This window comes from Brassica napus, chromosome C9, assembly GCF_020379485.1.
Source record: "Brassica napus cultivar Da-Ae chromosome C9, Da-Ae, whole genome shotgun sequence".
Classification (NCBI taxonomy): domain Eukaryota; kingdom Viridiplantae; phylum Streptophyta; class Magnoliopsida; order Brassicales; family Brassicaceae; genus Brassica; species Brassica napus.
This window is the reverse complement of record NC_063452.1, coordinates 43,607,920-43,680,008: the sequence shown is the minus strand read 5'-3', so window position 1 is coordinate 43,680,008 and position 72,089 is coordinate 43,607,920. Positions and strand designations below refer to the sequence as shown.

At 33.1% G+C, this 72,089-nt stretch overlaps 5 protein-coding genes across 5 annotated transcripts; 3 read left to right on the top strand and 2 right to left on the bottom strand.

Moving 5' to 3' along the window:
• The first annotated feature begins 25,039 nt into the window (after positions 1 to 25,039).
• Positions 25,040 to 26,122, top strand: LOC106383911. Its single transcript, XM_013823961.1, has 2 exons — positions 25,040 to 25,287; positions 25,585 to 26,122. Exons 1-2 carry the CDS (start codon positions 25,040 to 25,042, stop codon positions 26,120 to 26,122), a joined length of 786 nt encoding a protein of 261 aa, XP_013679415.1.
• An 8,897-nt stretch (positions 26,123 to 35,019) lies between these two features.
• Positions 35,020 to 39,877, bottom strand: LOC106385406 (flavone 3'-O-methyltransferase 1-like). Its single transcript, XM_013825328.3, has 4 exons — positions 39,409 to 39,877; positions 35,808 to 36,118; positions 35,635 to 35,699; positions 35,020 to 35,530 (listed from the first exon to the last, which is right to left on the bottom strand). The coding sequence occupies exons 1-4, from the start codon at positions 39,816 to 39,818 to the stop codon at positions 35,228 to 35,230; spliced, it is 1,089 nt and encodes a 362-aa protein (XP_013680782.1). The 5' UTR covers positions 39,819 to 39,877; the 3' UTR covers positions 35,020 to 35,227.
• An 8,713-nt stretch (positions 39,878 to 48,590) lies between these two features.
• Positions 48,591 to 49,474, top strand: LOC106385733. The gene is made up of 3 exons (XM_013825634.3): positions 48,591 to 48,906; positions 49,000 to 49,086; positions 49,218 to 49,474. The coding sequence occupies exons 1-3, from the start codon at positions 48,709 to 48,711 to the stop codon at positions 49,317 to 49,319; spliced, it is 387 nt and encodes a 128-aa protein (XP_013681088.1). The 5' UTR covers positions 48,591 to 48,708; the 3' UTR covers positions 49,320 to 49,474.
• Positions 49,475 to 49,836: 362 nt separating this feature from the next.
• On the bottom strand, positions 49,837 to 63,607 carry LOC111205367 (flavone 3'-O-methyltransferase 1-like). Its single transcript, XM_022701073.2, has 4 exons — positions 63,139 to 63,607; positions 50,625 to 50,935; positions 50,452 to 50,516; positions 49,837 to 50,347 (listed from the first exon to the last, which is right to left on the bottom strand). Exons 1-4 carry the CDS (start codon positions 63,546 to 63,548, stop codon positions 50,045 to 50,047), a joined length of 1,089 nt encoding a protein of 362 aa, XP_022556794.2. The 5' UTR covers positions 63,549 to 63,607; the 3' UTR covers positions 49,837 to 50,044.
• LOC106388751 lies at positions 51,822 to 55,111 on the top strand. Its single transcript, XM_048768751.1, has one exon. It carries the CDS (start codon positions 53,738 to 53,740, stop codon positions 54,788 to 54,790), a length of 1,053 nt encoding a protein of 350 aa, XP_048624708.1. The 5' UTR covers positions 51,822 to 53,737; the 3' UTR covers positions 54,791 to 55,111.
• Positions 63,608 to 72,089: the final 8,482 nt, after the last annotated feature.

The window sequence follows — 72,089 nt, the reverse complement described above, 5'->3', positions numbered from 1 at the left end:
ACTGAATGAGTTCTACATCTTTTCGGTCGGTTGCTCAACATGAAACCCAAAGCTAATGATTCGGTACATTTCTTATTCGTGCTTATAATATAAGAGAATTTGCCAAATATGATTAAAATCTTGATTTTAACCTTAAAAATATATTCAAATTTGGATCAAATTCAAAATTAACTCAAAAGGCTATTGAAATTACAACGAACCTCTTTATGACCAAACAAAAAACTAGAATTCATTCTTATGAATATAATCCTGTAAAGTATTCTCAAGTTTTTAAGTTTTCTAAGGTTCTACAACAAGAAGTCTTATCATATAGTAGATCCTAAAATAATTTATAAATTTTATAAAAAATATTTTGATGGTGGAAAAATTGAAATCATATAATTATAAATATATTTTAAATGATATGAATTAAGATATAGTAAAATTGAATTGTTTTCAACATAGATGAGTGAGTTTAGTATGTCATTGCATTCATTGGTTAAGGATTTGGTAACATATGTTGTAGTATTATATGTATTCTTAAGGTTAGATTTTGAAAGTTAACTTTTTCTAAAAAATTAAACTTTCACTTATATGTGTTTAGTTTGGGTGAATTTGTAGGATGACCATATTGAGAAAAATATTAAACAAGTGACCATGTAATAAAGTAAGGTGTTTGATATGACAATTTGACATGTAAACGGACCATTTTCTCCTTTTTTACCGCATGAATGTTTGTCAAATTCGCTATTGAAATATACTATACTATATTTGCTAGACATGTAGTATAGAACACAATACACCAACATGTTGCATAAATGTGAATTGTTTATCCTGTTCAAATGTGAATAATAAGAATCATTAAGCGAAGGAAAATATATATGATCGGTAAGGGGAGGGGGGAGGGGGGGGAGAGAGAGAGAGAGAGAGAGAGAGATAGAGAGAGAGTTATACTATTGCGATAAATAGAATAGAATATTATATTATAATTATTAACAAATTTTTTTTTCAATATACATTAAATCATGTGTACTATTCTATTTTAATATGATTAACATATAGTTTAGTACAACTTTCCATTCGACATTTAAAAAATAATCTGTTTAAAAATATTTCAAGTTATAACATGTGTAGAAAAATCCTTATGTTTTTATCAACATAATTATTTGGTTGAATTATATATGATACAAAATATACATATCAAGTAAAAGTGGGAGGGGCGAAGAAAAAAAAAACAAAGGAAATAAAATGAGGAGAAATGAATGTATGATCGGTTATAGTTGATCAAGGGTAGTTAATGTAATATTATACAAAATACACAGAATACTCTAGCCTATAGATTGTTACGTGTACAAACTTAATTTATGTGTGTTTTTATGTATGTGTGCTCTTATTTCCCTAGTTAATTTGAATTTAGGGTTTAAGTTACTTAAGTCTTCCAATAAATAATGCACTAGAATTCTTTTTGCGGGGTGAGTAGTAAATTTAGGGTTTAGATTTACTTGAGTAGTAAAACTTTCGAGTAAATCTTATAGGAAATCTTCTATTAGAAGACTTACTTGATTTTTTTTTGAGTCTTATCTTATTAGAATTTTTGTCTCCCTATATAAATTTTTTTACACATTCTCTCTCTTCCTCTCCAATTGCTGCAACAAAAATGTAATGTTTCTCATTCTAAAACTTTCCAACCTATCTCCAATCTCTTTTAACTTAAAAACACCAAACTTTATATCAATTTATTGTTATCTCATGTTTTCTCTCTGATTTATTTTGTTTTTGCAGGTTTTTCATTACATGGTTCTCATCTTCCACTCCTTTAAAGGTAGATATATAAATCATATTTTTCCATTTGGTAATCTCTTGTTGCTTAAAACTCTTACCGTTTGAAAACTCTATTGGTTATTTTAAGCTTTTACATTATTTTTGAAGTTTTTCTATGTTTTGAAATCATTTAAATGCTTTTAAATATGCAGTTTTTTCAGATCTGAGACAAACTTAGAAGACTTCCTTGAAGACTTCCTGGAGTCTTCTCCCATGTATCCTCTTTCATAATAGATATGAGTGTTTGATAAGTTTCTGTGTCTGATTTTTCTTCATTTGGTAACGTCTGGTTGCTTAAAACTCTTACTTTTTTAACAAACTAAAACTGTCCAACTTCTCTCTAATCTCTTAGAACTTGATGACACCAAACTTTATATCAATTTATTATTTTTTTATCTCATGTCATTCTCACTAATTCATGTTGTTTTATAGGGCTTTCATTACATGGTTCTCATCTTCCACTCCTTTAAAGATATATCTATAAATCATATTTTTTTCATTTGGTAATCTCTTGTTGCTTAAAGCTATTACGTTTTGAAAAATCTTTGTTTTAAGATATTACCTTATTTTTGAAGCTTTACTATATTTTGAAGCAATTTGAATACTTTTGGATATGTAGGTTTTTTTAGATCTGAGACAGACTTGGAAGACTTCCAGGGAAGTCTTCTCGGAAGTCTTCTAACATTTAGTGCACTAGAAGACTTCTTCTGGGAATCTTCTGGAAGTCTTCTTGCAGAGTCTTCTCCCATGTCAAGTGGAGGTCAAGCTTTTTTTTTTGGAAGAATGATCTATAATAGTTTTGTTTATGGTCTGTTTTGTGATTTGTAGGTGTACTCTTTTAGTTGTGAATTCTTTTGTAAATTTGAAGAGATATTAATGAAAATATTTTGGTAAATATGTTCATGTCTACAATATTATCTTGCCAAAAGTATTTGACATTATTGAAGTTATTGATACAATTTCAATAGCAAAACACAATAACACAAAAACAATTAGTCAAATTTACTACAACTAAAGGAGAAAAATTCTCAAGAAAACTTAGTCAAATTCACAAAAACATCAAGCATTTCATTAGTTCAAACATATAACAGTTTCACTAGAAGTCATCTGGAAATCTTCTGGAAGACTTCTTCTCACAATACTTAAATTTAAAGGGAGAAATTAAAATATAAACGGAAAATTTAAATTTAAGCAGAGAACTCAAATTTTAAGTGAAAATTGAAATTTCAAATTTCATGAAAGTTAAAAAGTATCTTATGATCTAAGAAGACACATTAAACCATATCACTTGTTATTGTTAAAGTTACTTAACGCTTTTGAAAGTTAAAACACATATCTTAAAATTACTTAACAAGTTTACAAAACTAACGTAGAAAACTTCCACATTAGTCTTCTCGAATTAGCTAGAAACATTGATAAACAGGTAACCCCATAATTAAAACCAATAAGTTATGAATTTAATTCAGTATCCCTAGTATCGATTAATATACATGAATTAACAAGAAAATGTTAAAAATATGTTTTTAGAGAAAATGAAAATTTATTAAACATTGACGTATAAGTTCTTTGGAAATCTTCCTTTGTAAATATTGACTTACTTTTAAAAAAAAAACAAATATCTTGAAAATACTAGAGAAGACTTCCCGGTAAGTCTTCTAGGATAAACATGTTAGTTTTGCAATTGAATGAATTGTGTTAGAAATTTGATTTTTTTCTATAAGACTTACACAGAAGTCTTGCACGAGAAAAATAAAACAATATTTTATTTTTGCTAGAAGCCTTCTATGTAAGTCGCCTCAGGTTACTTTTGCAATTGAAAATAAAACTTCAATTTTTAATTTTAATTAGAAAACTTCCATGTAAGTCACACGGAAGTCTTTTGTGATAACCAAAGGCTGACTAGAATATCTGAATAAAACTCTGGAAGACTTCTGTGTAAGTTTTCTCTCTGAAAACTTACATGGAAGCCTTCTAAATAAAATCAAATATTTAAATTTTACTTTTCAACTGCAAAAGTAACATGAGACGACTTACACCGACATTGAGAAGACTTCCACCGACAGTTGAGAAGATTTCCCATGTAAGCCTTCTAGAAAGAGTCAAATTTTTGACATAATTTGGTCAATTCCAAAACTAACATGCTTATCCGAGAAGATTTACGGGTGAGTCTTCTCTGGTATTTTCGAGATTCTTTTGTTGACAAAGAAATATTGGAAAATTTCCAGGGAAGTCTTCTATAAAAAACATACATAAATTCAATTGCAAAACAGACCTCTACAATGACCAGAAGACTTTCGTATAAGACTCTGTATAAGTCTTCTGGCAAATAGATCTTGAAAAAATTTTGATTTCATACATTCAACCAGTGAGATAGCTTGCTTAGCTTCTCTAAACACAAAGAAGTTCAAAACCTTAAAAAGTTTAGAATCAAATTCTTGGGTTCTTTGGATGAATAAAGAGAGAAAGTGAAAGAGATGTTTTAGTGCATAAGAAATGAGATAGGAAGAGTGAAAATCAATTTTAGGTGCATTAAGAGCTTCAAATTGGTTGTTCATGATGACAATGACAATATTGTAAATATTTGAGGAAGATGAGGATGGTAGAGTAAAATGCTTATTTTCGAAAAAAATAAAATTATGGCATTTTCGTAAATAATCTGTACTTTGGAGTGAATATGGCAAATAAAATTTTTAAAAAAAGTTATAGGATAGTTTTGTGTATGACTTTGAGTTTTGAGTCAGTTTTGTATCAAGCCTCTGTAATATAAGCATACGAACAAATGCACTTATTACATACTTGTATTTCCTGAAGCTCGTTTAAAATTCTTCACTGGTCTTATGATGATGCAAGATGTGAAATAGTTTAAACATTTGAGCAGAATAGTATTAGATTAAAAAAACTCATATGATGATGCAAGATGTGAAATAATAAAAAAGTGGTGGGAGTATACATATAATTAACAACGACGTAAATAGAACGAGGCGGCGATTATTTAATCTTAGGGTCCAAATCATACAAGTTTATTAAATGATAATATATTGGTGAGGAACAAGAGTGTTTGACTAGTGAGTACATATTAAACAAACATGCAATGTGTATTTAAAATTTGATTGTCCTAGTTCTTCACCTCTTCGGTCCATTTTCGTGTGCTGCTTTGTCTTTCGGTCAACTTCGAAAAGCTCCTTTAAATGTTACGAGGGTAATTGGTAAAAAAAAATTCAATTTAAGTAGATGCAAAAGAACCTTTTAAGTTTTAACCAATTAAAAAATTTACAGTACAGTTTCAGAACAATATTATATAGAGTATTTGGTAAGGAAAATGAAATCCCACGTTTAGGTAAGGAAAGTGAAACTCCACAGCATAACAAAATAAAAGAATAGCACACCATAAATCACTTTCGGTGTCTATAATTATATTATGGATCACTTAATATTCCTTGCACACTTTTATCTAACCAAGTTTACTTCTTAGTCATAGATTAACTAAATAAATTTGACACCAAAAATCCATTAGATTTAACTAAATTTGACATATGTTTCTTTTTTCAGCAAAGTGAGTCCTTGTATTTTCTTCTACGTTTATCCTCCTTCCAAGTTCTCTATAAATTTTGTGAAATGAAATATGATTTTTCAGTTTTTTCACATGTTGTTTTGAATAGTTGTCTCTATCTTTTTATCTATCTTTTGAGATATATTAAGAAGTTACATGGCCGATGGTGGTGTAATGATAACGACGACACCGTTAGTGGTGAAGATATCGGCGAAATCGTAACTTTCGTCTTCGGACTACCAAAAACATCTTCTCATCAATCCGAATTATCTTTTCCAACATCATGATGTCATTTATTTCCATCACAAGAAGCCCGAAAGCAGCGTTTGGCTTTGAATGAGAAGCTCAAGAGCATCAGTGGCCTTTTTTTTTATTGCAGTTTTGGTCTTTTACACTTTGATAATTTTATTTTTGACTTCAAACTCTTCAATAGTGCAGATGCCTCCTCAAATTAACCCCTAACTTCTCTTGTGTGTTCATTCCCCTTCCTCATAATTGCATGAATGGTCTTTCATCTTTTGATTGCTTCATTCACTACAAGAAAACAGCGGTATTCTGACGGAAATTCCGACGGAAAATGAAATCCTCGTAATATCCCGAGGAATTTCCTCGGAATATACCGACGGAATTCCGAGGAAATACAAATCCGTCGGAATATTCTTATGGAATACCGAGGAAAAACGTATTCCTCGGAAAAAACCGATGAATTCCGAGGATATATTATAGCCGTTAGAGAGCCGTTGGGGGATTTTAAAAATTCCGAGGAAATTCCGACGAACTAGCCGTTTCCGTCGGAATTCCGTCGGAATTTCCTCGATCTGTCGGCAGGATTTCAACTATAAATACAAGCACCCCTCTTCCTCTTCATTCACTCCATATCTTCATCATACCTCTTACTATCTTTACACACGAATTTGATTCATAAAAAACATGTCTTCTTCAAATTATTTTCGTTCTTGGATCGATCGACCTCATTTGGATCCGAACACGAGATTGCTTACGGAAGAATACCAACGAGGTATAACCGAATTCATGGGGTTAGTTCACCGACAACCGGAAGCAAAAACAGGTATGTTAAGATGTCCTTGCTCTAATTGTAAAAATAGAAAGGTTATTAAAGAGTGGGATGTTTGGACTCACCTATATTTGAGTGGGTTTACACGAAGTTACAAAATTTGGTATCATCATGGAGAAACTGATTATGAACATGGTAGTACTAGCGAACCTCAGCCAGCGGTTAGATTAGAAGAACCAATTAGAACGGATGTAGATTATGGTGTAGGTACTGAGCAGATGGTAAATGATCATTTTAGAGGGGAAGATTTACCCAATGCACAAGCTAGGAGATTTTATGATATGTTGGATGCTGGAAAGCAACCATTGTACGAAGGTTGCAGAGATGGTCATTCAGCTTTATCATCTGCTACAAGATTGATGGACATTAAAACAGATTATAATTTGGCTGAAGACTGTGTGGATGCGATTGCTGATTTTGTAAAAGGTATTCTACCCGAGGATAATGTAGCTCCTGGTTCATACTACGAGGTTCAGAAACTCGTAGCTGGTCTTGGTTTATCGTATCAGGTAATAGATGTATGCAGCGACAACTGCATGATTTATTGGAGGGCGGATGAACAACGGGTTACATGCAAATTTAGTGGAAAACCTCGTTATAAAGATACGAGTGGAAGAGTTCCAGTGCCATATAAAAGGATGTGGTATTTGCCTTTGACGGAAAGGTTGCAGAGGTTGTATCTATCTGAACGCACAGCGCAACCAATGAGATGGCATGCGGAGCACTCAACAGATGGTGAGATCAAACATCCTTCAGATGCAAAAGCGTGGAAGCATTTCCAATCAAAGTATCCTGACTTTGCGTATGAGAGAAGAAATGTCTACCTTGGATTATGTACTGATGGTTTCAGTCCGTTTGGCAAGAGTGAAAGACAGTATTCTCTATGGCCCGTCATTCTTACACCATACAACCTACTCCCAAACTTGTGCTTGCGACGAGAGTTTTTGTTTCTCTCGATTCTCGTTCCCGGACCAGAGCATCCTAAGAGATTACTTGATGTGTTTCTTCAGCCACTAATATATGAGTTACAACAACTATGGGCTCAAGGTGCTGAAACATACGATGTTTCGTGTAAAGAAAACTTTCAAATGCGGGTAGTACTAATGTGGACAATAAGTGATTTTCCAGCATATGGTATGTTGTCTGGATGGACAACGCATGGAAAGCTATCATGTCCATATTGTCAAGATAACACTGATGCTTTCCAACTAAAACACGGAAGGAAAACGTGTTGGTTTGACTGTCACAGGAGATTCCTACCACCTGATCATCCATATCGTAGGAGTAGGAATTTTTTTACGAAGAACAAGAGGGTGTTTGACAGTCCACCTCCGGAAATTTGTGGGAAAGATTTGAAGATACAACTAAGAGATTTTGGTGCAGAAAGGACGCCAGACGTCGGTGGACATGAGCGTTTTCCGGTAGATGCTGTTGGAGAACTACATAACTGGCACAAAAAATGTATTTTCTGGGATCTGCCATACTGGGAGGATCATCTGCTAAGGCATAATTTAGATGTCATGCATATTGAGAAGAACTTTTTTGACAATCTCATGAACACGATCCTTAATGTTCAAGGTAAAAAAAAGGATAATTTGAAGTCAAGACTGGATTTAGTCGATATATGTGCTCGTTCAGAACTTCATGTTGATGAGAATGGTAGGGCTCCTTTTCCCATATACCGACTTGATGCAGAGGGAAAAAATACGTTCTTTGATTGGATTTCAAACGATGTGGAATTTCCAGACGGTTACGCATCAAATTTGCGTAACTGTATCGACAGAAAGGAAGGAAAGTTTACTGGCTTGAAAAGCCACGATTGCCATGTAATGATGCAGCTCCTCCTTCCGTTCGCCTTCAAGGAACTATTACCACGAAATGTTCATGAAGCAATTGCAGGGATAAGTGGTTTCTTCCGCGATTTATGACGAGATCAGTGACTCTTGAAGGTATTGATAATTTGAAGACTAACATAGCCGTGATTCAGTGCAACCTTGAGAAGATATTTCCTCCCTCATTTTTTGATGTTATGGAGCATCTTGTTATTCACCTGGCAAGAGAATTGGAACTTGGTGGTCCTGTGCAGTATAGATGGATGTATCTGTATGAGCGGTATATGTTCCATTTGAAGAAGATGGTGAAAAATTTAAGTAGGGTGGAAGGTTCTATAGTCGCACAGATGATCAATCAAGAAACTTCAAACTTTGCCGAGTACTACTTTCCAACAGAAGTTCAGACCAAAAACAGAAGACCTACTCGGCATGATGATAGAGGCAAACGGGCAACATATCATGTTACGGTTCCAGACATTTTCACAGACGTTGGACGACTTAGCGGAAAACCAAAGGACCGTCGACTTACTGAGCAGGAGCGCAGTCATTTGCAAACATATTTTCTCACCAACTGCGAAGACGTTCTTCAATATGAGAGGTAAATAAATTAGCTTACAAATTTTTTTTTTAACAAGTTGAAATTTAAATCTTAATTAATTACATTATTGTCATCATATACAGGATTTTCATGGCATAAAAGCGGTTCGAGTATAGATACACCACAGAGGACGAACTAGAAGAAATGAAGCAGAGATAATTTACTGGATGGATGTTTACTTATGTGAGTGCTTTAAACAAATTAAAATATATTTTATCACATATTTATACTAATTCACATTTATTGATATAATATATATATGTGCTATTAATAGGTGTCTGCTGGTTTGGCCAGAGGTGAAACATTTGACGATTGGATACGTGAGATGGTCGTTGGACCAAACTTTGTTGTGAAGTCATATCCGAGATTTTGTACTCGAGGATATGCATTCACAACTCAGAAGAGGAGACGTTCGAGTACGACTTATGATGATGGCGTTTGTTCTGCATCAGGAGATGATGTATACTACGGACACATACATGAGATTTTGGAAATCAAGTATTTGGGCATGGTTGGATTGCACTGTATTGTTTTCTATTGTGATTGGCACGACAACACTCCAGATCGAGGTGTGAGAACAGATGCATTTGATGTTACATCAGTAAATTCGAAGCGAAAGATGCAATATTATGATCCTTTCATTCTTGCTTCTCAGGCCGATCAGGTAATTAAATGTTAATTATTCAGAATGATTCATCATCATGTGTATTAATTTATAATTTTACTAATAATTTTCTAAATGTTACAGGTTTGTTATATCAAGTACCCCCGGGTAAGGAACAGAGATGATCCATGGGTCACTGTTACAAGACTCAACCCGAGAGGCCGAGTTCAGGGAAGTTCTGAGCTAGAAGACCCACTACAACCAAGCACATCCGGAAACTTAAGTGCAGCAGAAGATTTAGCTGGAGTTGGCCTTGTAGTCGATTTAACCGACTTCGGAGAGGAAGCCGTCGTTCACGTAGAGGATGAACCAGTGATTGGAGAGTTTCACCAAGATCCAGATTCAGATTCATCTAGTGATGACGACTCGGAAACAGACTACCATTGATTTTTTTTTTTTTAAAGAAATACCGAGGAATTTGTTTTTCCTCAGAATTTTCTCGGAATATTCCGAGGTTTTTCCGAGGAAACAAGGTTTTTAAATCGAAAACAACGTTTTTCGGTTTGAATAACACTTATATAACCCTTATTAAGTGTCTTAGACTTATTATGTAGTCAACAATTTGTTTCTTACCCTATAATAAACACTTTTCCGATTGTATGAACGAAATCCCCACAACATAAGAGAAACACTTATACACTTTAATGAACGGTAAAAGGAATACTTTCAATTCGTTTTGAAATTTGTTATTTCATGGTTTATGCTTATCTATACAAAGAATCCTCAATGGTATGCATTACAATTGTATAAGAAATGAAATACGGAAAAAAATAATGTTTTGAAACCCCAAACACTAGTTCCTCGGTATTTCCTCGGAATATTCCGACGGAATTCCGAGGAAGATAAGGGTTTCCTCGGAATTCCCTCGGAATATTCCGAGGAAATTCCGAGAAAATAGGGGTTTTAAACCGAAAACAACGTTTTGCGGTTTGAATAACACTTATATAACCCTTATTAAGTGTCTTAGACTGATTATGAAGTCAAAAAATTTGTTCCTAACCCTATAATAAACACTTTTCCGATTGTATGAACGAAATCCCCACAGCATAAGATAAACACTTATACACTTTAATGAACGGTAAAGGGAATACTTTCAATTCGTTTTGAAATTTGTTATTTCATGGTTTATGCTCATCTATACAAAGAATCCTCAATGGTATGCATTACAATTGTATAAGAAATGAAATACGGCAAAAAATTGATGTTTTGAAACCCCAAACACTAGTTCCTCGGTATTTCCTCAGAATATTCCGACGGAATTCCGAGGAAGATAAGGGTTTCCTCGGAATTCCCTCGGAATATTCCGAGGAAATTCCAAAGAAATAGGGGTTTTAAACCGAAAACAACGTTTTGCGGTTTGAATAACACTTATATAACCCTTATTAAGTGTCTTAGACTGATTATGAAGTCAAAAATTTGTTCCTTACCCTATAATAAACACTTTTCCGATTGTATGAACGAAATCCCCACAACATAAGAGAAACACTTATACACTTTAATGAACGGTAAATAGAATACTTTCAATTCGTTTTGAAATTTGTTATTTCATGGTTTGTGCTCATCTATACAAAGAATCCTCAATGGTATGCATTACAATTGTATAAGAAATGAAATACGGCAAAAAAAAATTGATGTTTTGAAACCCCAAACACTAGTTCCGCGGTATTTCCTCGGAATATTCCGACGGAATTCCGACGGATATTTTACTATCCGTCGGAATTTCCTCGGAATATTTTCATTTAACCGGGCAAATATTTCGCGAAAATTGAAATTAGAATTCCGACGAAATTCCGACGGATAGTATCCGTCGGACCCTAGGTTTTATAACCACGAGCCGCTTCTTCTTCCCCATTTCTCTCTTCTTCCTCTGCGCGACTCCTCCGGCGATTTCCCACTGAAATCCGACGATATCTCCGGCGATCTCCCCCTTCTCTTACACAAATCATGTAAGGACCATATCCCAATCTCTTAGATTCTATTTGTTAGGTTTTTGTGTAGTTTTGATAGATTTTTGTTAGGGTGATTGGTTAGGATTTTGATTTGGTTGTATAATAGGTTTAGAATTGTGATTTGGTTGAATAATTTGTTTTGTTGAATTGATTTAGAATTTTTTTATAATTTTTTTTATTTTTTTTTGTATTTATAAAATCGATTTTTGTATATAAAATCGACTTTTGTATATAAAATCGATTTTTGTATTTTACAAAACGATTTTTGTATATAAATTCGATTTTTTGGATTTTACAAAATATTTTTTGTATATAAATTCGATGTTTTGGATTTTACAAAACATTTTTAATATCTATAAAACTTTTTTTGTGGTTAAAAACTATTATTTGGGATTTAATATATATATATATATATATATTATTAAAATTATTTTTTGTAATTATTAAACTATTTTTTATTTATTAAAACTATTTTTTGTTTATTAGAACTATTTTTATATATTTATTAAACATTTTTAATTTCTATAAAACTTTTTTTGTGATTAATAACTATTATTTGGTATTAAAAATATATATATATATATATATGTATATATATATAATATAAATTTCTATATTTATTAAACATTTTTAATATTATTAAAACTATTTTTTGTAATTATTAAACTATTTTTTATTTATTAAAACTATTTTTTGTTTGTTAGAACTATTTTTATATATTTATTAAACATTTTTAATATCTATAAATCTTTTTTTTTGTGATTAAAAACTATTATTTGAGATTTTTTTTAAAAAAAAATTAATTTATATATTTCTATATTTATTAAATATATTTTTTTTTAATTTACAGGTCTTATGATGATCAGACCCGGCCTCGACAGCGTCGTGGTCGTGGTGATACGGGGAGCCAGTCTCGGGATTCCAGCCATTTTCAGGATTCCCCTTCGCCCCACAGCTCCTACCATACATCTCCCTCTGCTGCACCCGCTCCTGCTCCTCTCGCTCCCGCTGCTGCATCCGCTCCTGCTCCTCCGGGTCCTCCGGGAGTGATGAGTGTTGCGGAGTTGGTTCAACAGCCCGGTCGTGACCATCTTCCCTATCTCACTCCGTATCCACATGGACGAGGTCAAACATGGTAATTAAACATATTTTTTTTTCTTTAAATTTGGATTCATTATTAACCGTTTGTTCTTTTTATTAGGTTCAACCGATCCGGGAATAGGATCAGCGCATGGATCAACCGTATGATGTACTCGGCCCTCGACAGGGGACATCCGACTTTCACTCACTTCCCTACCGACAAGCAGCATCTGTGGTTTCGTCAGTTTGCGGTAAGTATTCTAATTTTTTACTTATATTTTTAATCTTTAATATAAATTTTCTACTAATTGTGTTTTTTTTTCAGCAAGAGTTCAACTGGAATTCCGATGAGACGCTCTTTATCTATCACCACTTCGTCCATAAAGTTATGGACAACTACGGGAAGCAGATCCACGAGTGGAAGAAGAAATGGGAAATCAATAAGGTTCGATTTAATTTATTTAACAATTTTTTAATTTATTAAACTATTTTTTAATTTATTAAACTATTTTTTTTTTATTATTAAAAGGTCCCAAAGTCGATGAACGACACGGTTTGGAAGGAGTTGTGTGCGCATTGGGATAAGGAAGAGACGAAAGAAACTTCTTCCACCAACTCCACCAACCGCAGGAGCGACCGTAAAGGGAAGGGCATCTACAAGCATAACTTGGGTGCTCAATCTATTGCCACTCTGGAAGATCGCATGGTAAGTTCAACCGCTTTTTCTTCAATTATTTGAGTTTCAGAATTTTAATTTATTGTGCATTTCTTATAATTTCTAATGTTTCTTTAATTTATGTTTTTTTTTCAAGGCGGAAGAAAATGATGGCGAGCCGGTTGATGATCTCGCCCTAATGAGGAGGGCGTATACCAACAAGAAGACCGGCCAGATTGATGACGGTCTTGTGAGGGACGTGGTCGACCTGGTCCAAACTCAGGTGGTAGACGAAGTGTCTCAGCTTCAAACCGAGGATGACGCTTCGACGGCTTCGACCAACTTGTCCCGGTTTCGAATCAACGAAATCGTTGAATCGGTAAGTTCTTTTTTTTAAAGTTCAATTTATTTATTTCTTGATTTTTATTTTATCATCAATTTATATTATTTAAATTTGGCTATTTATATTTCAGTCGGTTCCAAAGAAGAAGGGACGTTTGGTCGGTTTGGGTCGTCGCTCCCGGTCGACTGCTCCTTCTTCTGCACCACCGCCATATGTTGATCCAGAAGTTCTTACGGCTCAGCTGAAGGACAATGATGATCGGATATCTGCGTTGGAGACCCAGATGGCAGCTCAACAGGCGGGCTATGAGACACAGAAGAGGCTGAACGAGCAGATGATGGAGATGATGAAGAGGATGTACCCGAACGAGGTGTTCCCGAACATTCAAGACCCGTAGTTTTTTTTTTTTACCAAAAACTCGGAATGTTTTATTTTTATTTGTAGAACTTTGAATTATCTAATATGTTTTCAGTTTTAATTTTAATTTTATATTTTCGAATTTAAATTTCACAAATTTTAATTTAAAAATAAATTAATTTTTTTTTAAAAAATTAATTTTTTCGAAATTCTGAGGAAAAGCACCCTCGAAAATTTCCGACGACCTTTTCCTCGTAATAAGTCGTCGAAATTTTAAAAAACATCCAAGGGAATGGTCCTCGGAATTTTCCGAGGGACTACGTTCCTCAGAATTTTCCGAGGGACTACGTTCCTCGGAAATTTCCGAGGGCCACGTTCCTCGGAAATTTCCGAGGGCCACGTTCCTCGGAAATTTCCGAGGGCCACGTTCCTCGGAAATTTCCGAGGGCCACGTTCCTCGGAAATTCCCGATGCAAATTCCGAGGAAGATTTCGTCGGAACTTCCGAGGATTGGACCATCGAAAATTTCCTCGGAATATACCGAGGAAGTCCTCCCTCGGTATATTCCGAGGAACTTCCTCGGTATATTCCGAGGAACTTTCCAACGATCTAGTGGTCCTCGGAGTTTCCTCGGAAATTCAGTTCCTCGGAATTCCGTCGGAAATTTCCGAGGGATTTCCGAGGAAAAATGAATTTCCGAGGAGTTATTTCCGAGGATTTTTTTCGTCGGTATGTCGTCGGAATAGCCTTATTCCGACGACATACCGACGATTTTTTCCCTCAGTATGCCGCTGTTTTCTTGTAGTGATTTTCACCTCAAAACTACTCCTTCCGTTCTTTAATGATAGATTTTTTAGAAAAAAAATTTGTTTCTCAAAGATGTATTTTTTGTGTGTTTCTATGAAAAAGTTGTAAACTTCAAGAAAATTAATTGAATTAATTGAATTACTATTGGTTAAAAGTTATTGAAAATTGAAAATTACAGAAAATGATACATTTATTATGATAGTTTAATGTGTTTTCTTAATATGTGTAAAAATACTAAAAAGTCTATCTTTGTGGAACGGAGGGAGGATTAAAATCAATGTTTTTAAAACCGGACCGACCCGATGGTTGGACCGGGTTCGACCATGAACCGGTTATATAGCCGGGTTGGTCTAGTAATTGGTTCGACCATGAACCGGCCACATAGCCGGATTTTATTTCAAAATTATTAAACCAATAAAAACCACTAAAACTATCAAAAATCTATAAATCATCCATATAAACAAAAAACTAATTTATATTTATAATATTTTATGTTCAAAATTGATTTATATTTTAACTATGCATCATGTTTACTAATATTACTTTTATATTTAAATACTAAAAAAATATTAAACCATATTATTGAACCAGATTTGATCCGGTCGAACCATATTAAACCGTGACCCAAAATATTTCCGATTAAGCTTCCGGTCCGGTTTTAAAAACACTGATTAAAATAAATGAATTTCTCTTTGATTTTTTCACAAACTTACCAATTATGCATTCCAACACTTGCCACTGCAATTGAACACATATATGAATGAAACACACCCTAATGAATCCTAAAATTACTTAAAATGAACTAAAATAAAATGCTAATAACCATTAAACTCACGAGATATTAATAACACATGCTCTTTCTATCTTTCACTTTCACTTTGTGTTGGTTGTGGTTGTTTGTCTTATATATTCAGTTTTTGCTTAAAGATTGCATCAAATTTGTAAAGCATTTTCTTGTGTAACTAAAGAAGAACAACTTCTGAAGAAAAAATGGAATATGTGCATATAAAAACTGAGCAGAATGTGTTCTATTATGCTCATTTTGGGATTTACAAGAGATGATCAAGGTACTTTCAATCACTTCTTAGACGAATTGAAGGATGAGTTTGGAGAGAAAAAGATGAATAAAAGTGTTTATGGGTTGTTCTGGGTGAGAGATTACCCGAGAGAGAGAGAGAGAGAGAGAGAGAGAGAGAGAGAGAGAGAGAGAGAGAGAGAGAGAGAGAGAGAGAGATGTGGACATGTGAATGATAAAACATGTGTACATGTGGATACATATGTATTTGTGGATAGTGAAACTTGTGTACATGTGGATAATGAAATATATTTATATCTCTATGCTATTGACTGTATATATGTTGAAATATATTAATTGTAATAATTTGTAAATACCTGATGATAAAGTGTGCATAACCATTATACATGTGGATAATGTTAAAATTATATTCGCAAAATGATGTACAAATAGTATGACTATATCTGCTTATACACACTTGCAATAACATTTACAAACTTACTAAACCGCTATTACAGTACATACTAAGTATAGAAATTTTCTTTTTCTAAAGAGACATATTGCAATTTAATGATAAACAAACTTTTAATATTTTTGTAAGAAATATTTTTATTAAAAGTGAGTTGCGAGTATCTATCCAGTGTGGCACCGACGTGTTAACATATGAGAAAACATGATTCCTTGTTCGAGCTTGTCTTGCAAGGAAGTCCGCTTGATTGTTACTGGATCTTGGTTGATAAACCACTTTTCCGTCTTGGTAGGACGCCCAAAGAGTTTTAAACTAGTTAGTTCAGTTGCAAAGGCTGGCCAATCATCAGGTGTGGAGATCATTTTGACTAATTCTTGGGAATCAGTAACAAAATAATCACAGAACCGTTGATGGCGAGATAAACATTTCAATGTCCATACTAAGCTCTTTAGTTCAGTATGTAACGGCGAAATTTTCTTGTAGCAACCTTGGAGGCCTAGTAGGTCTATTGATCCATCTTAAAGCTGTAAAATCCATCATACTCCACTCGTAGTTCCATCATTCTTCCATGATCCATCCACACGACAGGTAAAAATAGGTAAGTCTGGTGGGTTCCTTGGTATAATTTCTGTGACACCTTCACTTGGGTCGATCTCCTTGTTGGCTAGGAACCAAGCATTACATTCTCATAGTGCTAGATCTGTTGTATCCACTGGTTAGAAGTCGCGACCATTATAAATTTTTTCATTCCGTGCTTTCCATATATACCAAATTAGTCAAGGGAAGACTCTGGTTGATTCTTCCATATTTCCACCGATATTAGTCTTTGAAAGAAGGTAGTTTATATTGGTGTAGATATTTTGTAATTGTTGAAAGGGCCTAGCATTGCATAGCTGGAGGGCATGTAAAAACCATATGATTAATTGTTTCCTCCGCATGACCACATCTTGGGCAGCTAGGATATGTCTCTTGAAGAGCCTTTCGTTAACTGATACTGCCTCTGATAAAATTTGCCATAGAAAATGGCTAAAATTTTTCCGCAAATGAGACTTGTGTACATGTAGATAGTGAAATATGTGTACACATCTATGTTATTGATTGTATATATGTTGAAATATATTAAGGTGTAATATTTTTGTAAATGTCTAATGATAAAATGTGTATATGGACAGTTGTGAATCATTTGTACAGATGAATAACTTTAAAACAATACTTTGCAAACTGATATTCATATAATATATATATATATATACCTGCTTATACACACCTACAATTTTACTAAAATGTTAAATACAATTGATACTAAATAAGAAAATTGTCATTTTTCGTGATGCTGTTCAAGACAAATTAATCACTACGAACGCATCATCACAAAAGAGAAACCAACAAATCTATTAACAAAACCTCTACCATCAACTATATTTTTTTATCTCCTTTTCTAAGTTAATGATTCAAGATTTTTGACCATCAACTTAAGGGGAGTTATAAAAATAATGGCTAAATATAGGATATGGCTATTTACATATTCGTTGTTATCTAAATATACGTATTCCTATTAGGATTAGGATACAAACTTGTAAATAAACAAGTATTTGTGTATCAATACAAACAACACATTTCTATTATGTTTCAAGTATTGAATTACATTTACACAATTAAAGAAGAACTGAGTAGAAGAACTCATATGTTTAAGAGATTCATTTACAAACTTCAAGGTTTTCAGGGTCTTGCAATTTTGGAAAGAAATAAAACAAGATAAGATCTCCATAATAACACTTACAGTCCATTATAAAACCATATCTTATCATAGACGACAACCGAAAACCCCTGTACGGAACTACGTTAGGCGCTAGTCGGGCGGTAATCTCGGGCCTAGCGAGTTACTGAAAAATCGGGGAGTACTCGGGGATTACGCGGAGCCTAGTTTTAAATACAATGTAATATATTTATAATATATTTAGCTAATTTTAAACATGATGATACAAATTCTTAGACATAATTATATAATTTTTTATATATAATTTTAAACAGTCTCTTTTTTATTCCTAAATGGTGGGTTTGGTACGGAAAAAATCCCTAAATGTTGTATGTATGTGTTTGTTTTGGGTTTAATAGCTAATTATAATTATTTAGTAATGAATTATTACAGAAAATCTGTCAATAATGAGTAGAAAATAATCAACCGTGTTTTAACTTATATAGATGAAAAAAAAAACTCAGGCGGTCAACGCGGTATTAGGCGGGAATTAGGCGGTCACTGCGAAAATTAGACGGTTTTACGCGAATCAACGTCTGGCTACACCGATTTGGGTATAATCGCCGCGGTCAACCTTGAACAGCGCCTAAGCGGTTAGACGGCTGCGTTTTTGAACAGAGCCGAAAACACAGTCTAGACCAGTAGGGTCAATCTGACGAGTTTAAACCATAAGTGATTGGCTAAAATCCAAAAACCCTGGGGGTGTATCCAAGCTTGGTCCAGATTCCTGAAACTTGTAAAACACATATGGGCCGAAAGCCTTAAAAACAAATTGGGCCGAAATGATTTTACGAAAATACGGAAGAAGATTGTAGTTACATTTGTTTTGCGGGTTGAACTAATGAAAACTTTGTCAAAAACAAGGGCCGGTATTTTATTTATTTTTAAGAGTTGGTACTTGACGTGTTTTTTTTTCTTTTTTAAGAGTTTGAATTTGAAAAAATATAATACGAAAACATAAAAAAAAAAGTTTATTTTTATTTATTTATTTAACAACGGAGCTCTCAAGTTAAAAGTTAGAGCGGTTAATATCTATACTACCGTTAATGAATTTATATATGATTAACTATATAATCAAAAACGAATTTTTATTTATAATATTAATATTTTTCGCAAAAAGATAATTTTTACATTGTGTTGTTATCTTAAAACATATTTTTCAGTTATAAATATAATTAAAAACGAACTTTTATTAATAATATTATTATTTTTTAAATAAGATAATTTTTATATATTGTGTTGTTATCTTAAATTTTTTTTTTCAATTATAAAAGTTAGAAAATAACAAATATACAATTTATAATTAAATATTAATCAACTAAATTTGTATAAATATATTTACTAAAATATTTTTAATATGTGAATGTTTTCTTTTAAATTTCCAGCACAATAATAAACATATATATTTTATTTAAATTTACGTCATATATATATCTAATCTCTACTTATATAAAGTTGTGTTTTATCTCATTCATCGTGACACATAGGATTCCAGCTACAAAAGTCGTTGAATATGCTTCTGACACGTGTCTCATAAAAAAAACGCACCGTTTCATTTATTTGTGAATCGTTTGGTGTTGGGTTTGTTATTGTTACGGGCCTCATGTTTAGATGAAATGAGAGACCATCTTCAAGCCCAATAAGGGTCAAACCTAATCCTTCTTTACGCGTCTCATTGAACTTCAGGGTTCATCCTCTCTCTATCGCGACGTCTGATCTTCATTTCATCACCTAAGCGGTTCCTGTTACAGATTTTTTTTATTGAATCCCTTATTAATTCAATCAACCATGATGTATCATTGAAAGCGAGATTTTCTTCAGCTAGGCGGTGTATCGGAGAATAAAAAGGTAACCATTCCTCATCTCGAAACCACCTTATCAATCTGTTCAAACAACGTAATAAATTTATTTTTTGAGAGAGGATTAACTCCAAAGTTTTTCATGTGGGTTGATATGCTCTTGATGAACTTTTTAATCAATTTTTTTTTGTTTCACCTATCAGAATTATGCTTTTGGTATTTATGTTTTTCCTCTTTGCGAAATGGTTTGAATCCTGTTGTTTATTAAATTTTTTTTGTAATCGTTTTCAGGCAACACCCATTCCAGCCACTATCAATGTTCATTGTCTTCCCATTTACATGTGACTCTTGAAGACAGGTTCTATATACCTTCCACGTCTTAACATATTCGATTTCAAAATCTGCACTGAAATTGCCTGTTTGCTTAGAAATCAGTGAGGACAGTCTTACGATTGCTTCCCTAGATTCACACAAGTTGCGATTATGAAAAAGAAAACAAATTTCTTTTCTGGGTTTCAAGGATCAGAAGCACTCAGTTTTTTTTTTTGTTTTTCTTTGTTTTAGTGTCTGAAGCCATTTTCGATGTTTTTTTTATCAAGTCAATTCGTGTTTGGTAGTTTGTCATTGAATCATACACACCATAACCTTGAGTCTTTATCAACTTATGTAGGATTCGAAATTGGATATTGCCATTGCTCCTTATGAGACATACGAAGATGAGATTTTTGCTTTCATGGTAAGAATTCCCATAAATTTTCCATTTGCAGTGTTCTACTTATGCTTATACTTATGCTCTCTAGAAAAAGAGAAACATTTTTTATAGTAATATTTTGCTGGTTTCATTCATTGGTATTTCGAGATGATATAGGCCCTGTTCGTTTGCTCACCCAGGTGATCCATCTGGGTGAAGATGCAAATCGATGTTCGTTTTGTGCATTATAATGCTACATCCAGATGGATCACCCAGCTGAATTTTTAAAAACTCATCTCAAATTGTCACCCAAATGAAGGTGAGTCTTGATGGTGCATCTGGATGCAGATGCATCTAGTTCAGTCCAAAATGATTAATGACAAAAATGACTTTAAAATCAAAATATTATTTTCAAACCGTAAATTCTATTTTCTTGCATATACATTTTTCCACTATAATCAAAAAATACATTTTCTCGCAAAAACTGAAAAACACACATTCCTGCTAAAACCGCAAGATGCGTTTTTCAGCAAAAAAAATGTAAAATGCACATTTCCATAAAAACACATTTTTCGGTCAAACCAGTAAAATCGCACTTTTCGACCAAAACCGAAAAAAACGCATTTTCCCATCAAAACCGAAAAAACGCATTTTTCCGCCAAACCCCAAAAAACGCATTTTCCCGTCAAAACACAAAAAATGCATATTCCCACCAAAACTCCAAAAAGCATTTTCCGGCCAAAACCGCAAAAACCATTTTCTCGCCAAAACCGGAATATGCAATTTTTCCGCCAAAACCAGAAAAACACAATTTTCCGCCAAAACCGGAAAACACACTTTTTCGCCAAAACCGGAAAACACAATTTTCCGCCAAAACCGGAAAACACATTTTTTCCGCCAAAACAGGAAAACAGAATTTTTCCGCCAAAACCGAAAAACACAATTTTCCCGCCAAAACCTGAAAACACAATTTTCCCGCCAAAACCGGAAAAACACAATTTTCCGCCAAAACTGGAAAAACACAATTTCGCCGCCAAAACCGGAAAACCCAATTTTCTCGCCAAAACCGGAAAAACACATTTTCCCGCCAAAACCGGAAAATGCATTTTCCCGCCAAAACCGGAAAAACACAATTTTCCCGCCAAAACCGGAAAAACACAATTTTTCCGCCAAAACCGGAAAACACATTTTTTCCGCCAAAACCGGAAAAACAGAATTTTCCCGCCAAAGCCGGAAAACAGAATTTTCCCGCCAAAGCCGGAAAAATGCATTTTCCCGCCAAAGCCGGAAAAATGCATTTTCCCGCCAAAACCAGAAAAACACAATTTCCCGCCAAAACTGGAAAACACAATTTTTCCGCCAAAACCGGAAAACACAATTTTCCCGCCAAAACCGGAAAACAGAATTTTCCCGCCAAAACCGAAAAAATGCATTTTCCCGCCAAAACCAGAAAAACACAATTTCCCGCCAAAACCGGAAAACACAATTTTTCTCACCAAAATCGCGAAAAAGCTTTTCCCGCCAAAATCACGAAAAAAAACTTTCCCGTCAAAATCGTGAAAAAAAAATTTCTCGTCGAAAACACTTTTCCCGCCAAAACCGCAAAAATACACTTTTCCCGTCCAAACCGCAAAAACGTATTTTTCCGCCAAACCCATAAAAACATATTTTCCGCCGAAACCACGAAAATACACTTTTTCGCCAAAAACATATTTTTCCTCAAAAACCGCAAAAATATTTTCCGCCAAAACGGTAAAAAATGTTATTTTTCCGCCGAAACGTAAAAAATTATATTTTAGTCATTTTATTAACAAGTCCACCTTGATGCAGATGGAAGTTAAAAAATGAAAATCAAACAAACATAGTTGCATTCAGATGATTCATCTGGATGCATGGACGAAATGAAGAAACGAACAACACCCAGATGAAACAGATGAAACATCTAGATAAGACATCTACATGGACCATCTGGATGCATCTTCCAGATGTACAAACGAACAGGGCCAAAGCCACAAAGCCAGAGCTGATCTAACACTCTTTGGTGACAAGGTACATTCCTCTCTTTTTCAGCTTGGATCCATCGATGTTCCAAATGCTTACATTTTCCATTTTCTCTGAGATCGTCTTCCATTTTCACTTTTCGATAGCTATTGCCTATTGGAAGATAATCTCCCGCCTGACAGTGTATACAAATCAAAAGACCGGGTCGTTCGAGAGCAGAAGCGACGTGAAGAAATTGGAGTTACGAAAAATTGAAGATAAGTAACTGTGTACAAGCCATCCATCTTACTCCATCATCGTTGATTTAGAAATAGCTTCTTGAATGAAAGAAGAGAAGAAGTCGTTGTTGGTCTTCGACGTAGAAAATGAGAAGAGAGATTGGGCCTAACGTGAATGTTAATATAGGCCCACCTCTAATCCAGTAAATGTTGTTAAGGACTTTCGTATTTCCCAATGCTACAAGTACCTACATCCAACAATTAAAGAAAATAGCATTACACAAAAACTTTATGTTGTTAGGAATACGTGACGCAGTTTTGTATATATACATATACATGCTTTCTTTATACCAAGACTGGATAATCCAAAAAAAGAACAAAGAGAATTCAAGAGATTAGCAATAAAAAGAGTATTTGCTTTGGTCTTTTGTGATTTGTATATTTGTTCTGAAAAAAACCTGTTTTGTAGTGAAAGTTACAGGAGACAGATCCCGCTGAAAGGTAGCTTGGTTACCAATTTTCATCTGTTTTTATCACTTTATCTCAATATCAACAAAGTTCATATTTTCAGCACGTATACGGGGAGGATCTAGGTAGCTTAGGAAGGTGGCAGCTGCCCCCACAAAAGGTTACAAATAAATGTTTATGCATTAGAAAATGCGAGTTACTAAGCTAAATCCTTCTCTTTGCCCCCACTAGGCTTGGGTTCAAAACCTACCTTTCCCATTAATATGTGAATTTACCTTCTTATTCATGTGTTACATTTTCTTTTTTCCTCACACGTTCTTTTCCTTGTTTTTTTTGTCAGCAAATCTCTTCGTTCAGTTAAATTTTATTTTTCACAAATAGTTCCAGTTTTTTTCATTTTATTTTGTTAGTAGGTTCATTATTTTTCTTCTTTCAGTTTAAAAATAATATTTTAGCTGTATTATTTAGTTTATTTTTCTTCTAAATGTTATCTATGCTAAAGATATAAACCACATTTATGTAAATTATCAAATAATTATTTTTTTCTTCCACTCAAAATATTTTCTAGATCTGCCGCTGTGCATAATATATCTCCAGATAGCACAAGCTGTAAACCTTTCTGGAACTCGGTCACCAAAATTGTGTGTTCGTGTTTTATGATTTAGTCACTACACCAATATCGCTCTTTTTTTAAAAAAAATACACATACACTAATTTCGCTCTTTCATATATATAAACGTAAGAGAAAAATACTATTTGATGGAGTAAGCTTCTTAAGTTAATTATTTTAGTATACCAAGTGCTCTTTTAATATTATTTTAGTATACCAAGTGCTCTTTTAATTCTTCTGATTTCTTTTTCCGAAAGAGCATCTGTTTTTTTTTTATGTTTCGTAGTTCCTTACAAAAAAAAAAAGACAAAATGAATAATCCCTTGGCTTCCTGTAAACCAAAATTTCCACTATGAAAAAAAAAAGAGTAAATGATTATTATAATGATTAGAATATACATTATTTCTACTCAATTCTCCTGTAGTGAGTAAATGTCAGCAGTATTTTCTATTGACCATATGAACACATCACTACGGGAATAAAATAATTAAAACGTGCATTGTGAACCCAAATGTGTAACAGTAAATCTATTACAAACTATATCAATATAAATTCAAAATTCAAATCTTAATTATTATAAAAGTTATTCAACAGTAATGAAATTACGGTGAAGTTCAACAGAAAATATTTTTTTTTTTTAAACTTCAAAATAATGATCCACGAAAAATATAAAAAAAAATTATTTAAAAACAAAAGTTAAAAGAAAATATAATGAAATAACTTCCACTTACCATAATTAAGAACATATAATAAAAATAAATGTTACTTAATATATAATAAGTTAATTATATATATATATATATATATAATAAAATGTAAGAATTATACTATGCTAATTGCCAAGTACCATTATTTTTAAAATTATAATCATGAGTTACTTAGATTACGTGATTTATTTTATTTTCAAATATTTAGGACTTAAACAAACATGTATAGTTTTTACATCTTATAAAGGTTTGCATCCTGTTTCCAGACAATCAAAGTAAAAAGGGTTTCCGAGTGGAAGTCTTTTTTATTCTTGATATCTATTTATTTATATTTTGTAATGTAATAAATTTGGTTATACTACTATAATGGACGAGAGCGATTGCGAAAAAAGATTGCAACTTTACATTTGCGTCTTTTCCTGTCTCTCCCCGGAGAGTTTGTGTCGTCGGTGATGGTCGACGGTTATGTCCACATCGGATTAACGGTCTAGCGGTTACAGATTCCATAACCGCCAACTCTGTTTCTCTATATAGGTGGTTCTTCTCTCTGTTTTCAAACCAGAGTAACAGAAGCTTTCCTTTGTTCATCTTAATCATGACTGATCGAGTTCGAAAACAGTTACAAGATATTACTCTAGGGATAGAAGATGATGTTGTCGATCTTCCTCTAGACCTAGTCGCGGAAGCAGAAGAAGAAACCCAGTTTGCTTTGATCGGAAAACCTTTGAACCCGAGAAAACAGAAAATTCGGGGAATGATGTCTGCTCTACCAAGACTGTGGGGTGTTGCTGATAAGATTGCAGGACGTGTTCTAGAGAACAACAAAGTTCAATTCCTTTTCAAGTCAGAGGAATCTCTTCTCTGACGTGGACCCTGGTCCTTTAATGAATGGATGGTGTCCCTACAACGATGGTTTCCAAACCAAACTGATGAAGATCTGAACTACATGACTTTCTGGATTCAAGTTCGAGGAATTCCGCACCAGTATCTCACACAAAGGATGGTGATACACATTGGTCACGAACTAGGGGAATACATTGAGACAGATATTCAATCGGAAGGCACCCACAATGTTGATTATGTAAGAATCCGTTTACTTTGGAACGTTAATACTCCTTTACGTTTTCAAAGAATTTTCAGGTTTGGAGATCAAACTGCTGTATTCAAAATTCGCTATGAGAAGCTTCGGGGTTTCTGCAACATTTGTGGGTTAATGTCTCATGACTCAACCGATTGTCCTCAAAACAACCCCAATGATGAGGAGGCTCCCCATGATGATAATAATGATGATGATAATGCAGATGATGGTCCTCCTTCTGGTTTCTCTACGCCAGAACATCACGACCCGGTGGATCCTGTTATTCCACCAAGTGATAATCAACATGATGTTGCGAATCATGACTCCACTCCATCTAAGAAGCGAAAAACAGAGCCCTCTGTTCCTATGGTGGAGTTGTACCCTTTGTGCTATGAAACACGACAAGGTATGATTTATGAGGAGGTTACTGAACAAGTCTTGAAGAGGATGAGAAGACAAGCAGAAACTTGTGAAGGCAGACAATGGTTCCAAGCAATGCATGATCAGGAGGCAAGTTCTTCACGTGCTTCTCCTCAGGGTCCTCACAAAACAAATGATCGAGAGGGTACGGTGGGCCACAAGCCACCGGCGTCAGGATGAATACATCCTTTTGGAACTGTCGAGGCTTAAAAGGGTCCTTGACAGTTCGACGCCTAAAAGGGATTAAGGCAACTTTTTCCCCGGACGTACTCTTTTTGATCGAGACAAAGAACTCTGATGATACAATTCGGGATGTGTGTTCTCAACTGGGATATGATTGTGTACGGTGTGTGTCTCCTAGGGGAATAGGGGGTGGGTTAGCGTTACTATGGAACAATGATGTTGATATTGTCATTAACGCTATGGACGAACGTATGTTTGATTGTGTTATTAATAATAAGAATGATATTATGTATTTCACGTGTGTGTATGGCCATCCAATTCGTGCTTTACGCCATCATTTTTGGGAAAAATGATAGCGAATAGCAACAACTCGTAAAGGACCTTGGTTGCTTTGCGGAGATTTTAATGAAATTTTAAAACCTGAGGAAAAGATTGGGGGTCCTCCTCGTGAACCATGGAGCATGATGGATTTTAACTTAATGACAAAGGTTTGTCGTTTGCAGGATTTACCTTTCAGTGGGAACAATATGACTTGGGCTGGTAATCGAAAAGGTCATAAAGTCCAAAGTTGGTTAGATAGAGGTTTTGGGATGATGAATTCAGAGCGTTGTATCCTGCTTCACGTGTTATCTATTTGGAGATGATTGAATCAGACCATCGACCTGCAATCATCCAGATACGGAAAACAACAGATTTTGGAAAGAAAAGTTTTTGCTTTGAAAATAGTTTGACAGAACGAGAAGGCTTTAAAGAAGTCACCATCGATGGTTGGAAATCTACGCTACCCGGGCAATATGTTTCAGTTTCTGACCGCATACGCAAGTGTCGCCATGCTATTTCTCAGTGGAAAAAGGCCAATAATACTAATTCTGCTAAACGTATTAAAGCATTGACTGCACTTATTGATGTAGCCCATTCTGATCCTCTTTGTCCTCTCAGTGAAATACATAATTTACGTAAGTAACTACTGCAAGCATATAAAGATGAGGAAGCTTTTTGGAGAAATAAGAGTCGCATTCATTGGTTGACCTATGGTGATCGCAATACCCGTTTTTTCCATGCTTCTACAAAAAATAGAAGAGCAAAAAATAAGATTTGAGCATTCAAAATAATCTTTGTGAAGAAGTTTTTGGTAACAAGGAGATCTCAAAAGAGGCACTTCGTTATTTTTCTGAAATTTTTACTTCCTCCTTGCAAGGAAATATTCAGGACAGCCTTGGGAACATCAATCATGTGGTTTCTGATGAATGCAATGCATATCTCTCTCGGGACGTTACAGCCGAAGAAGTTCGAATAAGTGTTTTCTCTATTGGCGCAACACGAGCCCCGGGTCCTGATGGTCTTAAAGCTAGCTTCTATCAAACATATTGGGATATAGTTGGTCCGGCTGTAGTAGAAGAGGTACAACATTTCTTCAATACTGGAGAATTCTATACCGATTTGAATCACACAAACTTGTGTCTGATTCCTAAGATTCCAAATCCGATCACAATGAAAGATTTCAGGCCGATTGCACTTTGTAATGTAATGTATAAAATTATTTCAAAATTTTTATCATTGCGTATGAAGTCCATCTTACATTATGTGATCTCTGAAAACCAATCGGGCTTCATTCCAGGAAGACATATCACTGATAATGTCTTTCTCGCTCATGAGGTTTTCCATTCTTTAAAAGTCCGAAAACGTATCTCCGAGAACTACATGGCAGTCAAAACAGATGTTAGTAAAGCTTACGACCGAATTGAATGGAAATTTTTAGAAGAAGTGATGCGCAAGAAAGGTTTCTGTGAAGAATGGATCATGCTTATAATGAAGTGTGTTACGTCGGTATCTTTTTCAGTTAAGGTTAATGGTAGCTCTTATGGTCATATGAATGGAACTCGGGGACTACGTCAGGGTGATCCGTTATCACCAACCTTATTTATCCTCTGCGCAGATGTTTTAAGTTCTCTGATTCAACAAGCGGAACGAAACAATGAAATCCAACCAGTGCGTCTCAGTATTGGAGGTCCTTCAATATCTCATTTATTATTCGCAAATGATTCTCTATTTTTCCTTAAAGCAGATCAGACTAACAGTTTACAACTTCTTCAGATTTTCAAAGATTATGAAAATGTATCTGGTCAGATGATTAACTTAGAGAAATCCTCTATTACTTTTGGTACTAAGGTGTTTCAGCAGACACGAGATATGATTCAGAACACATTAGGTATCCCTAATATTGGTGGTGGTGGGAAATATTTAGGTCTCCCAGAGCAATTTGGTCGGAATAAAAAAGAAATGTTCATGTATGTCAGAGATAGTGTAAATGGGAAGGTAAATGGTTGGCAAAACCGATATCTCAATATGGCTGGAAAAGAAATTTTGATAAAATCAGTAGCACTTGCCATGCCGGTTTACTCTATGAATTTCTTCAAGCTACCTGTTGAGTTGTGTAATGAGATTGATGGAATTCTCTCACGCTTCTGGTGGGGATCGACAGAGACAAATAGGAAAATGTCTTGGCTATCTTGGAAACGGTTGTCCAAGTCTAAACAGAGTGGAGGATTAGGGTTCCGTAATCTACAAAGTTTTAATCAAGCTTTACTTGCGAACCAAGTCTGGAAAATTAATCAACGACCAAATAGTCTTGTTTACCGTGTCCTAAAACACCGATATTTTAAAAAGACTACTATGTGGAAGGCTAAGCGCGGTTATCAGAGCTCCTATGGTTGGCAGTTCTTATTACATGAACGGGATCTTTTGGAGCAAGGCATGCAATATAGTATTGGAAGTGGAGATACGACAACTATATCAGATACATGGCTCCCAACAACTCCTCCCCGAGCCCCACGTTTACTTCCCTACTCAAACCCTCTGTTAAGTGTCAAGACCCTTATTGATCCGATTTCAAATCAATGGGACTTGGAAGTCATTCATGATCTGATTGAACAGTCTGATATACCTATCATCCAGAAAATTTATTTACCCTATCACCCAGTCCCTGATGGCATTATTTGCCCTTATACGTCGGATGGGAATTATTTCATCAAGTCTGACTATCATTATATAACTATAACTCAAGATGCAGAGATTATTCCACCACCACTTGCTTCTTCTCCCGCCTTAACAAAAATGATCTGGTCAGCACCGATCCCTCCGAAACTTAAACATTTCTTCTGGAAAATTGGTTCAAGGATTGTAGCTGTTAAAGAAAATCTTCGTCATCGGCACATTCCAGTTGATCCTACTTGTCCAAGATGCTGTGATGATAATGAATCGAGTGATCATGCTTTCTTCACTTGCCTTTTCTCACAACAAGTCTGGCGTCTCTCAGGTTCACCTGATTCTTTAACTACTGCCAATGTCTCTCTTTTGAATAAGTTGGAAACTATTTTCTCCTTTGCATCAAATAATAATCTCCCAAATGAGCAAAAATTATTACCATTCTGGATGGTTTGGAGATTATGGAAATGTAGGAATGACTTACTTTTCAACAAAATTAAATATACGGCGGATGAAGTTATCTCCAAAGCCCAAGTAGATTTAAAGGAATGGTTGGATTCTACAGTTTCATCGCAAATAATTAATTCTACGGAAAGAACCCGATCTGAAAACATTAGGTCTCATTGGTCTCCACCCCCTTCAGGTTGGGTTAAATGTAACTACGACGCTGCTCACCGTGAAGGCTCTCAAGACTCTGGAATGGGTTGGTTAATACGTAATAACCAGGGCTTTCTTTTGGAAGCTGGAATGGGGAAATTTGAAGGACGATCAACAGTTATGGAGTCGGAATTGTCTGCGCTGATTTGGTCAATGCAAGTATGCTCATCGTTAGGTTATAGGAAAGTTATATTCGAAGGAAATAACCTCGGTATCCTTAAATACATCAAAGAGGAAGCCTACAGTTCCCGTTGTCAACACTTGGTCAACTCAGTCATTGCATGGAAGTCTCGATTTCTCTCAACATCATTTGTGCATGTTCATCGTCAAAATAATGGTCCTGCTGACTTATTAGCAAAAAAATCTATTATTTCTCCAACCGATTGGAGCTTGTTCCAATCATGTCCAGTTTTTTTGTACAACAACATATGTGCTGACAATAATTAATAAAATCTTTTAGCCGGAAAAAAAAAAATTCGACCTATATGTATTGTATAATAATATTTTAAACATTTTATTATACAAAAGTCATTAATTTTAAATACATTATATTTATAAAATAATAAATATTTATATTTAGTCAAAATATGTATATTTAATACAAGATCTAGCTAATTGTTAATAGAAACACAATCAATCTATCTATAACAATAAAATAAAATTTGGTCTCTTCTTAGAGAGTCAATTCAACATTGCATATCCCTCATGTTAATACATAAGCATTTTAAACAATAATCATCTAACATTATTTTGTTTTACATCAGATCTAATGGTTTTTCGTTTTATTGATTTAATAGATAAAATGAAATGAAGTGTGGAACCATTTGTAATTTGTTCTAGCTTCCACTTTGATTAATTGATGTTCTATTGGATTTGTTCGGTTTGGTATTGAAACTTTATTCAAACCGGATTTAGCTGTAAAATAAGATAACATTCAAATTCTATCTGTATATAAAAATGAGTTAATATTTTATTTGTATATTAAGTTTGTTAAATCTATGCATATAAATTAAAATAAAAGAATATTCTTTTATTAAATCCTGTTTAATTTATGTTCATGTGTCAATACGTAGATTCTATGTCATGTTATTGAAATCTTATAAGAGATTATATTCTCATTTATTTGGTTGTAAATATTTTCCTAGCCTACATAAATAAAATTAAAAAAAAAATGAAAATGATTAAAAATGAAAATTTCTTTACAACAGTCTTTGACTAATAAAAAATATACTTATATGTGCATAATAAATACATAGTTTACGCTATAAATAAGATTAAAATCTCTGCAAATATTATGTAAAATTTAGTACTTCGGTAATGGAAATAAAAATATTATGTATTTAGGTTTTTCAAAAAAAGTATGTTATTTTTTTAGAAAAATAATCCTTCTCTCTGTTTATAGAAAATAAATATATTTAATTTAGTTCGAATCTCTTCAAAGAAACTATTTTTTACCAATGTGTCCTCCAAATCTTAACAACAAAAACATCTTGGCAGCTGATCTCGAATGGAACATAGAAACCATTATGAATCTCTTCTCCCAAAATCTGAAATCATATGCTTAAGAGTTAAGACCAATCAAGAAATGGTCCAAAGTTGCTCATATTTGTTCCTAACAAACAATAGAGCTTATTTTACCACAACCGAATATCATCCAAAAATGAACTTAAGAAATGAGACTGTGAACACCATGAACAACATTCCCAACCCAGGAACACCATATTCCAACCCAACTGGATGGCTAATGTTTGGATTGCCAATTTCTCACCAAAGTTGAAATTTTTTTTCGGAAAATCATGCAAAGGTCTTACGGCTGGCGAAAACCTCAAAAAGATTCATATATATTAGTTGTTAGATACAAAGTACTCAACTGCAAATGACATAAAAACTCACATGGTAGTGCCATAGAAGCAAAAATTCAAAACAAATTACTTACAAACAAACTAACCAACAACTTAAATTAATAAATCTTCCAAACAAAACCTCAAATAATAAAATAGTATATCTCAATAACAACCAAACGTTCATTATGTCTCTATACTGAAAAAGAAATGGAACGAACTAATATGATCCTTATAATGCCACAAAGAAAGTGTCATCTCAATAATCTGGAAAATCGAAGCTGTGATTGTTATTACTATACACAAATTGAGAAGTTCTTGAGTTGATTTTGCGGTGAGTAACAAGTGTCTACACTCATCGACCACTATTCAGTTTTCACACTTTCCAGTTTCAATGTTTTAGATTTGCTTGACAACCTTCTTCGCATTCAATATAACATTCTACTTTTAATAAGAAACGCAACTTCAAATAATCACCACTTCCACTCCAATAGCACTTCCACTCCAATAGCATGTTGAAAGACTATGATTTCAACATATAGAGTAATTACTCTTATAACATACACAAAAAATTTTTACCCACAACCCAATCCTTGTGAATCTAAAATATTACAAACCACAGATAACGCACCGAATATGGTATCAATTTTTTGTAAAATGAAACAACATGAAGACCATTTGACGCTCTCACAGCATATAATGTATAATGCCACATCGCTTTAATATAGAAACAAATATTGTTCTTTTTGTTTGCCAAACAACTATTGTAAACAAGCAAAACATATCTTACCATATATAATTCTTCCTCACTTGAAATTTTCTAAAAGACAAAAATTATTATCATACACATCTTTTACAAATGCAAACCTAAAACACAAACCATAAGTAAACTATATGCTGTGAGAGCGTCAAATGACACTTTATAGAAAGCCTTCCTGATTGTGCATGATATTTTCTTGAACTCGAGTTATATGCATATTTAGAAAACATTACCGAATAAGTAAACTAGTTCTTATTGATTAAGAAATATTGATAAATATGTATAATATCTTCGTAAAATTAAGAAAACTTTCATAAATATGTATTTAAAAATATATTCTTAAATATATTTAGGAAATCTTCATGAATATATATTTATGAATCACTTAGTGAATTTGAACTATATATATATTTAGTAAAACATTCTTAAATATGTATAACATTTTCCTAAAGTTTTAAAAAGACCTTTCTGAATTTGATATCTAAATTTTATAATGATATTATACGTGTGTAAAGATGCATGTAAGTCAAATTCAAGAAGAAGTCATACACATTTAAGAAGACCTTCTTAAATATACATACAAATTATGAATGTATATTTATGAATAAGTTATTGAATTTGAATTATATGTATATTTAGTAAGATATTCTTCAATATGTGTACCACTTCCTAAATTCATAGAAATACTTAATTTGATATCCAAATTTTATAAAGATTTTATACATATTTAAATATGCATATAAGTCAAATTTGAAAAAATGTCATACAAACTTAGGAAAAAATTTCTAAATATACATACAAGTTACATTCAAAAAGTACACATACACGATTATGAAGGCATCTTAAATTCGAGAATTGTATTTTACAAATACGGAAAGATATGATACATATTTTTGAAGGTATTCTAAACATTTAAAAACGGTTCCTAATTTTTGTGGAAATTTTCTTTTTGAAAAAGAATTTGAGAAACAAATTTCGAAAACGTATTTTTCTGAAAAAAATTAATTTTAAATTTTATTAATATTTTAATTATTAATATTTATTTATTTTTTATATTTAATAAATAATTGGGTAAAATTATAATGAGTGTGTATAATTACCATTTACCCTTTTAATGGAATTTAATTTGGTCATTTTGATCTTTTTAAGGCTATTTAAGAAACAAAAACTTAAAAAGACTTTTTAAGAGATTTGGCTAAATTATTTAGTTTGAAGGTATTTTTACAAACGGTTGATCAAAAAAAAAAAAAAAGGGTATTTTTACAAACTTTCTTTATTATATTTTTCTCTCAATATCCGCCGAGTATGTTATCGACCGAATGGACCAAAGCCTGTTTGAAAAAGTTCCGGATAACTAAATGGGTCCCTTATGGGCTAATGTTACTAAGGCAAAAAGCTTTGCTAATTGCAATTGATCCTTCTAATTTCAATTTTCTCAGTAGTCAGAAACAAGTCAAACAATTGTTCTGGAAGTACCTCGTTTGCACTCTTTTCCTTTCGATCTCAGCGAGTTGGGAGAGAACATGGAGACGAAGAAAGAAGAAGTGACTCCTCTCAAAGGATGTCTGAAAACCAGACAAGACATGAAGAGAATCGAGGAAACAGAGGACTGCTTCATCCTCGATTTCAATCCTTTTGATTCTTTTGACGTTAAGAATCTCTCTTTTGCCGGTGATCATGAGGGTGACAAAGATCTGGCTATCATCCATGAGTCAGGCCAGGTTTGAGTTTTGAAACTTAGGGTTTAATTATAGGGTTTCTATACTTCGTAGTTTTTTTTTTTTTGGAAAATTTGATAGAATCTCTTTGAACAGGTAGCTTGTAGAAATTTCCCACATCCAAGACACCTTTGCTTGAATTTTCCCTTTGGATCAACTCCTAATGCAACCCATTGTCATCTGGTATATACTTTAGTCTCATTTTAAGTAAAGGGTTTCAAGTAAAAAGAAGTATGGAATGGATTATATTGGTTCAAGACTCCTATGAAACTGCCTTTTATATTAACAACAGAGGTCAACATGAATATATGCAGTGTTACTGTTGCATCTGCGATAAGCCTGCTCCTTGTGCACAGTGGATGTCTTCGCATTGCAGTGCTTCAGCAGACTCTGTGGAGTGGAGAACTAGGGATTGATAGATGCGTAACTATTTACATCTTTTGTTATTAGATTATCTTTTGTTCACAGTCTCCTTTGCATTTAGACCTTTGAATTGATTAGTAGATCAACAACATAGCTTTTGAAGACTTATGTAATCACAATGCCTAATTACTTAATATGAGATTTGTTATGTGTGTGCGTGTGCTCTTGTTGGAAATGCATTTGCTTAGCTAAATTATTGTTTGCTGAGGGGTTCCAGTACGTACCTCGATAAAACGGGGCATATTTACAGTGTCATGAGTCGATTTCAACGTTCAGAAAGCATAAAACACATTATTGATCCCAAGCCGGGACGGCCTGCAAGTCATGTTGTTTGAATAATTAACTTGGGGAAAGAATGATATCTATATATTAACCACATGAGTTTTATAGACTGAAACGAATGTAATGTTTAATCATGTCATGCCCAAATCTGGACCTAGTCCCAAGTCCCAACTTGCAAGCTTCAATATACCTTAGGCTTTTTGCCACATCAGTCTCAAATCACATATATAGAGGATTGTTTTATATTATTCTTATAAATAAAAACACAAGTACAATTTATTGATAAACAGCTCGCACGGCAACCATGATTAAGCATCATAGTTTAAGACTTTAAATCGAAAAAGATCACATGAGTACAACAATTAAGCTGGTGAAGTAGACGTAAAAGAGAGAGCATGCATGTTTATTTATAAAGCACCACTAAGAAAGCTTTTTCTCAGATCTTCTTGAGCAGCTCAATAACGTAAACACCAAAAACGTTGCAAACAACTTTGATGCCTTCGAAGCCTGATCCTTTGGCTAATGCCTCATACTCTTTCTCGGTCCGTTCTTTGCCTCCAGGATTGAGAGCCAACATAATGCAATCGACATTGACTACTTGTTTGGTCGACAGGCTCGAGTCTAGTGTCTCTGGAAGTATACACTCTGCCAAGATCACTTTTCCATTCTCTGGAAGCGCCTCGTAACAATTCTTTAAGAATTTTAAACAGTGTTCGTCACTCCAGTCATGGCATATCCACTGTTACAACAATGAGAAGAATCCAAAGAGAGTTATTTGATCATCATTTCATATAATGCCAAGAGTTTTCAGTATATGTAGTTAGTATTATTTCGGATCCGAACCTTCATGAAAATAGCATCTCCTTTGGGAACACTTACAAACATATCTCCTCCAACATGCTCAACACCTACAAAATTTGTTTAGAATCCAATCTTCATCAAATTTAAACACAAAAACCAGGATTTTGCAACATGCCGAGAATATGTTAATATTAAAAAAAAGAAGTTAATATTACCGGGATGAGAAGGAGCATCTTCGATGACATGAGGGAGATCAAAGTTGATGCCTTTAAGATTAGGGTACTTAGAGACAATCATTTTGAGAGTAGCACCAATGCCACCCCCGACATCAACCAAGGAGACCAAACCCTCAAAACCATTATAGGTCTCAAGAATCTTCTTCATGGTGATGGTGGAATGGTTAGACATTCCATTGTTGAAAACCTTGTTGAATCTAAGGTCAGTCCCATGGTACTCAAACGCGCTCATGCCATACGCTTTATTGAATGGAATCCCACCATCAAGAATTGCATCCTTCAAATAGTACCTGCAACAAAACTCTTTGGCATGAGTTTAACAAAACAAACAAACAATCTCTCCTTTAGCTTAACTAACCCATCAGCATTTTTCTTAAAAGATCAATTAAGTCTTTATCACTAATTATAAATCTGTTCTGAAATTGTATGACACAATTTGTATTTATATTATAACTTATTGAAAACTATCAAATATATATTATATTGTTGAGACATAGTGTTTTCTAATCCCCTATATACAGTAGAATCTCTATAAATTAATACTCGATAAATTAATAATCTCTATAAATTAATAAATTTTCTCGGTCTCAACTTGAGTCTATTCAAAATTTGACACAAATCGATAAAATAATAAGATAATAATTTTTTTTAGAAAAATTTATGCAAATATATGATCCCATTAAAATCATAAAATAATAATTTATATGTATGCATATTATATATAAATAAGTACATATTATTATAATGTTTTTTATAATCACAATGGAATTATCTTTATATTTTCTTAACACTTAATATTTTTGATGAGATTTAGTAATATTATATTTAAAACCACATTTAAGTTCTATGAAATATATATTATATATACACCAAATAATATAATATAATTAATATAAATGTCAATTTCAGAAAATGACGATTAATGTCTATACACTAAAATCAAATATTTTTCTTATCTAAGAAATCTAAATAATGAAAATTTTATAAATTAATATCTCTATAAATTAATAAAATTTGAAATTCCCAACATTATTATATACACCAAATAATATAATAAAATTAATAAAAATGTCAAATTTCAGAAAATAACGATTAATATCTATACACTAAAATCAAATATTTTTGTTATCTTAGAATAAATATATCTTAAAATACGAAATTTAAATAATGAAAATTTTGTAAATTAATATCTTTATAAATTAATAAAATTTCAAAAGTCCCAATATTATTAATTATAGAGGTTCTACTATATATTATTTGAGGATCATTTAAAAAGATGTAACTTTCTATTTTGCATTAATTACATTTTAATTTTACTGAGTTGTCAACATTTTCTTTTAAATCACTATATTTGATTAAGTGGCAGTCTTACAACTAATTTGGACAAACTTAGACCAACTTTTTATTCTCTAGAAAAATTTATTAATCAGACATATAGTAAATTCACAACTATCTTTATGCCTATCAGTTAATTAACTACACATATAAATATAACCTTAGACGAACAATTTTTTTTGACAACATTAAAAAGTATTCTTACACAACTTATATGACCCACTGCCATATCCCTTATACAAATTAAACATAATAATAATTGTCTGCATTGTTTTGTTAAGATAGTTATACGTTGTTATGCTCAAAACATATTTGTTTCAACTGTTTTATTATTCTGTACTGTCATTTACAGAATAATATTTCGTTGGTTTTGAATTGTATGTGGGGGCATGTCCAAAACATCTATGTAGGATGATGGTGCAACGCCACATGTAGTTGGTTAATCCATTTTAGTTGGAGTATTCAACTATATTTTATACCGGACCAGATCAAAACAATGATCCGTCGACTGATTAGAAGTCAATTAATTTTTTTATTAGCTTAGAGAGAAAATGTACACCAAATACTAAATCAATACACGTTATATACAAGTTGACTTCAAATCTGTATTTGGCAATATACAACTCATTTGTGTTAAATAAAAAATATCTTTCTTACTATTTTTTGTTTCAAAGTATATATGATTCAAAAGATATATCGTCATAAATATATCCTAACAAATAGGAAAAATCAATATATTTATGGAAAATATGAAAGTATATATTCCAAAAAAATTATTCTTTGAAGAAATTATATCAAACATTATATATTATGCTCGGTTATTACTTTGAAAGATGGGATCTATTTTTAAAAATTATTTTAGGTTTAATTATAAAATAAAAAAAACTTTGATTATATTAAATACAAGTTAGTACAACAAACACTTTCGCAAACTATATATGTATGATCTAGTCTTTGAACTAAGGGTGGTCAATCCAGTAAAACTGAACCGAAATAGAAAAAGTGATTTAGATTTGATAATGCTGTATAAATCGAACATATGTTATTTTTAAAAACCGTGGTAAATGAATATGATTCAGTATATATATTAATCTAACCAAATAAAAAGATTAAAATATAGTAATATAGTTATACATAGTTCATTTTTTAGGTATGATTTTAATATTTAAAACGTTAATTTGAATAATTTTTTATTTTAACTAAAGACTTTCATTGACATACATTTTTGCTAAATTTTAGTTATTTATATTATTAATCTTTTTGTTTTCATCTCATGAAATTATAATATTATAATTTATTTGTTAGTTATTTTGAATATTTAAATAAAATAGAAACATCATATTTAAAAATTAGAGTACTTTTTAATAAATTCAAATTTTAATCATGCAAAATTAAAATGAAAACATATTATAAAATATAAATATAGTTTAAGTTTTTGGTATAAAAAAGACTGACTGTATATAGCCCGAACCAAACCAAAATATATATGGTTTTAATATGGTATCTAATTCTTATAAACCGAAATACCACAAAACTGAACTGAAACCGGATCGAAATCTGTATTGAACAACCTTACCTGACATATATAATTTTTACACTCGTCTCAATATACGCAAAGCGTGGATATCAACCCGGTAAATTAGTATTTAACTAAATAATCGGTTATTAGTTTTCCCCCGGTAAAAAAAGCAGCATTAGTTTTCTCAATATAATTCTTAAACTTAAATAGTATTACTTTCGGATTTGTAACTCTTTGAACAGAGTTAGATAAATTATTTACAACGGAGGGAATAACCATTGTGTTTTCTTTATACAACGTAAACTGATCTTGATTGTGGCCACACGTAATATTAGATCGATAAATGGACGCTCTAAAAGCAAGTGATGGTATGGCCATCTTATTGATGACCAATCCAACATAGTACCCCGTACTTTGAATTTATGCCTTTTTATCTATTTTTATTTATATATTATTTTTCCTATAATTTATTGTAAAATTATTTTGTTCTCCAGTCTGTTTAATCGTTGTAACAAATGATATGACCCGGTATAATTTTGGTGCAGTGACAAATTAAGGTCTTTGCACTGTGTGGATCTCACTTATGTATATTATTATTAAGTACATCAACCAAGAAGCATAACTTATAAAAATTATATATATTATGTCGTATTATATGTTTAGCATAATAAGATATATCAACAGAACTGATATGATAATTTTCGGTGTGGCTTCGTAAATACTTACCAGCTTCCCATGAAGACCTTGTCATGATTCAGGAGACAAAGAGCAGCTATCGAGACACCATCTTCGTTCTTGGTGAAATATTTGCAAACTGGACCAAGCCCGCAAAGCCGGTCGGCGCCGTCGGGAAGTGTACGGACGGAGCAAGTGAGGACGGAGTAAGCCGTAAGAAGACGGAGGATACGGTCAAGCATGACCGGAGCTTCGGGGTTTTTGGTCGGAAGATGAGAAGAGATCTCAGATGCAGACATGGGAGAACAGTTCCTGGCCATGATCTCTAGAAGATCGAGCTCTATAACTGATTTTAAAGCCATAGGGAGAACAGAGGCACTGGCTAACTGTATGGCAAAGAGAGCAGTTTCGTCGTCGGTGACTTGCACTGGAGTTGACTGTGTCTGTGCCGTTGAGCCCATTTTCGTGAAATTTCTGAGATTTTAGAATGCTTTGTTTTTGGGTTTCGATGTGTGATATGTTAGAAGTGGTCTATTATATAGGAAATATGCATGGGTTTAGGTTTCGCAACATGTCGTGCTGTAACGTATGTCCAGTCCACCGCTAGATGTCTAATCTCTCGTATATTTTATATCTGTAACGTATTATTGATTTTATACTTTAAGTTTGTACGGATTTATTTTTAGGCCAGTTGCTTATCAAACAAACTCATATTATATAGAGTTAGACTAAATATTTATGTTAGATTTTTTTCGTCTAATATCTGATTCGAGACTTGGATTGTCTATATATCATATCAATTCTCCTCTCAAACAAATGACCACTTAGCATTAACTTGCTGTGATAAACTATATGCTTTCATAGGCCAAACGATCTACTAGAATTAGGTATCTATCACCACTAGATATCAAACCATTTGTTTATTATGATATCTGTCCGCTTTAGATCCAAGTCCTCGTAATTTTATTTTTGGATCGTTTTATCAGGAAGATTACACTAAGTGATACTAGAGAGAATATATATATATATATATATATATATATATATATATATACACTTTATGGTCTAGTATCGATGCGAGATCTGGATTGTATATTTATTATAACAATCCTCCTCGTAAACAAAGGATCACAAAATATTTTCCTCATACCAATTTTTTTGTAACATACCAAATTTCTTTTAAGCCAAACGTTTTTTTTTGCAACACTTTTTTATTTGGAAAATGGCCCAACGCTCTCCTAAAACTAAATATTCATCATCAGATATTCAATTTCTCACATAATATGATATTTGTTCGTTTTTTTTATGATATATGATATTTGTTCGTTTAAAGCCTAAAGTTTCACTGATTTGTTTGTGAATTGATTGCTTCTCAAAAACCTCATACTAAATGGAGCTAGACCAAACTTTTTAAGTGGAACAGTACATATCTGCATTTTAAAACATATCCAAAATAATCCAATAAAAACAACATAAAATTTTTATTTGTAAAATTTAGTCGATATATATACACTTAAATCAATTCATCTTCTTATTTTTACATCAATATATATACTTCAAAATATATAAATTTTTGAAAATAATCTCTTAAATAATTTAATATTATAATTTTATAATCATTAATTTATAGAATTTTTACTATAGTTTACCATATTTTTTGTCACTAAATATAGTTTACCATAAAACGTTATTTTACCACCGTTTTTCGCTAGCAAAGATGTTTTCTTTTATCTTTGGTTGATCCAAGCCATCACCAATATAGAATGCAAATCATGGAACTTTTCTGTATCCTCCAAGATATCTATGAGCTTGCACGATGCTTTACCTATTTCTCGTTTAGTTTATCTATGAGCGTTCATTTATCGCAGTGTAACTCTATCCTTCTAATATATGTTAATTTGTGTTCAAAAAAATGTTTATCTTCTGGTATTAAGGCTTGTTTTTTGGGTCTAAATGTTAAAATTATTAAGGCTTGTTGTTCCTCATTTCCCAAGTTTATTACTCTTTCAAACTGTATACATTTAAGCGTAGGCTGTTAAAAACTTATTGTGGTTATCTTTTACACAAATAAATTCGCGGTTTCACTCATATTAACATAAAATAACAGCCATTGACCACAAAGAATAATAGTGGTTATAAATTCTACAAGTATAAAAATGTCAAATTAGATAAATTTTCAAAAGCAAACCAACAATTTGATTCTTATGGCAACAAAAACACATACAAATAATTAGACTATATATGTAAAAGAAATATCTTTAACCATTTCTCTCGGTGACAGAGACAACCAAAGTACAAAGACAATGACGCACTCGTTACTCGATCAAATAGAGTCCACACGTCCTACCTAAGAGCACCCTCGACCCAAATACCCAACTTGGGTTTCTTATTTTTTTTTATTTTTTTTTATTTTTATTTTTTTTTGCTGATTTAAAAAAAAAATAAATTAAAAATAAACTAATCGCGGACCGCCACGTATCAGTGGAGCCCGCGAAACAGTACAAAAAACGTCCCTTATTTCGCGACAGAAGACACGGTCTCCCCCTTTTTGGTGGGGCCCACACCACCTTTTCTCCTTAAAAACCCACCTTGCACCCCCCTTTAATCATGTTTTAACACCTTTACGTCATAATAGTGATAAAAAACTTTCACTAGCAATGAATGAAAAAATAAAACAAATATCTATTTTGTTTATTTTTATAAATTCTAAAGAACTTTCACGTTCATTTAGAAATAAAGGCTGGGCACAGCCCAACCACTCACTAACTTTTAGAGGCTAATACTTGACTTGGCCAATTCAGATAATGTCATTTGAGATTTAAACTTGACTTGTTAAAGTACTTGATATATATCAAATATGCGAGAAAAATTAATATTTACAAATTACTGATCCAGTTTATTACTTGATAAAACTAAATATTTGTTTCTAGATTACCTATTACAGTAAAAACTTTATATTAATGATATTGCGACTATGATAGTTTATTAATTTAGGGAAAATTATATATTTTTATATTTCTATTTTAAAATATTTTTTATTTAAAAATAAAATTATTTCAAGATATCATTTAAATTTTATAGATTTATATTTCATCATTTTTTCAGATTATTTGATATTTTATGTATGTTGAATATGTATACATGAATTTTATAAGAAATTCAAGAAAATAACACAAAATATAAAAATGAAAAATAAAATTAGACATAAATGCATTTTGAAGAAAAATAAACAATGAGATATTTTTCTTATGTTTATATAAAATTTATATATATAATTATTATTAATTTATAAATTTAATGAAACCATATATTTAGCTAAGATTTTTAAAACATTACTATCTTATAGAATTATATTATATTTTATATCTACCCATCTTAGGATTCGAAGTCTTGTAATTGTTGCATTGTTTTACCTATCATTTGGTTCTCTTTTTGATCATTTAGGAGAATTTAGAATTCATTTAGGTGCATAGCATTTTCATTTGTGTTTATTAAGTGTTAGAGATACTTATTGGATTTGACGCATGAAATGAAGAAAAAGAGGTGATTCTGATCAAGAGACAGAGTGAAAGCAAGAGTCACAGCGGCCGTGAGCAGCGATATAGGTATGCCGCTACGAGTCTTTTGTTACGATAACTTGAAGACGCTGAGATAAGATCATAAATCACTGGGTAAGTTGTTGGTTCTTACAGCGGTCTATTGCAAGCGCAGTGAACAAACCTCAACTTTCACTACTACCATGTAGCGGTATAGTATAGCCGCTATAGCTCTTAGAGACCAAAAACCAAAACTTGTCAAACACATGTAGCGGTCCAAGATAGAGGCATGTGAAAGCCGCTAGAACAAAATGTAATGCACCAGCCAAATGGTGGGATGAGACAGCGGTGTAGCGTAACTTCTGTGAAGAAGATGTCGATTATAATCCCTGCCAACACTTACATCGGTCTTCAGAAAAGGCTGCGACCTTGTTTCTGAACCGTTGTAGGTGCACAACGGTCTGCAGCGGTTTACTTTTGCCACTGTGAACCTCCTAGGAGTCAATATTCATCGTCTAACCAGATTTTAACCCATTTTATTTAGAGTCGTCCATGTTTGTTGGGTCTACCCAACTCGCATTTAGAGACCGCATGTAACACCCCCAAACCGTTCTAGGCATAAGTCGAACCACCGGCCAACAATCAAACAAGAACATGACCGACGGGCCGACCGTCTACCAAGGATCGGGAGCGCTACATGACGGGTTAACGGTCGATCCGGCCAAAGTCACGAAAAGTGCAATTTACGACTAGGACAGTCCGCCCGCTAACACGTCCCGTCAGACCAAAGCTTAAGGCTTCTCAACCCGTACCCCAATCTGACGTTGTGTTAGCTTGGACAAGCTAATATCAGAAACAACAAGGCATTTACACAAAACATCGCTTTATTTATCTTATATAATATCTGGTTTTCAACACACAAAATATTACACAAGTAGTGGAATGCCAAGCGAGAAAAAGTACATACTTATAGTCTGAATGCGTCTCAAGCAAAAAGATACAAATCTACACCAGCCGGCCTAGCCTCCCGCGACCTCTACAAGCTCGCTACTGGTCACCTGAAACAACAACGAGTGAGGAGTGAGTAATCTAGTATTACTCAGCGAGTTACAATCCCCAACTAACAAATACAACCCCTCACTATCCCACCCCAAGCAATCTAAAGCGAGAGGTTCACCTAACAACAAATCAACCCAATTCAACGAATAACAATAAGCAATATCAGAAATACGCAGCTGGAAAAAGATAGTAAGATAACTAGCATATGCTAGCTCACCACCAACTCAACCTTGAAATAAATTACGGTTTATCAACCCAAAACACGATTTAATATATATAACTAACTCGGGCCCTGGTGACATTATGTTCCTCCTTTACTATCGGCAATATCCTATCTTCCTACCACAAAGGCCAGAAGTAGGAACTTTCAACCGACCGCGGCCCACAGTCCTTCGGGTCACCGCGCGACAGCCCACAGTCCTTCGGGTCACTGTCACATTACACCGTCGTGTAATACTCAGCCATAGGACATGACCCCGTTCGTCTGAGTCTTCCCGATCCAGCGAATAAGGGGTTTCCTTGAACCCGCCGGGTACGAGGTCTGAAGGAACACTAACTCACCCCAATATGCCTAGCATTGTGGATTACACAAATGCTGTCGGCCAATATACGATTAATACTAAACCCGGTAAAAATAACACAAGGTTCCTAGTATTAATCACCACACAATCAACACATTCCACCTCAAGCATGCCTAGCATTGTGGGTTACACAAATGCTATATGGCTAAAATATGATTAATACTAAACTCGGTAAAAATAACACAAGGTTCCTAGTATTTAATCGTAAATTAACACAATCAATCATAATCCAGAATCTAGCATAAAGACTAATTCCAGAATACCTAACTATCCAGAACTTTGCGATATCATCTAAGTATTCCGCATTCGCTAACTAACCAATCAACCTAACCATTAGCATGCTACTACGGTTCTCAAACAATAACAAGCATGCCATCAACTCAATCAACATAACCTCAATTATTCAAACCGTTACTCAGTTAGACCCGGCCATCTGCCATGATCCAACTTCCAAGTAACGGGACCCTGCATAAAAACAACTCAGCAATCAATCGATTATAACTCACAGTTTTTGGTTGACCGTTGGCTTGACCCCAAACCCGACTTTTGCGATCTGAACCCTTTCTCGACCTTCTCAAGTAGACCCACGTCCAGACTGGTCTTGAACTGGTCTCCACTAGAACTTATCTCCCTTCACTTGAAAAGAACCTTCTCCAGGTGCTGACTAAAAATCGGCAGAATAACAGTTCTCGAAAACTGCCTAAATCGCTCGAAAACTATCGAAACTCGATCTTTCTTTCCTTGCTTTCTCTCTCACGTTTTGAACTGACTTTCAAGTGTTCTGAATGTGTTCAAATGATAGGGGGTCGTGGGCTATTTATAGGAAACATCAACCAATCAGGAACAAGCCGTGTGGCAGCCCGTGTGTCGTTTCACATGGCTCTGGACGCATGCGCGGCGACACCTCGTGCTCCACATGGCTGGCTGCATGTCTCAGTCTCATGCAGGATGACACCACGCACTCTAGCTGTCTGGATGCATGGCCTGGATCCATGCAAGGAGACACCACTTCCTCCACATGTCTGGCCGCATGGCCCGGTCGCATGTATCGCTACACCTCGTGCTTGGCTGATCCACCTCGTGCTTCTATGTGTCACTCCGCATGCTGTGATCATTTTTACTGCAAAACCTCATGCTTCTCTTGCCACATACCATGCCAGGCAGTTGTCACCACGTCCTGATCTCATAGATCGAGCCACCTCGAGCTTCTCGGTCCATTCGTCCAATTTGGCCTTTCCGGTGAATTTTTCATCCCGCGATCAATCCCAATATTTTTCGACGCCCGTTCTGATGATCTGATTATTTTTAGTAAACTCCAAATGAATCCTGACTTGATGGAAAATATTTCCCGAGTTTTCGGCTTCTTCGAAAAATTCCATAATACCGAAATTAGGGTTTTTCGCCCAATTTCCGATCTTCCTGTTGTGCTTCCAAAAGTGTCGTGCTTCCAAAAGTGTCGTGCTTCCAGAAGTGCTTCAAACGTCATTTGAGTAAATATACCACATTGTCTCACCATTGTCTAGTGGGATACTTGACTCATGGTTCAGACAAAAACAATCTGATCGTCCGCGACTCGACCACCTAAAAGATACTCGACCATTCTTTTTTTTTTAATGGGTTTCTACACCGCATATATGTGTTTTATGCAGAAAAATCTAATATGTCTCGTCTTCTCTCTAAACACATGTTTATTTGGTGAAAGACTCAATCTTTAGCATCTTTAATCTATTTTCATCTTTGAATTTGTGTTTGTTATGTTTATTTACCTATCTAGTATGATTAGTCTTAAATTTTACATGGGTTTAAGGGTCTTCATTAATAGACTCATCTTGAATCCATGGTTAGATAGGTTTAGGGTGATTAGTGAAAAGTTAAAGTATTTATTGTTAAATATACTTGTTTCTATGCTTGATAAGGATTATTAATGCTAAATTATATTTGAATCCTTAGGCAGTTTCGGAAAAAACCCGTATGTGATAGCGTGATCTTGAGAGATTCTTGATCCCAAATTCATGTTACAATGACTAACGAGACCCATCTTATGGCATATGACCTTAATGGCACGTAGCCTTGTTGGCACATAGCCGCGTGATCACCTGATCTAAGTGGTACATGGCCGGATCAGGTGAGGATATCGTCGATATACTTCACTGAGCATGTTTTTTTTCCTGATTCTTAGGAGAATATCGTTGCATGAGTCGGGATATAAACAGCATGATGCTACAATGGGCATGGATTTTCGTCTAACAGATGATAATCACTTAGATCTGTAAGCAATGTTGAGGGAAGATTGTTGTTCTGCTTTGAGGCAGGAATCCCTAGTTATGAGGCCGGAGTATAATATTGTAATAGAAATGCCCCATTGATTGGTGAAGTATGGCTTTGATTGCTTCTCAATCTTTTTAATTTTGCTTTTTTTTGTAGGATTGTGCCGTTAGAGCCGATTTAAAAATTGAATCATCGATTCTTGCTTCGGGTCCACTTTCCTTTTATTGGTGGCTTCTCCGAGAAGAGAGCACAACTCTTTCTCTTATCCTTTATATCTTGGTTTCCTTTCATTTTCTACGAATTCTTTTTGTTTTCTTTTCCTTAAATTGCGATTGTCTCTTTGCGATCTCGCTTTCTTCAGGTTTTCAACTTCAGTCCTCCATAAATTCCTCTTTTCGCTCAGAAAACCAAGGTAATCCTTATGTTCTCTTAGTTGTAGAATTCTAGGGTTTAGTCGAATCTTTCGTTTTTATTTTCCTTAGATTGTTCACTTTTGTTTCTATTACGCAGATCAGAAATGGAAGGTAACCCTAGCCATATTATGTATCCTTCCTTGTCCATAGGTAGTATGGTGATGTAGATAGATATTTAGAAATATTCTAAATATCTTATTAATTGTTTTTACTAATTATTTTAGATAATTATCTTTATTATTTTAGGATTTTCTAGTTTTATTATATATATTCTTAAATATATTTAAGAAATCTTCATGAATATATATTTATGAATCACTTAGTGAATTTGAACTATATATATATTTAGTAAAACATTCTTAAATATGTATAACATTTTCCTCAAGTTTTAAAAAGACCTTTCTGAATTTGATATCTAAATTTTATAATGATATTATACGTGTGTAAAGATGCATTTAAGTCAAATTCAAGAAGAAGTCATACACATTTAAGAAGACCTTCTTAAATATACATACAAATTATGAATGTATATTTATGAATAAGTTATTGAATTTGAATTATATGTATATTTAGTAAGATATTCTTCAATATGTGTACCACTTCCTAAATTCATTGAAATACTTAATTTGATATCCAAATTTTATAAAGATTTTATACATATTTAAATATATATGCATATAAGTCAAATTTGAAAAAATGTCATACAAACTTAGGAAAAAATTTCTAAATATACGTACAAGTTACATTCAAAAAGTACATATACATGATTATGAAGGCATCTTAAATTCGAGAATTGTATTTTACAAATACGAAAATATACGATACATATTTTTGAAGGTATTCTAAACATTTAAAAAACGGTTCCTAATTTTTGTGGAAATTTTAAGTTACAAAAAAAAAAAATTGTGGAAATTTTCTTTTTGAAAAAGAATTTGAGAAGCATATTTTGAAGACGTATTTTTTCTGAAAAAAATTAATTTTAAATTTTATTAATATATTAATTATTAATATTTATTTATTTTTTATATTTAATAAATAATTGGGTAAAATTATAATGAGTGTGTATAATTACCATTTACCCTTTTAATGGAATTTAATTTGGTCATTTTGATCTTTTTAAGGCTATTTAAGAAACAAAAACTTAAAAAGACTTTTTAAGAGATTTGGCTAAATTATTTAGTTTGAAGGTATTTTTACAAACGGTTGATCAAAAAAAAAAAAAAGGGTATTTTTACAAACTTTCTTTATTATATTTTTCTCTCAATATCCGCCGAGTATGTTATCGACCGAATGGACCAAAGCCTGTTTGAAAAAGTTCCGGATAACTAAATGGGTCCCTTATGGGCTAATGTTACTAAGGCAAAAAGCTTTGCTAATTGCAATTGATCCTTCTAATTTCAATTTTCTCAGTAGTCAGAAACAAGTCAAACAATTGTTCTGGAAGTACCTCGTTTGCACTCTTTTCCTTTCGATCTCAGCGAGTTGGGAGAGAACATGGAGACGAAGAAAGAAGAAGTGACTCCTCTCAAAGGATGTCTGAAAACCAGACAAGACATGAAGAGAATCGAGGAAACAGAGGACTGCTTCATCCTCGATTTCAATCCTTTTGATTCTTTTGACGTTAAGAATCTCTCTTTTGCCGGTGATCATGAGGGTGACAAAGATCTGGCTATCATCCATGAGTCAGGCCAGGTTTGAGTTTTGAAACTTAGGGTTTAATTATAGGGTTTCTATACTTCGTAGTTTTTTTTTTTTTGGAAAATTTGATAGAATCTCTTTGAACAGGTAGCTTGTAGAAATTTCCCACATCCAAGACACCTTTGCTTGAATTTTCCCTTTGGATCAACTCCTAATGCAACCCATTGTCATCTGGTATATACTTTAGTCTCATTTTAAGTAAAGGGTTTCAAGTAAAAAGAAGTATGGAATGGATTATATTGGTTCAAGACTCCTATGAAACTGCCTTTTATATTAACAACAGAGGTCAACATGAATATATGCAGTGTTACTGTTGCATCTGCGATAAGCCTGCTCCTTGTGCACAGTGGATGTCTTCGCATTGCAGTGCTTCAGCAGACTCTGTGGAGTGGAGAACTAGGGATTGATAGATGCGTAACTATTTACATCTTTTGTTATTAGATTATCTTTTGTTCACAGTCTCCTTTGCATTTAGACCTTTGAATTGATTAGTAGATCAACAACATAGCTTTTGAAGACTTATGTAATCACAATGCCTAATTACTTAATATGAGATTTGTTATGTGTGTGCGTGTGCTCTTGTTGGAAATGCATTTGCTTAGCTAAATTATTGTTTGCTGAGGGGTTCCAGTACGTACCTCGATAAAACGGGGCATATTTACAGTGTCATGAGTCGATTTCAACGTTCAGAAAGCATAAAACACATTATTGATCCCAAGCCGGGACGGCCTGCAAGTCATGTTGTTTGAATAATTAACTTGGGGAAAGAATGATATCTATATATTAACCACATGAGTTTTATAGACTGAAACGAATGTAATGTTTAATCATGTCATGCCCAAATCTGGACCTAGTCCCAAGTCCCAACTTGCAAGCTTCAATATACCTTAGGCTTTTTGCCACATCAGTCTCAAATCACATATATAGAGGATTGTTTTATATTATTCTTATAAATAAAAACACAAGTACAATTTATTGATAAACAGCTCGCACGGCAACCATGATTAAGCATCATAGTTTAAGACTTTAAATCGAAAAAGATCACATGAGTACAACAATTAAGCTGGTGAAGTAGACGTAAAAGAGAGAGCATGCATGTTTATTTATAAAGCACCACTAAGAAAGCTTTTTCTCAGATCTTCTTGAGCAGCTCAATAACGTAAACACCAAAAACGTTGCAAACAACTTTGATGCCTTCGAAGCCTGATCCTTTGGCTAATGCCTCATACTCTTTCTCGGTCCGTTCTTTGCCTCCAGGATTGAGAGCCAACATAATGCAATCGACATTGACTACTTGTTTGGTCGACAGGCTCGAGTCTAGTGTCTCTGGAAGTATACACTCTGCCAAGATCACTTTTCCATTCTCTGGAAGCGCCTCGTAACAATTCTTTAAGAATTTTAAACAGTGTTCGTCACTCCAGTCATGGCATATCCACTGTTACAACAATGAGAAGAATCCAAAGAGAGTTATTTGATCATCATTTCATATAATGCCAAGAGTTTTCAGTATATGTAGTTAGTATTATTTCGGATCCGAACCTTCATGAAAATAGCATCTCCTTTGGGAACACTTACAAACATATCTCCTCCAACATGCTCAACACCTACAAAATTTGTTTAGAATCCAATCTTCATCAAATTTAAACACAAAAACCAGGATTTTGCAACATGCCGAGAATATGTTAATATTAAAAAAAAGAAGTTAATATTACCGGGATGAGAAGGAGCATCTTCGATGACATGAGGGAGATCAAAGTTGATGCCTTTAAGATTAGGGTACTTAGAGACAATCATTTTGAGAGTAGCACCAATGCCACCCCCGACATCAACCAAGGTGACCAAACCCTCAAAACCATTATAGGTCTCAAGAATCTTCTTCATGGTGATGGTGGAATGGTTAGACATTCCATTGTTGAAAACCTTGTTGAATCTAAGGTCAGTCCCATGGTACTCAAACGCGCTCATGCCATAAGCTTTATTGAATGGAATCCCACCATCAAGAATTGCATCCTTCAAATAGTACCTGCAACAAAACTCTTTGGCATGAGTTTAACAAAACAAACAAACAATCTCTCCTTTAGCTTAACTAACCCATCAGCATTTTTCTTAAAAGATCAATTAAGTCTTTATCACTAATTATAAATCTGTTCTGAAATTGTATGACACAATTTGTATTTATATTATAACTTATTGAAAACTATCAAATATATATTATTTTGTTGAGACATAGTGTTTTCTAATCCCCTATATACAGTAGAATCTCTATAAATTAATACTCGATAAATTAATAATCTCTATAAATTAATAAATTTTCTCGGTCTCAACTTGAGTCTATTCAAAATTTGACACAAATCGATAAAATAATAAAATAATAATTTTTTTTAGAAAATTTTATTCAAATATATGATCCCATTAAAATCATAAAATAATAATTTATATGTATGCATATTATATATAAATAAGTACATATTATTATAATGTTTTTTTATAATCACAATGGAATTATCTTTATATTTTCTTAACACTTAATATTTTTGATGAGATTTAGTAATATTATATTTAAAACCACATTTAAGTTCTATGAAATATATATTATATATACACCAAATAATATAATATAATTAATATAAATGTCAATTTCAGAAAATTACGATTAATGTCTATACACTAAAATCAAATATTTTTCTTATCTTAGAATAAATATATCTTAAAATAAGAAATCTAAATAATGAAATTTTTTAATAAATTAATATCTCTATAAATTAATAAAATTTCAAAGTCCCAATATTATTATATACACCAAATAATATAATAAAATTAATAAAAATGTCAAATTTCAGAAAATAACGATTAATATCTATGCACTAAAATCAAATATTTTTGTTATCTTAGAATAAATATATCTTAAAATACGAAATTTAAATAATGAAACTTTTGTAAATTAATATCTCTATAAATTAATAAAATTTCAAAAGTCCCAACATTATTAATTATAGTGGTTCTACTGTATATGATTTGAGGATCATTTAAAAAGATGTAACCTGTTATAAATTATGGAGTGGATTGCCATTAACCAACACAAGAGGAGAAAGCCCGTCGGCCACATCAAGCCCAACCGTGGCCGCAAGGAGGAGAGAGAGTCGGCCACAGCCTTAGCTGACTTAGGATATAAATAGTTTCATTTTCCTATGTTTTAGTAGTTTTCCTATTTCCTCTTTGGATAAGGATATGTACACTTTCCTTTTATCTTTATCTTGTAATCCTTATGTAAACGAACCCCCTTGATCATTAATAAGAACACAGAAGAATTCAGTCTCTAAACTCTCTATTTACAACACGTTATCAGCACGGTAGACTCCAAAACCCTGAGACAAAACCTAACCTAAAATTCATCACACATAAACCCTAAATCAGGCGCAACTTAAAATCGATCTATCTCTCTAACCCTGAGGAACCAGACAACAAGCCACATATCAATTTGAAGCTCTGGACGAGACAAATCCATCAGCGCAAACCGTTCGTCGATCCGATCTCAGACGCGCCCTCACTCGCAGAAACAATACGCGGCGCCGTCTTGGTCTTTTGGAACCCTAATCCCGAAAAATCCTAAATTGTTCTTGCTTGCGTTCCGGCTTGCAAACTCCGATCAAGCTCAACTCCGATCAAGCTCAGCTCCAGACGTTCCCTGTCCGTGATCAACGTCCTCAGCCTCAGCACAGCTTGCGTCCAGCTCAGACCAAATCCCCGACCAAACACAACCGTCTGCGAGAAGATACAAGCTCGCGATAGCCCTCGGCAACGCGACCCGATAGGAGCCGTCTCACGCCCGTTCGTCTTAGCTCGTCTCTGATCTTTGGAGGTCCGGTTTCTACAATCTGCAAAACAAGGGTAATCCTAAATTCTAAGAACATGAATCGAACCTGGTTGTTTTGTAAAGATTGAAACCCTAAAATCAGAACTCTAAAGATGAAAGCCATATGAAAAATAGATCAAATCCTAAAGAGTAAATCGGAGCTCGAATAAGTCTGATCTCCTAAACCATAATTCGAGATTGATCCATTGATCAATTAAAATCAAAGTCTTAATGATTTTAAATCTCAAATCAAATTCCCTTGATCAAAGATCAAAGTTTCGAAAACCCTAAAACCCTAAATTGGAAAATCGGTTTTAATTGTTTGATTTGAAACTTGATTGTTTTACTTGATCACCTAGAAAGATTGCTAGGATTGTTTAAACTCGAATCTGAATTGCTTGACTTGTTTAAACTAAAAAACTTGATAAGCCCTTGATTATATCATCTCGTGGCCGTGTGGCCTTATTGCCTTCATACTCGAACTTGATCACTACTGATTGATTGCAATTGAACTTAGATCTAATTCCAGGGATGATGAATTGAACTAAAATAGCCGTGTGGCTCATCTTGGCCGTAAGGCATTGCTTGAATGTTTAAATGTTTAAAAACACTTAATCTTGATTTATATTCCTAAAGGCTTTGAAACCTTAATCTTAAAATCGAATCCTACTAATGTTTAAACCGAAACCCTAGAATTGATTAAGATTATTTGCATACATATGAATCTGAATATGGATTGCATTCATACTGTTTAAAAGGAATCGACCAGCATCTAGTTTATAAAATCTTGAAACCGTTTGCATTAAGTAGAACTACATGGCCGTGTGGCTTGATGATTGTTTCGCACCATGGTCGATTAGATTGCTTGATTTTCATAAATGCGTAAGACATGTTTGTGGCCGAGCTTGTCGATTATCTTGCGGCCACATGATCACATTGTGAGACTTAATTTTGAATGATGATGTGATTCAGATGTCGAAAATCTCAAACAAAGACTATGCAGCCCTTAATCTCTCCGGAGATAACTACTTGCAGTGGGCGCTAGATACAAAGATCAGTCTAAGGTCAAAGGGACTTGGTGATACTATCATCAAGGGCAACAATGAGACCGATAAGAATCGGTACATGGCTATAAGTATTATACGCCATCACCTCATTGAAGGTCTAAAACATCAGTACATCACGATGGAAAATCCACTAGAACTTTGGAATGTTTTACATCATAGATATGATCAGCAGAAAACGGTGTTACTTCCAAAGGCTAGAAACGACTGGAAGAATCTTAGATTCTTGGATTATAAGTCGGTGGATGAGTACAATTCAGTCTTATTTAAGACGGTCTCGATGCTGAGACTTTGTGGTGAAGTAGTAACCAAAGAAGAGTTACTTGAGAAGACTTACTCTACATTCCATTCATCGAATGTGATACTGCAACAGCAGTACAGAATGAAAGGCTTCGCCACATATACTGATCTGATCTCGTGCCTGCTTCTGGCCGAGGCAAACAATGAGCTCCTGATGAAGAACAGTGAAGCTAGACCTGTTGGAACAGCGCCATTACCGGAAGCTAATGAGAATGAAAAGAAAGAACCCAACGAGTGCAATTACGTCCAAAACAATAAGAAATCACACGGCAATGGCCGTGGTGGTTACAAGGGGCGTGGCAGTGACAATTACTCGAACAGCCGAGACAACTACTCGACCGGCCGGAAAGGAAACCATAATAACCGTGGTCGTGGTTCCAATTATGGCCGTGGCCGAGGTAGTTATGGCCGTGGTCGAGACGGCATATCCAAACCGTCTTACTCGACCAAATCCGTTTGTCACAGATTTGGAATGGAAAACCATTGGGCCAAGAACTGTAGAACCCCTAAGCACTTATGTGAGCTCTACCAAGAAAGTCTAAAGAACAAGAACCCGGAGGCTCACATGGTTCACGATTCCGGATATGAGGCCGATAATGATTCCGACATTGCTAAAGATGACCAGATGGACTTTGAGACTTCTGATTGTCTCAAGGACTAAATTTCGATACGACTTGTCTTATTGCTTTATGATTTGCTTTGTTGTTTCACGATTTTATAAATATATATTAAGAATTGATTTTGAATTCATTATCTTGCCTGATCTTACTTGAACATATAAATAATTTTAAAGAGTTGCCTAAAGGGCATAATACCCAAGTAAGAAATCGTGAAAGAAGTATAGTAAGCCTGGTAAAGAAACTATGGCTAAAGGCATTATACACACCCAATAAAATGTGACCCATTGAGTTATGATAATACGGTTTCTAAATAGAAACAATGGGCAAACAGAAGGAAACAAGTTCCTTCGGATTCAAAGAAAGAAAAATAAACGCCTAAGACCTTGAAAGAAAGTGGTCGAGACTATACCTATGATCTCTACTGATCAAAACTATGCTACAGATCAGTATGATAAAGAGGCAAGAGATGTGGTAACCATATTGAGATAACACCACGAAATTTTACACTATATGGCATGATAGGATTAGCCATCCTAAATTCTAAACTTGATGCAAAGATTGGAAAGACACAGAGTTATCCCGTAAAAGATCTCACGTTGTGAAACATGTACACAAAGGGAAACTCATTAGGCTTAATTGTCCCAAGCACCACGACCTTATAGTATGGTCATGAGGGGGAGAGAGGATAAACCCATGATCAATACTACAAGTTCGTGTACCACTATGGTCTAAAGAACATGTTATAAATGGCTCGGCCATAAAAGGCCATTCCTCGGCCGTAGAGGCCATGTTTTAAAACGGCCAAACCATAAGGCCATTACTTGGCCAAAGAGACCATGTTATGAACAGGTCGGCCGCAAGGGACATAACCGGCCCAAAAGGCCATTACCTATAAAAGGTTCGGTCATGTAAGCCATTATCTATAAGACTAAGATTCTAAAGTCTATAAGCTTGGGGACATTATGAATTTACATGTATAGAATGATAATATGCATCAGGCCATATAAGTGAGCATAGATATTCCCATCTCAGATTATATACGGGTCATAAAACCAGACATACACCATCTTAAGAGATTTTGAATAAACCACCACATACATATATGTGCCGTCTAAGATGGAACCTCAGAAGAGGATTGAGAATATATATGAATAAGATCTTCTCCACGAATTCAAAGAGACCGTGAGCCAAAATATGGGTGATTAAAATAGTGGCCAGGTACGGATTGCATAAAACAAATGAATCCGAATATTAAAGGAGAAAGATTATAAGCTGGATAAAGAATGATAAGAATGGTTTTTAACCATCATTGTCTTGGCAAAGATCCTCGGACTATACATGGGTGATTAAAATAGTGGCCATGTACGGATTGCATAAAACAAATGAATCCGAATATTAAAGGAGAAAGATTATAAGCTGGATAAAGAATGAAAAGAATGGTTTTTAACCATCATTGTCTTGGCAAAGATCCTCGGACTATACATTATGATTTAAGACGTCCAAAGAAAGATTATATAAAGCTAGCTAATTGAAAAGCTAATCGAAATGCCAGACACTGACCCGAGAAATGACTAACCAGCTTAGCACCAAATGAATGTCCTAGAAAAGACAAAATCAAGTTGCTATAGAGTCTATACAAGATAGACCAAGTGTTCCATAAAGATAAAGGGATCTCGGATAGAAAGGAATGGTGCATGGAATGATAGATCCGAGATCATACTAGAAACCAAACAGACATTGAGAAAAGGCTGCGCAGCTACACATCTAAGGTACCAAACCATGTAGTCTTGGGACGCCAAGCTACTAGGTAACAAAGGTCCTGGATAATGAAATCTCAAAGTGATCACATCATGTCTGGAACATAATGGAACCACATGAAAGTGTCGACACACACACACATTTGTATAAAGATACATGAAGATATAGCACTTGAACATAAAGAGATGAACGAGGATCATGAACCCACGAAAGAGTACTCATACAATCATAAAAGATCATAGAGATTAGTAAAGATAAAACGTGGAGGTTCAAAGTATCTAAAAGAGAGATGGGCATATTGGCCATATACATATACAGAAACGCCATCTGATAAACCAGTGAAATAGATGGATCTTGTGAGAAGAAAAGAAACCGTGAGAGATGTACATGATGAAAAGGTATTCATGTTTTCCTACTAAACAACATTAGATTATAGCTTGTTACACAAGGTACTCACAGAGATCAAAGGAACAGATTATAAGGAGATAAACTCCTATGTGGTAGATGCTGCTACAGATTTTCGAAATTGAAAATGGTCTGGTCATAAGAAAGAAATTAGATACAATGATGTAGTAAGCAGCATATGGATCACTGGATAAGATGAAAGAACAGCTTCGTTCCTAAGCTGATTCATGGACTGAAACATAAAGCAGCTGCATATAGAAATTGATCACACATGATCATTGAACTTGGAGTTGTATAAAAGACAATCCAATACAGTCCATATATTTGAAATTCTTTGTGATTATACTAAACCTAAAAGAGGTTAGTAGGCATAGAATAAATCTATGTGGGTGTCCGACCAAAAGCGTCCGGCCCCGGCCCTTCAAACTAAAGATGTCCGACTCTGTCCTTCTAAGGGCGTCTGGCTCTTCAGCAAATAATGTATGGCTCTTCTACTAGACGCGTCCGGCTTTTAAGACTAAAAGGCGTCTGGCCCTTCTTCTTGATCACGGGCTAGTAGAGACAAAAGATCAACCGGATACAAATGTATTGTAGTCCATAAGCTTGTGAGAGCCGAGATCTATGACCTAATAATATATATTTCAGTGTGTGATATAATCCACAGCAACAGAGGTCATGAGACACCATCAAGAGATGGATAAAGGACTACAATGTCCGAGATAGATATGGTACTGCCTAAGGCAAAGAAATCGATGTCCACATCCATGAGAGTGTTCGGCCGCAGAGCCATAATAAGAGATTATAAACTCACAGCAATGATCATTGATCTTGAACACTCATGAGACAAGTAGTGGACATGTATAGACGAGGTCTATGACCCAGACATGGATCGGCCAGATCGAGACATAGGTTCATGATAACCATGTCTAGTACATTGTCCATAAGTACTTATTTTGTCCGATCAAAGTAAAGAGTTAACAATAGACAATCACGTCTAGACTATGGACATATGCAAACACGATTTGCAAAGACCCAATAGTGATCTCCGAGGACAATGTAATTCACATTGCTTAGCACATATGCTTTACCGGAACACTCGATGACAAAGGACATAAGAAACGACCTAAGAAGTCGAAGTGGTCTAATTACGGTTCAGTAATGAAACTGGCCGATTACTCCCATCCTATACATACAGGAAATATCACGCACCAAGATGCGTAGAATGTAGAACTTACACTGAGGTTCACATCAGGGGGAGTAGTGCGTGTTGTACTTTTTTTTCTTCATCATGGTTTTGTCCCACTGGGTTTTTCTGATAAGGTTTTAATGAGGCAACATGAAATGTACTACAGAACCTGTATGGTTATGGCATCTAAGGGGGAGTGTTATAAATCATGGAGTGGATTGCCATTAACCAAGACAAGAAGAGAAAGCCCGTCGGCCACATCAAGCCCAACCGTGGCCGTAAGGAGGAGAGAGAGTCGGCCAAAGCCTTAGCCGACTTAGGATATAGATAGTTTCTTTTTTCCTATGTTTTAGTAGTTTTCATATTTCCTCTTGGATAAGGATATGTACATTTTCCTTTTATCTTTATCTTGTAATCTTTACATAAATGAACTCACTTGATCATTAATAAGAACACAGAAGAATTCAGTCTCTAAATTCTCTATTTACAACATAACCTTCTATTTTGCATTAATTACATTTTAATTTTACTGAGTTGTCAACATTTTTTTTTAAATCACTAATTTGATTATGTGGCAGTCTTACAACTAATTTGGACAAACTTAGACCAACTTTTTATTCTCTAGAAAAAATTATTAATCAGACATATAATAAATTCACAACTATCTTTATGCCTATCAGTTAATTAACTACACATATAAATATAACCTTAGACGAACAATTTTTTTTGACAACATTAAAAAGTATTCTTACACAACTTATTCTTACACAACTTATATGACCCACTGCCATATCCCTTATACAAATTAAACATAATAATAATTGTCTGAATTGTTTTGTTAAGATAGTTATACGTTGTTATGCTCAAAACATATTTGTTTCAACTGTTTTATTATTCTGTACTGTCATTTACAGAATAATATTTCGTTGGTTTTGAATTGTATGTTGGGGCATGTCCAAAACATCTATGTAGGATGATGGTGCAACGCCAAAACGTACATGTAGTTGGTTAATCCATTTTAGTTGGAGTATTCAACTATATTTTATACCGGACCAGATCAAAACAATGATCCGTCGACTGATTAGAAGTCAATTAATTTTTTTATTAGCTTAGAGAGAAAATGTACACCAAATACTAAATCAACTAGATGATAATCCGCGCACAAGCGCGGAGTGAGTTTTTTTTATAATAATATTTGTTTATTAAATAGTTTTAACATTTTGTAACACTATAATCTTTATCTATTATAAAATGACGAATATACATGTTGGTCTCTTAAATATATCATCGTTGTTCAAGAGTTAACATATTATATTTCATTTTAATTATTTTTAAGACTTCGTATGCACAAAAAAAAATTAAGGTTTGCGGCTGACACAAATCACCAAAACCAAATATGCAACACCGATTGTATAATGACGAAAGGGAATTAGGTTTTCTGCTCTCGATTTGTTTACTATTGACTCTCCATAAGTGAGTTCAAATTCTACCTTTATAAAATTGTGCTTTCATTCTCGTCTTTGTTTTATTGATATGAGTTAAGTTTCATTTTTTAACTTCTTCTATGAATTCGGTGAATTAAATTAGTGTCAATTTAAAAAAAAAATGGACATCTGTAAAAATTAGTGTCACTCCAGATACATATCTAAGAATCAAAATTTTGAAAAAATTACCGGCAAACTATATTAACAGATTAGTATTCAAATCTAATATATCAAGCTGTTATAGAATATATAAGTGCAGACTTGAAATATAAATGTCTGTCTAGTATATATTCACCAGCTCGGTCTAAATATTATCTAATTCTAGAACAACAAAACAAATTACTTATTTCACCAGTTCGGGTAATATTTCAATCCAAACGGGTAATATTCGAACCCGAATGGATATCCGAAGATAATCAAACATAAGTATACTTAACCCTATATTTCTAGTTTGCTTTTCTCATCGTATTCAAAATATTTATATTAATGATGCTTATTGCTAAAAATTAGATAATATATAAATAATTATGGACAAAATTATTTGCTACTCGCTTAAAATATATATCAAGCTCTTGGTTCTTGCATTAACAAAAGTTGCATCTAAAATTTCAAAACAACAACTAAATTAGTGTCTTTTTATTTTTAAAGTTTTATCTCCAAACCTATTAATAGTTTAATTTTTTAAAAATTAGAAAACCAGTTAAAATATATTTTAAATACAAAAAAACTTAAAAATGAATCATTTATTTATTTGTGCTTCAAAATTTAAATATCCAAACCCGGCCCAAAATATCCAAATCCGAACATAAAATACCCGAACCCGACTCGAAGTGTAGAAATATCTAAACGGGTTTTATACTTTTATACTGAAATACCCGATACGAACCCGAACGTGTATCCTAACGCCCACCCCTACGATATATGATCATCATTTGTATCTTGCTTGAACAAAAAAAAAAGTTAAACCGTTGATCACAAAATTTTCAATGTGGGACTTTTACCATTTTTAGTAATTTATAGTCGTTTTTAAAAATTCAAAATATAAAATATAAGAAAAAAACTAAATTTTTTTATTATATGCTTAATGTGATTGTTTAATTTCTTTTAATAGTATAAAATTAAACAAAAAAGAGAGGTTAGAAAAATTGTTATCAAATATGTATTATTCATAATCATTAATTTTCATATATATGTTAACCATATTAGGTAATTCCGTAGCTTTTATTTAAAGAAAAAAATATTCTCTTGTACACTACTAATTAATTTGATAGTTAGTTTAATAAAAAAACATAGTATATGTTTATATGGACCAACTTATTTTTTTAACAATTCTAAGAATCGTTCTCGTGAAGACACGTGGCTACGAAAATATGTCATAATGTTCCAGGATTAATATATATGGGATACACGTTATATACAAGTTGACTTCAAATCTGTATTTGGCAATATACAACTCATTTATATTAAATAAAAATATCTTTCTTGCTATCTTTTGTTTCAAAGTATATATGATTCAAAAGATATATCGTCATAAATATATCCTAACAAATAGGTAAAATCAATATATTTATGGAAAATATGAAAGTATATATTCCAAAAAAAATTATTCTTTGAAGAAATTATATCAAAAATTATATATTATGCTCGGTTATTACTTTGAAATATGGGATCTATTTTTAAAAATTATTTTAGGTTTAATTATAAAATAAAAAAAAATTAATTATATTAAGTACAAGTTAGTACAACAAACACTTTCGCAAACTATGTATGATCTAGTCTTTGAACTAAGGGTGGTCAATCCGATAAAACCGAACCGAAATAGAAAAAGTGATTTGGATTTGATAATGCTGTATAAATCGAACATATGTTATTTTTAAAAACCATGGAAAAATGAATATGATTCAGTATATAAATTAATCTAACCAAATAAAAAGATTAAAATATAGTAATATAGTTATACATAGTTCATTTTATTGGTATGATTTTAATATTTAAAACGTTAATTTGAATAATTTTTTTTTTGACTAAAGACTTTCATTGACATACATTTTTGCTAAATTTTAGTTATTTATATTATTAATCTTTTTTGTTTTCATCTCATGAAATTATAATATTATAATTTATTTGTTAGTTATTTTGAATATTTAAATAAAATAGAAAACATTATATTTAAAAATTAGAGTACTGTTTAATAAATTCAAATTTTAATCATACAAAATTAAATTGAAAAAATATTATAAAAGATAAATATAGTTTAAGTTTTTGGTATAAAAAAGACTGACTGTATATAGCCCGAACCAAACCAAAATATATATGGTTTTAATATGATATCTAATTCTTATAAACCGAAATACCACAAAACTGAACTGAAACCAGATCGAAATTTGTATTGAACAACCTACCTGACATATATAATTTTTACACTCGTCTCAATATATACGCAAAGCGTGGATATTTTTTTTTTTTTTTTGGGTAACCGCGGGTTTCCGGCGACCGTGGTCAACCGACTATTCCCGCGAGGCCCACGGCACTCCATGTATTCTTGGGATTTAACCCTAGCCCGGGTGGCCAGCGGGACTCGAACTGCGGGTACCGTATTGGGGGTTTTCTCCTCAAGTACCACTAGCCCAAGGCCACTGGTTCAAAGCGTGGATATCAACCTGGTAAATTAGTATTAAACTAATTAATCTGTTATTAGTTTTCCCCCGGTAAAAAAAGCAGCATTAGTTTTCTCAATATAATTCTTAAACTTAAATAGTATTAATTTCGGATTTGTAACTCTTTGAACAGAGTTAGATAAATCATTTACAACGGAGGGAATAACCATTGTGTGTTTCTTTATACAACGTGAACTGAAACCAGATCGAAATCTGTATTGAACAACCTACCTGACATATATAATTTTTACACTCGTCTCAATATACGCAAAGCGTGGATATCAACCTGGTAAATTAGTATTAAACTAAATAATCGGTTATTAGTTTTCCCCCGGTAAAAAAAGCAGCATTAGTTTTCTCAATATAATTCTTAAACTTAAATAGTATTAATTTCGGATTTGTAACTCTTTGAACAGAGTTAGATAAATCATTTACAACGGAGGGAATAACCATTGTGTTTTCTTTATACAACGTAAGCTGATCTTGATTGTGGCCACACGTAATATTAGATCGATAAATGGACGCTCTAAAAGCAAGTGATTGTACGGCCATCTTATTGATGACCAATCCAACATAGTACCCCGTACTTTGAATTTATGCCTTTTTATCTATTTGTATTTATATATTATTTTTCCTATAATTTATTGTAAAATTATTTTGTTCTCCAGTCTGTTTAATCGTTGTAACAAATGATATGACCGGTATAATTTTGGTGCAGTGACAAATTAAGGTCTTTGCACTGTGTGGATCTCACTTATGTATATTATTATTAAGTACATCAACCAAGAAGCATAACTTATAAAAATTATATATATTATGTCGTATTATATGTTTAGCATAATAAGATATATCAACAGAACTGATATGATAATTTTCGGTGTGGCTTCGTAAATACTTACCAGCTTCCCATGAAGACCTTGTCATGATTCAGGAGACAAAGAGCAGCTATCGAGACACCATCTTCGTTCTTGGTGAAATATTTGCAAACTGGACCAAGCCCGTAAAGCCGGTCGGCGCCGTCGGGAAGTGTACGGACGGAGCAAGTGAGGACGGAGTAAGCCGTAAGAAGACGGAGGATACGGTCAAGCATGACCGGAGCTTCGGGGTTTTTGGTCGGAAGATGAGAAGAGATCTCAGATGCAGACATGGGAGAACAGTTCCTGGCCATGATCTCTAGAAGATCGAGCTCTATAGCTGATTTTAAAGCCATAGGGAGAACAGAGGCACTGGCTAACTGTATGGCAAAGAGAGCAGTTTCGTCGTCGGTGACTTGCACTGGAGTTGACTGTGTCTGTGCCGTTGAGCCCATTTTCGTGAAATTTCTGAGATTTTAGAATGCTTTGTTTTTGGGTTTCGATGTGTGATATGTTAGAAGTGGTCTATTATATAGGAAATATGCATGGGTTTAGGTTTCGCAACATGCCGTGCTGTAACGTATGTCCAGTCCACCGCTAGATGTCTAATCTCTCGTATATTTTATATCTGTAACGTATTATTGATTTTATACTTTAAGTTTGTACGGATTTATTTTTAGGCCAGTTGCTTATCAAACAAACTCATATTATATAGAGTTAGACTAAATATTTATGTTAGATTTTTTTCGTCTAATATCTGATTCGAGACTTGGATTGTCTATATATCATATCAATTCTCCTCTCAAACAAATGACCACTTAGCATTAACTTGCTGTGATAAACTATATGCTTTCATAGGCCAAACGATCTACTAGAATTAGGTATCTATCACCACTAGATATCAAACCATTTGTTTATTATGATATCTGTCCGCTTTAGATCTAAATCCTCGTAATTTTATTTTTGGATCGTTTTATCAGGAAGATTACACTAAGTGATACTAGAGAGAATATATATATATATATATATATATATATATATATATATACACACTTTATGGTCTAGTATCGATGCGAGATCTGGATTGTATATTTATTATAACAATCCTCCTCGTAAACAAAGGATCACAAAATATTTTCCTCATACAAATTTTTTTGTGACATACCAAATTTCTTCTAAGCCAAACGTTTTTTTTTTGCAACACTTTTTTATTTGGAAAATGGCCCAACGCTCTACTAAAACTAAATATTCGTCATCAGATATTCAATTTCTCACATAATATGATATTTGTTCGTTTTTTTTTATGATATATGATATTTGTTTGTTTAAAGCCTAAAGTTTCACTGATTTGTTCGTGAATTGATTGCTTCTCAAAAACCTCATACTAAATGGAGCTAGACCAAACTTTTTAAGTGGAACAGTACATATCTGCATTTTAAAATATATCCAAAATAATCCAACAAAAACAACATAAAATTTTTATTTGTAAAATTTAGTCGATATATATACACTTAAATCATTTCATCTTCTTATTTTTACATCAATATATATACTTCAAAATATATAAATTTTTGAAAATTATCTCTTAAATAATTAAATATTATAATTTTATAATCATTAATTTATAGAATTTTTACTATAGTTTACCATATTTTTTGTCACTAAATATAGTTTACCATAAAACGTTATTTTACCACCGTTTTTCGCTAGCAAAAGATGTTTTCTTTTATCTTTGGTTGATCCAAGCCATCACCAATATAGAATGCATATCATGGAACTTTTTTGTATCCTCCAAGATATCTATGAGCTTGCACGATGCTTTACCTATTTCTCGTTTAGTTTATCCATGAGCGTCCATTTATCGCAGTGTAACTCTATCCTTCTAATATATGTTAATTTGCGTTCAAAAAAAATGTTTATCTTCTGGTATTAAGGCTTGTTTTTTGGGTCTAAATGTTAAAATTATTAAGGCTTGTTGTTCCTCATTTCCCAAGTTTATTACTCTTTCAAACTGTATACATTTAAGCGTAGGCTGTTAAAACTTATTGTGGTTATCTTTTACACAAATAAATTCGCGGTTTCACTCATATTAACATAAAATAACAGCCATTGACCACAAAGAATAATAGTGGTTATAAATTCTACAAGTATAAAAATGTCAAATTAGATAAATTTTCAAAAGCAAACCAACAATTTGATTCTTATGGCAACAAAAACACATACAAATAATTAGACTATATATGTAAAAGAAATATCTTTAACCATTTCTCTCGGTGACAGAGACAACCAAAGTACAAAGACAATGACGCAATCGTTACTCGATCAAATAGAGTCCAAACGTCCTACCTAACACCTTTACGTCATAATAGTGATAAAAAACTTGGGAATTGCCAAAAATACCATTTTCAAAATACCACTTTTCATGTTTACATTAACCACTTTTATCTTCATCTTTAATGAAGGGTAAAAGACATTTATGACAATTTGATTACCTTTGACAAAAAAAACATATGGTTAACTAATCTAAATTTAAAACATCAACTTTAAACCCTAAACGTAAACCCTAAACCATAAATCTAAACATAAAACATCAACTTTAAACCATAAATCATCAACTCTAAACCCTAAACCATTAAACATCAACTCTAAACCCTAAACTCCGATATATCAACTCTAAACCCTAAACTCCGATATATCAATTCTAAACCCTAAACCCTAAACCTTCAAATCAAAACCCTAAAATATCAACTCTAAACACTAAACGTAAACCTTAAACTCTAAACCTTATATTTTTCTGAAATTTGAACCCTGAACCCTAAAACCCTAAACCTTCAAATCTAAACACTAAAACATCAACTCTAAACGTAAACCCAAAACCCTAAATCATCAGATTTAAACCCTAAAACATCAACTCTAGGGTTTAGGGTTTAGGGTTTAGGGTTTAGGGTTTAGAGTTGAAGGTTTAGGGTTTAGGGTTTAGAGTTGATATTTTAGGGTTTAAGGTTTAGAGTTTACTTTTTAGGGTTTAGGGTTTAGTGTTGATAGTTTAGGGTTTAGTGTTGATGGTTTAGGGTTTAGAGTTGAAGTTTAGGGTTTAGGGTTTAGAGTTGATGTTTTAGGGTTTAGAGTTGAAGGTTTAGTGTTTAGGGTTTAGAGTTGATGTTTCGTGGTTTAGGGTTTAGAATTGATGTTTCAGGGTTTAGGGTTTATTTAAAAAAACAATAGGGTTTAGGATCGATGGTTTAGGGTTTAGGGTTCAGGGTTCGTATTTAAAAAAAATAGGGTTTAGGATTGATGGTTTAGGGTTTAGAGTTGAGTTTTAGGTTTAGGGTTTGAATTTAGAAATAGTATAATTCAGAAAAAAATTAAAAAAATTATTTTTTATTATTTTTTAGATTTTTATTTTTTTAAATATTTATTTATTATATATGTAAAGAACATGGGCATAAGAGTCTTTTGCCACTTAATGAAGAATGTATTTTTGAAAATATCCTTTTAGTGGTGGTAAAAATGAAAAGTGATAGCATGATAGTGGTAAACACATAATTTTCCCAAAAAAACTTTCACCGGCAATGAATGAAAAAATAAAACAAATATCTATTTTGCTTATTTTTATAAATTCTAAAGAACTTTCACGTTCATTTAGAAATAAAGACCCGGCACAGCCAACCACTCACTAACTTTTGGAGGCTAATACTTGACTTGGCCAATTCAGATAATGTCATTTGAGATTTAAACTTAGACTTGTTGAATTACTTGTTATATATCAAATATGCGAGAAAAATTATTATTTACAAATTACTGATCCAATTTATTACTATAAAACTAAATATTTGTTTCTAGATTACCTATTACAGTAAAAACTTTATATTAATGATATTGAGACTATGATAGTTTATTAATTTATGAAAAATTATATATATTTTTATATTTCTATTTTAAAATATTTTTATTTAAAAATAAAATTATTTCAAGACATCATTTAAATTTTATAGATTTATATTTCATCATTTTTTCAGATTATTTGATATTTTATGTATGTTGAATATGTATACATGAATTTTATAAGAAATTCAAGAAAATAACACAAAATATAAAAATGAAAAATAAAATTAGACATAAATGCATTTTGAAGAAAAATAAACAATGAAATATTTTTCTTATGTTTATATAAAATTTATATATATAATTATTATTAATTTATAAATTTAATGAAACCATATATTTAGCTAAGATTTTAAAACATTACTATCTTATAGAATTATATTATATTTTATATCTACCCATCTTAGGATTCGAAGTCTTGTAATTGTTGCATTGTTTTACCTATCATTTGGTTCTCTTTTTGATCATTTAGGAGAATTTAGAATTCATTTAGGTGCATAGCATTTTCATTTGTGTTTATTAGGTGTTAGAGATACTTATTGGATTTGACGCATGAAATGAAGAAAAAGAGGTGATTCTGATCAAGAAACAGAGTGAAAGCAAGAGTCACAGCGGCCGTGAGCAGCGATATAGGTATGCCGCTACGAGTCTTTTGTTACGATAACTTGAAGACGCTGAGATAAGATCATAAACCACTGGGTAAGTTGTTGGTTCTTACAGCGGTCTATTGCAAGCGCAGTGAACAAACCTCAACTTTCACTACTACCATGTAGCGGTATAGTATAGCCGCTATAGCTCTTAGAGACCAAAAACCAAAACTTGTCAAACACATGTAGCGGTCCAAGACAGAGGCATGTGAAAGCCGCTAGAACAAAATGTAATGCACCAGCTAAATGGTGGGATGAGACAGCGGTTTAGCGTAACTTCTGTGAAGAACATGTCGATTATAATCCCTGCCAACACTTACATCGGTCTTCAGAAAAGGCTGCGACCTTGTTTCTGAACCGTTGTAGGTGCACAACGGTCTGCAATGGTTTACTTTTGCCGCTGTGGACCTCCTAGGAGTCAATATTCATCGTCTAACCAGATTTTTACCCATTTTATTTAGAGTCGTCCATGTTTGTTGGGCCTACCCAACTCGCATTTAGAGACCGCATATATATGTTTTATGCAGAAAAATCTAATATGTCTCGTCTTCTCTCTAAACACATGTTTATTTGGTGAAAGACTCAATCTTTAGCATCTTTAATCTATTTTCATCTTTGAATTTGTGTTTGTTATGTTTATTTACCTATCTAGTATGATTAGTCTTAAATTTTACATGGGTTTAAGGGTTTTCATTAATAGACTCATCTTGAATCCATGGTTAGATAGGTTTAGGGTGATTAGTGAAAAGTTAAGGTATTTATTGTTAAATATACTTGTTTCTATGCTTGATAAGGATTATTAATGCTAAATTATATTTGAATCCTTAGGCGGTTTCGGAAAAAAACCGTATGTGATCGCGTGATCTTGAGAGATTCTTGATCCCAGATTCATGTTACAATGACTAACGAGACCCATCTTATGGCATATGGCCTTAATGGCACGTAGCCTTGTTGGCACATAGCAGCGTGATCACCTGATCTAAGTGGTAGATGGCCGGATAAGGTGAGGATATAGTCGATATACTTCAGTGAGCATGTTTTTTTCCTGATTTTTAGGAGAATATCGTTGCATGAGTCGGGATATAAACAGCATGATGCTACAATGTGCATGGATTTTCGTCTGACAGATGATGATCACTTAGATCTGTCAGCAATGCATGTTGAGGGAAGATTGTTGTTCTGCTTTGAGGCAGGAATCCCTAGTTATGAGGCCGGAGTATAATATTGTAATAGAAATGCCCCATTGATTGGTGAAGTATGGCTTTGATTGCTTCTCAATCTTTTTAATTTTGCTTTTTTTTTTCTAGGATTGTGCCGTTAGAGCCGAGTTAAAAATTGAATCATTGATTCTTGCTTCGGATCCACTTTCCTTTTATTGGTGGGTTCTCTGAGAAGAGAGCACAACTCTTTCTCTTATCCTTTATATCTTAGTTTCCTTTCATTTTCTACGAATTTTTTTTGTTTTCTTTTCCTTAAATTGCGATTGTCTCTTTGCGATCTCGCTTTCTTCAGGTTTTCAATTTCAGTCCTCCATAAATTCCTCTTTTCGCTCAGAAAACCAAGGTAATCCTTCTGTTCTCTTAGCTGTAGAATTCTAGGGTTTAGTCGAATCTTTCGTTTTTATTTTCCTTAGATTGTTCACTTTTGTTTCTATTACGCAGATCAGAAATGGAAGGTAACCCTAGCCATATTATGTATCCTTCTTTGTCCATAGGTAGTATGGTGATGTAGATAGATATTTAGAAATATTATAAATATCTTATTAATTGTTTTTACTAATTATTTAGATAATTATCTTTATTATTTTAGGGTTTTGTAGTTTTATTATATATAGACGTCTAGGTTTACGTTTGTATTCAGATTATGATTTGATTAATAAAAGTTAAGAGATTTCTCTTTATTCCTTGTTTTCGGCTAGAACATTGGTGTTCTCAACGAATTTAAGAAGACATTGATCTTATGTATTCTTAGACTAAATAAGATTTTTGTGTTATTGTAGCTTCCGCTACATCAGGTGGTATTTGGGCCAAATGATATAGCGGAAGCTACGATAATGCAAAGATATCTCGTTTAGTCTTGGAATGCCCGAGAAACTAAGCCTACTTGATCCGTTGAGAACTCTGGAGTTCTAACCGTAACAAGGAAATCAAGGTTTCAATCTCTCTTTTATTAATTCAATGAACAACTGCCCTTTCTTAGACTCAATACAATGCTTTAAATAAGAAACATAATGAAAACCCTAATCTAAAGAAAACCCACGTTACATAATTTAAAGTGCATGTAAATAAAGCCCATAATATAACTAGCCCATACGACCATAGGTTACTGAGTATGAGTATACGTGTCTTCGTACGCTGCATCAGTCTCTCCGACTTCGAAAAGATTTGACCTCGATCTTATTTTTCTGTAGATACACTTGTTCAACTATGTTGTTATTTTCTTGGTACCAAATTCCAAGCGTCTTTGTGTATGTAGAGATAGAGCCATAAAACTTGAGACCTTTAACGCATGCACTAACAAGATCTTCATCTTCTGGAAGTAAATATCGTGACCTCAACTCTGCACCGTTTACATACTGTTTTCTTAGCACACCACAAGTTGAACACACGTGATTCCACTGGCGGCTGAGATTAGAATCCCTTTTACTTTCATGAGATTCTCCAAAATCTCCATCATGAAATATAAAATCAACCATCATAACGCCATCGTAGTATAGATCATAGATTGGATCGCCAATAATTTCTCTAAATTCTTCACAAAGATCTTTAGATGAAACAAATGGATATGTATCCATGAAGTAGAACAGAATCGACCTTTGATTGAGAAATCAAAATGCTGGCTCTGATAGCAAATGGTGTAGCGGAAGCTACGATAATGCAATGATATCTCGTTTAGTCTTGGAATGCCCGAGAAACTAAGCCTACTTGATCCTTTGAGAACTCTCGAGTTCTAACCGTAACAAGGAAATCAAGGGTTTCAACCTCTCTTTTATTAATTCAATGAACAACTGCCCTTTCTTAGACTCAATACAAAGCTTTAAATAAGAAACATAATGAAAACCCTAATCTAAAGAAAACCCACGATACATAATTTAAAGTGCATGTAAACAAAGCCCATAATATAATTAGCCCATACGACCATAGGTTACTGAGTATACGTGCCTTCGTACGCTGCATCATATGGTTAGGATGAGGAAATTTGACCTCGATGTGTCGGGAAGTGTTGATTTGACGACAAACTTGAAAGATCACTACCCGAGAGTTCTCATTTGGATTTTATGCAGCAGAAGTATGACCTAATTAGTAGACACTTCCTATCAATAAATATCCCCTATATATTAATTGAGAAACATTTGAAAAGATGTAACCTCAATTTTGTATTAATTAAAATAGACCCCAATGTATAGGTGACACTCAATTAGGTAGTCAATTACATTCAATTGAAAAATAAGTAGGTCCACATTCGATTTTTATATGTTGTTAGATACATAAATTGGTCAAACTATATGATATAATGATATGATATGTTATTTTCTTTCCTTAAATAAAACCTACGGAATTACCATAAATGATTAATATATATATGACAATTAATGATTTTAATAATAAAGATTTGATAACAATTTATATCTCCTCCATCATTTTTTGTTTAATTTTATATTATTAAAATAAATTAAACAATCAAATTAGCTATAAAAGTAAAATTTAGATTTTTTCGTATATGTTATATTTTGAATTTTTAAAAACGACAATAAATGACTAAAACTATTAAAATTATTATGTTAAAAATTAATGATCAATGGTTTAACATTTTTATTATAAGAAGATACACATGATTTTAAAACCATATGAGTAAAAAATATCATTTAATAATAAAATAAAAAAATATATATATATAGATTAAACACTATATACCATAAGATTACATAAATATTTTAATATTAAAACTTTCAATGAATTTTCAAGAACATTTATAAATTATAAACTTATTAAAGATTTCAGATTGAAAATTTTGTTATCGATGATTTAAATATTTTGTTATAAAATGATATGAATGATCATAAAACCGTATGATTATAAATTCTTATTTAATAAATAACTATATACAATATACTATTCTTAGAAAAATAGGTTGGTCCATCTTAACTTATATTACACTTTTTATTAAACTAACTATCGAATTGATAAATAATGTACCAAAAAATGTTTTGCACTTTCCTTAAATAAAAGCTACGAAATTACCTAATATGATTAACATATATGTGAAAATTAATTATTATGAATAATAAATATTTGATAACAATTTTTGTATCTTAGTACTTTTTTAAAATTCTATATTATTAAAAGATATTAAAAATCACATTAAATATATAATAAAAAAAATTATATTATTAAAAGATATTAAAAATCAAATTAAATATATAATAAAAACATTTATATTTTTTTATATGTTATATTTTGAATT

Coding starts and splice junctions, on each gene's coding strand:
- LOC106383911 (XM_013823961.1), top strand. CDS start 25,040: ATGACTGATCGAGTTCGAAAACAGTTACAAGATATTACTCTAGGGATA. Junction 25,288..25,584: donor AAAGTTCAATTCCTTTTCAA/GTCAGAGGAATC, acceptor AAGAATTTTCAG/GTTTGGAGATCAAACTGCTG.
- LOC106385406 (XM_013825328.3), bottom strand. CDS start 39,818: ATGGGCTCAACGGCACAGACACAGTCAACTCCAGTGCAAGTCACCGAC. Junction 36,119..39,408: donor AAGGTCTTCATGGGAAGCTG/GTAAGTATTTAC, acceptor GTTTTGTTGCAG/GTACTATTTGAAGGATGCAA. Junction 35,531..35,634: donor GAGATGCTATTTTCATGAAG/GTTCGGATCCGA, acceptor TTGTTGTAACAG/TGGATATGCCATGACTGGAG.
- LOC106385733 (XM_013825634.3), top strand. CDS start 48,709: ATGGAGACGAAGAAAGAAGAAGTGACTCCTCTCAAAGGATGTCTGAAA. Junction 48,907..48,999: donor TCATCCATGAGTCAGGCCAG/GTTTGAGTTTTG, acceptor CTCTTTGAACAG/GTAGCTTGTAGAAATTTCCC. Junction 49,087..49,217: donor ATGCAACCCATTGTCATCTG/GTATATACTTTA, acceptor GAATATATGCAG/TGTTACTGTTGCATCTGCGA.
- LOC106388751 (XM_048768751.1), top strand. CDS start 53,738: ATGTCGAAAATCTCAAACAAAGACTATGCAGCCCTTAATCTCTCCGGA.
- LOC111205367 (XM_022701073.2), bottom strand. CDS start 63,548: ATGGGCTCAACGGCACAGACACAGTCAACTCCAGTGCAAGTCACCGAC. Junction 50,517..50,624: donor AGATGCTCCTTCTCATCCCG/GTAATATTAACT, acceptor CAAATTTTGTAG/GTGTTGAGCATGTTGGAGGA. Junction 50,348..50,451: donor GAGATGCTATTTTCATGAAG/GTTCGGATCCGA, acceptor TTGTTGTAACAG/TGGATATGCCATGACTGGAG.